Source organism: Nannobrachium achirus, assembly GCF_963921795.1.
Source record: "Nannobrachium achirus genome assembly, contig: SCAFFOLD_130, whole genome shotgun sequence".
Classification (NCBI taxonomy): Eukaryota; Metazoa; Chordata; class Actinopteri; order Myctophiformes; family Myctophidae; genus Nannobrachium; species Nannobrachium achirus.
The window spans coordinates 176,163-248,251 of NW_027664583.1; positions in this window are offsets into that span (position 1 = coordinate 176,163).

Sequence of the window (72,089 nt, forward strand, 5' to 3'; positions counted from 1 at the left end):
TCTTCTTCAGTTCTTGTTCTTTTTCTGACAGCAGCTGTTTATGTTTATCCAATTCTTGTTCTTTTTCTGACAGCAGCTGTTTATGTTTATCCAATTCTTGTTCTTTTTCTGACAGCAGCTGTTTATGTTTATCCAATTCTTGTTCTTTTTCTGACAGCAGCTGTTTATGTTTATCCAATTCTTGTTCTTTTTCTGACAGCAGCTGTTTATGTTTATCCAATTCTTGTTCTTTTTCTGACAGCAGCTGTTTATGTTTATCCAATTCTTGTTCTTTTTCTGACAGCAGCTGTTTATGTTTATCCAGTTCTTGGTCTTTTTCTGACAGCAGCTGTTTATGTTTATCCAATTCTTGGTCTTTTTCTGACAGTAGTTTATTACTTTTCTTCAGTTCTTCTTGGTGCTTTTCTGTCAGTAGTGTTTTACTGTTCTTCATCTGTTGGGCTTTTTCTGTCAATAGTTTATTGTTCTTCTTCAGTTCTTGCTGTTTTCCTTCCAATAGTTTATTACCTTTCGCCAGTTCTTGTTCTTTTTCTGACAGCAGTTTTTTATGTTCATCCAATTCCTGGGCTTTCTCTGACAGTAGTTTGTTCTTTTTCTGCAGTTCTTGGTCTTTTTCTGATAGCACTTTTTTACAGTCCTCCATTTCTTTGTCCTTTTCTGCTAGTAGTTGTTTACGTTTATCCAATTCTTGGTCTTTTTCTGTCAGTAGTTTGTTCTTTTTCTCCAGTTGTATCGCTTTTATAGAATATATAAAACATACATGTTTAGAATCACAAACATTTTAGTCTAGACATTTCGGGCAGTATGTTGATGGAATCGTGCACTTTATGATAGAAGCATGACATTTGGCACACAGTTAGAACAACATTTTTGGCTATAGGGCCATCGCAGATTTGTCTTGGGAAACTTGTGGGAGCATATCAAAACATTCCTTGGGCTAAAAACGCCTCCCATCGTCCAATCCGTCAACAAGGCCTGGATATGCATTAGAAAAATATGTAGACCTTTAAACTTTTAAAACAATACGACAAAGGAATATATAAGGACGCAGCAGCAGAATGAGGAAATCGCCTGTCTGCTGGACCTACAGAGCCGTTTTCACTGATTTGTTTAGAGGCTATTACTCTCCATTACACAAACAACCAACCAGAATAAACTGCTTCAAATTTAGGCTACATGTTTCTTATCATGCCGATTGCTTATACATCTATAACATTTGATATCTCTGGCGTGAAATGTTCGCGATTCCTGACAAGTTTAGCTGCCGAGCCGCAGAGGGAGAGACAAGGGTTTCGCACCAAATTCTGGGCCCTGGGTACAAGGATTCGCTGTGGGCCCACATGAATGTTCTTCATCGTGGGATTTCAAAAATAGCAAATCTATAAGCTCGCAGCGCGGCACTCAGTGCCACGCTGTGAGCTTGTATATCTGCTATTTTTCAAGTCTAAAATAATTAAGGCCCTTCCACCTTGGGCCCTGGTAAGTCAGTCCCACTTTTCCCCCACTTGTGACACCCCTGCCCACAGCCTGCATTCGAAAGCAGAGTTGAAATACAACACTTAGCGTCGCTACTAGGGCATTTACAGAATATTCGAATATTCGAATATTTGAATATTTGAATACCAAATCACTATTCGATTACTGTAAATCATATTCGCCGAAATTATTTTTTTTAATTTTTATATTATTTATTTATTTATTTATTATTATTTTTTTAAGCCGTGAAAATATTTCTACAGCAGACATGCAGCTGTGAGCTCTGGTGTTAGTATTTCTCCTAATCCATTCATGTTTGATTGTTGTCAAACTTAAATCCTACCACACTGTAACGGCTATATGTGATCGATGTGCGGACATATATACGGCTGGCCCGTCACCATAGATGGCACAGTCACTCAGTGTAGGAGGGGAGGGGCACTCCAGAACAAGCAATGCTCATTGCTGACAAAAATGTGTAATACTTTAGGGCCAGGCTACTTGATTTTCTATTGCTCCTGAGTTTCGTTCCTCTAGTCTTGTCGAGTAGGCTATATCCAGTTTAGAGGACACCCTTCTCTTTACAGTAGCTCCGTCGGACCGCGCTTCACCACAACTTGCTTTGATGTCATGCTTCATATTCAACTTTATCTTATCTTATCCAATAAAGGTACAGGCGTCCATCGTTTTATTTTTGGTAACGGGCTGAGAGTTTCGCGACACGGATTGGAGATTTTGTAAAGCTTGTGTGTTGCTGTATACTTTAGCATGTAATCATAACACATCTTAGCCTTGACTGTTGTATTGGTCGAAACTCAAGTCACACCAGCCTTCATTAACATTGGAATGGGTCTCTGACTCGGTACATATTAATGCTAAAGTAGCGGAGGTGTTAACGACATGCATGAAGTCATTAACATAACGTGCATCCCATCAAACAATCACTATAATGCCTGGATCCCGAGGCTAAACAATCAACAATACAACACTGCTTGTAACGAACGAAGGATGGACAGTATAAATGTGGTTGTTGTTGAACATAGATAGGATAGGCTTGAACAGTCATTTTCGGAGTTTTCCTAGTAAAATGAACTTGTTTCTCCTCGCAAGTTTCACCAGCATGTTTATGCTATGTTCAGTCGTAAGACAGTGCAGCGTGTCAAAGATAGCAGATCTACAAGCTCACAACGCGTCTATCCCCGATGCAAATGGCCGATTATCAAATCAAATACTTGGGGACTTTGACTTCCCTCCTTGGGAGTTCAGACTAGCAAGTTCTCCTTGGGAGAAGGGACTTCCGAGGACGGGAGGACGGGAGGACGGGAGGAGGGTAGTTCTACTATTGGAATAGCAGCATACTCAATGATGATCAGTCTCAGCTTGCTTCAGGGCATTCCACTGTTTCTGTGAATAGGTCTATATTCTGGGCAGATCTACAAGTTGGACGCATTCAGCAGTAGATCTGTTCTTTTGTTCCAACAGAGGATAAAATGTGCTCATTCAACAGTCATTGTGCACTTTACAACTAAACATATATATTAGAAAAAAATAAACACAACACTGGCTCTGTTCTTTCTTTCCTTTTTTCGAAATGTCAACCTACTGTTATACAGTATATTGTTTTTAAAAAAGCGTACAGAAATGTGCATATGGGAATATCCTATATTATTAGCCGAATTATAAATATAATATAGCACACTGTGTGTACAGCCCTGGGTGATTATCGTATTATGCCATTCTCAGGAAATCTTACTGCAAGTGGCCAAAAATGTAATAATGAAAAATAAAGTCAGATATAACATCTAAGCTACTCTTCAATAAATGACTTTTCAGGGCTTAATGTACATTGGCAATAAAACGAAATATGAAATACTGAAACAGCCTTTCCAATTCATTTATTCATTCAAGTGTAGCCTATATTAGGTAAATATAATTGTAAAATTGATTGATTGAATATAATGAAATGAAATACTGCAGAGTATTTTAAGCATCAAAGCCAACAGTAAAAACAAGTTGTGGGAGATTGCACATACTGTAGTGTAGATGGTGCTGTTTAACAGTTTGACAAATTGACAGAGAAGCAAGAGAAGAAGAAATGGTGAAAGGCATTGTGGGTAATTTGCTATGAGAAGTCTGTGCAAGTCTTGTCCAGAGCAGACTTGGTAAAGTGGGAGGATCGGGGCGGATCAAGTCTACATCCTGGTATTTTGTCTCTACTTGCTCAGATGCAGACTTGAGGATTGGAATGGTACTTGGGCAGCGACTGATGACGTATCACAAGTTCACAAGGAGGCAAGTAGAGACAAGTAGGGATATTGAGAAAGACCCACGTATTTGAGGTCTGCTCTCTGCAGCTTGAGTTCCTCATCCACTGTGCAGTGGAAACCTCTCACAGCCAATTGAGGACTGTTATTTCACGCACCCTGCATTTTGTCCCGCCTTCAAAGGTTAACCCGTTAATTGCAGGTTGTTTTCAAGGCTTGCAAATGAGCGTTTTAATGAGTTATTACATATAGTCGAATACTTGACTATTCGAATACTTTGAGGTAGAATAATTTGAATATTAAAAATCACTATTCGTGAATGCCCTAGTCGCTACCCCTGTTCATTCAGCCATTTCACAGACGTAAATTACTTAATCAGTTGCTATTTAACATAACAAATAAGATGTTTGTAGTGATGGGTTATTGTCGTTTAGGCCAATACAGTCCATTCATATTTAAATTGGTTTGAAACGGCTTTCTGTGGTCCAGCAACCATGGACATGTTCCTTATTCCTCTGCTGCGAACTTATATATTCCTATGTCGTATTGTTTTAAAAGTTTAAAGGTCTACATATTTTTCCAATGCAGATCCAGGCCTTGTTGATGGATTGGAAGAGATTTCGAAGCTCTGGGTCCAAAACGGAATTAATATTTAATGTGTAAAAATCCGCTGGATGTCCATTCAAGTGAATGGTTCCATTAGAGGCGGCTGTGATTCTGGTCGGAGGTCTAGGCCAGGGGTCCTCAAATAGAAATCTTGAAGGTCCACAAATATTTTTTTGAAACAGGTCCGGGTCCGGAAAAACAAATTTGCAGCTCTGATTATTGATTGATTGAAGACTTTATTAGAAGTTTGCATAGGAAAAGGTACAGTTTCATGACGGTACAGTTCACTGGTACAAGGTCTACTAGAAGGAGATCCATGAAAAGACTAAGCTTATTTCCACTGGAAACCATTGAAGTATCTCATATAACATTGAATGACAGCCTACTGTAGGCCTATGTTGTATGATATAAGCCTACTGTCAAATGACACAGGGCGACCGTTGCTAGACCAGACATTAGAGAACGTTAATCTACATTAGACAATCAACCCCACCCGCATTGTATTTATGTATAAAAATGTATGAAATTTAACAGCCCATTTATTTATTTATTATGGCGATAATGTACCATCTGCGGTGCAGATGAAAACGCTCCAACCAGGAGGAAGAGGAGCCGGTCGAGCGACCAGACCGAGCGTAGTTGCCCGACGTTAGGTGCACTGTCTCGGGCTGCGCTCGCGGGCCGCTCGCTCGCCACGCAAGCCCGGCTCGGTCGCCACGCGAGCTCCGGGGATCGCGGGGCGCCCCGCGAGCGCAGCCCGAGACGGTGCACCTAACGTCGGGCAACTACGCTCGGTCTGGTCGCTCGACCCGCTCCTCTTCCTCCTGGTTGGAGCGTTTTCATCTGCAGCGCAGATGGTTCATTATCGCCAAAAAACATTGTTCTACCGTGAGAGATACGTAGTATGCAGTGAAGAAAAGAATATAGCCTGGTTTATAGGCTGTTATATAGCCGGGGATAAGGACCGGGGTGTTTTACTCACTCTAGCCGCGAACATTGACAGAAGAGGCGGGCTGTGAAGCTCTCTCAAGCCGGCGACAGGGAGGGGAAAACCGGGGGTGGGACAGCGATAGGAGAGGCGGTCTATCACGGACATGGAGGAGGAGGGAAGGGGGTCCGACCGGCATGGACCCCCTGCGGGCCGGGGAGCAGCAGGAGGAGGAGGAGGCCAGCGGCGGCCGCTTAGCGGCGCTGGGTCTGGGTCTCGGAGCGGCCGGGGAGGAGGGAAGCTCCATGGGCGGCGGGGACACCGTCTGCTCCCTGCCCGGGGAGAGAGACCTGGGCTGGGCAACGGGGGAACGGCGCGGGCCGGGGCTGGTTTGTGGTTTGTGGCAAAGGCAAAGCCAAGATTGATCTGGGCTTTTCTTCACAGCCACAGACAGGACCATCGCCATTAAAAATAGTATTTTGTTTCCTTGATAGAAGGGACGAAGCTTGGGTCCTCGCAGTCTATAACGTCACATATATAGTGCAATCCAGGAACGTTAAGACTTCTCCTTGGACAAGTTGATAGCAAAAATGTTGATAGAATAAAAGAAGGAAATGACTATACAGGGAGGCAGAGTGAGAGCACTGAGTGAGCAGCCCCAGAACAGTAAGCCAGCTGCAGATGGAGGTGGAGGCTAAGCAAATTAGAAACAAATGAGGGGCTGGGTTTACAACAGTAGCTCTGGTTTTTACCTGAAGGGCGGGGGGGGGGGGGGGGGGGGACGACGCGTGTGACGTCACATGCGTCAACTCTCAGAACAGCACTGTTCTGAGAACCCGTGGAAAGCTTTTCAACTCTGCCTTCCCAAAAACAGAGAAAGACACAATGGTCAGAAATAGGACTTTGTGAGGATAGAAGGTGCCAGTGGGACCCCAAAAAAAGGTTTTAAAATAGAAAAAGTGAAATTTCATGGTGTAGGTCCTTTAAAATAGAAAAAGTGAAATTTCATGGTGTAGGTCCTTTAAATTATGACTGTCATCTGGCCTGGGGACTCCTCCAAAAATCATTTGGGACCTCACATTGACTGAAGTGCAACAACCCATTGAAGGGAGATTACAGAATGTTTAAATCAAAGTGGAGCAGAGATATTTTGCGCTAATGTTTGTTGCTTTGTTTTCTTTTAACAAACTGGGATAATTTTCGAACAATTTATGTCACAACATGAATATCGATCTGAAAACAAGTATCGCGCGTCAGAGACAAAAGCGGCTCGTAGCTCACTCCTGTACTGAGTAGGGAGGCTACTGCGTGCAGCTCACTGCTAGCTTAGCTGCATATCCATGCAGAAAGAGAGAGCCGTGGTGGCACGTCCCGAAAAACTCTCTGGAGAGAAGATTACAATCCTGCAAACGTATTCACGTTGATGTTGTTGATGTTGCGTGAATGAAACCCACTGGTTTATAGTTGCGCTGTTGCAGGCTGCAGCTCCGAACGCTTCGAGTACTACTTGGACGCTTCCGTGGTCTGTGGAATGAACTCTAGTGACCCAGCTGGTAACAGCCTATCAGCGTGTCGTTGTCATAGAGATGACACCCCATAATACTCTGTGGGCCGGCATCAGCCAATCAGCTCGTCGTTGTCCCTCTCTCTCTCTCTCTCTCTCTCTCACACACACAGACTCACAGCGCATGCAATGAAGTGAAACGAAAAGTGGAGATATATATATTTTTTACTATAAATCGTCCTGGGTCCGGTCGGCGGTGCCTCGCGGTCCGGACATGGACCGCGGTCCGCCTATTGAGGACCCCTGGTCTAGGCAGAGACAGCGTTTGGAGGGGCGGAGTTGTGATTGGTGAATTGTACACATCTGTTGTGTACTGTTGTGAGCATGGTAGAGACCAAGCCCCGAGCGTCATGTTCTCGGGTTTACATGGGTTCGGGCAGAGACTTATTTAGCCCCCTACAACTACACCATCACATTTCACAAACAAAGTAGGCTACTTAATAAAGTCTCACACCTGTCTAAATACGGTATGGTATTCTATAATTACCCGTATATTCCGTGTTATTTAATAAGAGGCCTTTTTATCTGATCTCTGTCTGTTTATCTCGATGGGGTTGCTGTGCATGGGGAACGCCAGGAAACACATGGGAAAACAGAAAGCGATCTGATAAAAAGGCTTCTTATTAAAGAACACAGAGGATACGGGTAGTAATAGAATGCCGTACCGTATTTAGAAAGGTGTGAGACTTTATTAAGCACTTTGTGAAATCTGAATCTAATTAAGTTGCTCTGGGTTCGGGTTCGGGACCCATGTAAATACGGGAACACGGTCGGGGCTTGGTGTCTACGACTATTCATGAGCTATGATGGGCAAAACCCGGCCAATAATAATAATAATAATCTTTCCTTTGATACTGAACTATTGGACTGCTAATACTGGGTGCATACTGAAGACTTTTGGATCTATTTTGGGGAAAGTTGTGAAGCAAGTCAGTGGCGTGGCAAGTAGCAACAGACTTTTTGAATTGTCAGGACCAGGGAAGGGTGCATATCTGGTGCAGTGAGATTGGTGTGTTGCAGGTGGAATCTATCATGGTAAATCATATGATACAATTTTTATGGTTTATTGTGATACAGGTGTAGCAGTATGGGCGTTTCCCACCACCCATCATCCTCCCACTGGTTAGTCCACTGACAGCAGTACTTAAGCAGTATGGCTCTCAGCTGCAAGTTAGCTGTTTGTCTCTGCAAGCTGGAGGTGCTGCACCTTGCACTGCAGGTGTGTGCATTATGCAAAGCACAGGTGGTCCACCAGCTCAAGCTGGCCTTCTGGCTCAGTAAAGGTATGTTTCTCTTTTTGCTGCTTAAGCAAGCTTATGTATGAAGTTGTACCTGAACCTGACCGTGGCTGTTTGTTGTTGTTTTAGCTTTTCACTACCAACGCTCCTTCTGGAGTTCAGGCTCGGGTGTGGTGACAATTCACCACACACCAGTTTACTTCTACTCTGTCCCCCGCTGCTGTGGACAGTGCTACGGTGTGCATTGCCCGAGCAAACATGATATGTTTATGTTGTGCATCTGAGCATCTCTCTGCTCTGCTTCTGTGAACCTTTATTTTAGTAGAACATGTAGCCTAACATGGCCGCTTGCCTTATTTCAGGGCCGGTGACGATTGCTGCTTTGCTGTCTGTGGAGTTACCACATTGAGAAAAAGGTGTCATATACACAACTCAATTCCTCCCATTCATCAAGTTTCTGTTGAAACAAAGCCACAGCCTTTGTGTGGTTGGAATGGCCATACACCTGATGGCCTCATGCTATACAGACAGAACTATTTTATTCTCTGGTTACATTGTATGAATATTTGTGATATAATATTGTTTTGAGTCTTACCACTGTCATTTCTGTTAACAGGCCTGGTGCTGGGGCTCTTACGTCTGGGACAGGTGACGGCTGCCTTAGGTTTTGGTAATTCCCATGTTTGATGTTTGGTTTTGCTTTTATGTTTGGTGTGAATTGTTATAATTTGGGAGTGCCATTGCCTTTGTCGGTCGGCCTGTCCCTCCTCCCATTGTCACCAGCCCTGGCCCCATAGATACAGAGTGGTTTCATTGTTGATCCATTATTGATTACACTTATTCCCACTGGATGCATTCAAGTTCTTATTGTTAAACGATATTGATGAAATGATACTGATGACAAACCTATATTATAATAAAGTCTGTTTGTACTTTGGTTATTTATGTTTCTGCCTTGGTTTATTATGTAAAAACGAACCTGTGTGCTACTTTGAACTTGAGGTGTTCTAACTTATAATTCTATTATATAACTATTTCCGGGGGCACAACTCCCCCGGTGGCGTTGTCTGGCAATACCTTAAACTATACGACTATGCCACACAGGCACAATGGCGTACTGGTAATTTACAGTGTCATGGAAGAAGAGGCAAACTGTGTGGGAGGTATCACGAATGAATCAAACAAACAAACAAAAATTTTCACTGCAAAATGGGGAGTTGTCAATTTAGCTTTTTTTAACGAAAAAAAAAACACAAATTTGAAATATGGAGATACGAAGTTTCTTCCTGACTGCAATGATATGTAGTGAGGTATTGGTTGATAACCATTGGACAGATCATCTACTATATGTATGGTGACTTATGATTGTAGATGGGGGTAGGTATAATATGATTATCTTCATCCTGCTCATTTTAGAAAAAGTTAATGAATGTAATCATTTATGTAAAACCATAAATGGAATAAATAAAAATGCAATGGATAAAAATGAAATCCGATGACAGTGCACCTGCTCTAAAATAGAGCTCTTAAACCCACCCTTAAGGGCTCTTCAGATGAGCAGCGGTTGCCGCAGGGGCTCCCGCTAGGATCAGCGGCGGCCGCAAACACACTCGTTCTGTGAGTAAACGCTGCGCGATATTTCACAAAGATGAAATACCTTCTCTCGCCGCCCGTGTTCGCATGCACAAACGAGCACGCTCGCAGGGATTTCACGAGACTGCGCCCGCATGCCTCGCCGCCTCTAAACACGCGGCCGAAATAGCCACCCGCCTCTCATTGAAAATTAATTACTACGAGGCGGTGACCGTGTACTGTCAACTCTCTTCTTGCCCACCTATTTCCTCAAAATCCACCTTCTCTGTGATTCCTGTTGTTCAGGCCACTCTTAGAATGTATACACGACTTTGGAAACATTTCTGTATCCAGACACTACCACTGTAAATCACCCTTCATGATAATCCTGTTTACTACATGATGGGGTGTTTGATGCCTGGCTCCAAAAAAGGTATCCAAACAGTTCAACATGTGTTTATGAATATTTCTCCTCTTTTCAACAACTAGAAAGAAATTCCACATTGCTATTTTACACTTCTTTATCCTCAAGCATGGGACTTTTATAATAAAGTAGCCTATTTAAGAAGAATTCCCTTGATAAAGTCATTGTGGACTCCCATACTCTTGAGGAAAATTCCCCACACTCAATATAAAGCAAAAAGATTTAACATCCCCTCAAGTCTCCTAAATTCTTTGTGATCAACATAATGTCATGGATTCACAGGGAAACTACAGCATTATTAACTATAAAGGCCTTTTCCCACTGGGCGCGATAAATATAAGGAAACAAAATATGGCTCTCAATTGAAGTGGATGTCAGCATCCACACCACAACGATAAAGACAATGATAGACGTAAACAATATCGTTTGGATCATTATCCGTGCTATCACACCATGACGTCAGATAATTATCGTTATCTTTATCTTATCGCGACCGGTGGGAATGGGCCTTAAAGACATTATTTTCTTTTCTTTTCACTGAAAGGTATTCCCTTGTTTTATTGACAAAATGTCAGATAAGGAAAACATTTCTCTACCGGGTGGAGACTAATTACAAGAGTAGGGCGTGGGGTTATGACCAGAAGGCATATCAAAACAACTTGTTGAAAGAATTACACCCAAAATACACCCCCCAAAAAATGAGTGTGACAACCCAGTAGAGCACATGAAGGAGAATATGGTTTACTCACCAGCTTGTCGTTCAGGATCTTATTAGATATTACATGCAGAAAGTGGTTTTGTTTTTATTGTTATAAAATCTAGCCCGGAAACAGGAAACTGATCTTCATTTTTGGGGCGGGACAAGCTGTTTCTCTGTACCCTGTTTCTGTTAGACTTGGCCTTGTCATGGCACATATTGGATGTTTTTTTACACACCATTAGAGATGCGTGGGTCAGGTGTTTTTCATAACCCGCAACGCCTGCAGCAAGCATGTAACGTAACCCGCCCGCCCCGCAGAACTCTCCAGTAGGGGCGAGATCATTTAGCGACCTACAACTGGGTTGCAACCTGGTCGGTAGTTTTCACCGACTGGGTCGCTAAATCTACCGTCTGGGTCGCTAAATCTACCGACTGGGTCGCTAAATCTACCGACTGGGTCGCTAATCTACCGACTGGGTCGCTAAATCTACCGACTGGGTTGCTAAATCTACCGACTGGGTCGCTAAATCTACCAGCTGGGTCGCTAAATCTACCGACTGGGTCGCTAAATCTACCGACTGGGTTGCTAAATCTACCGACCAGGTCGCTAGATTTACCGACCGGGTCGCTAAATCTACCAACCGGGCTGCAAAATCACCGACGGGGCCAGGTCAGTGATTTAGCGGCCCGTTCGGTAGATTTAGCGACCCAGTCGGTGATTTACCGGCCCGGTCGGTAGATTTAGCGACCCAGTTGGTAGATTTTTGCGATCCAGTCTGTGATTTACCGACCCAGTCGGTAGATTTAGCCACCCAGTCGGTAGATTTAGCCACCCAGTCGGTAGATTTAGCGACCCAGTCGGTAGATGTAGCGACCCAGTCGGTAGATTTAGTGACCCAGTCGGTGATTTACCTGCCCGGTCGGTAGATTTAGCGACCCAGTCGGTGATTTACCGACCCAGTCGGTAGATTTAGCGACCCAGTCGGTAGATTTAGCGACCCAGTCGGTAGATTTAGCAACCCAGTCGGTAGATTTAGCGACCCAGTCGGTAGATTTTTAACCCAGTCGGTAGATTTTGCGTTAGCGACCCGGTCGGTGATTTAGGGTTAGGGTTAGGGTTTGGGTTTGGGTTTGGGTTTGGGTTTGGGTTTGGGTTAGGGTTTGGGTTAGGGTCGCTAAATGATCTCGCCCTCTCTCGAACAATATACAAATCAACGAACCCGCCCGCCCCGTTGTCCCGCAGGTTAAAAAAAGATGATAATCATCACCAGAATAGCTCATCTTTATATACTGCTCTTCTAAGTACCCAAAGTCGTTTTACAGAAATGAATGCTGTTTCATGTCAATCATATTTATACAGCGCCTCGCACTTCAAACAGACAGCAAAAGACGGACAATATTAAATCCTGTTGGTTATTGAATATTGATTAATCACCAGATTCGAGACGAGAGACTCGAGGTGAGTGTGGTTCATTCAGTCAAAAATCCATCTCACTTGCGAAAGTGGTGTTTCAAATCGTAGCCTATCCGTTGACTGGCTGGTGATATAACACAAGAACAGACTTGTGTGGATGACAGAGACATTTAAGTGAAATCCTGATCAGGACACGCGCTGCTAATTGTTTGTGCATTCTGCTCTGCTCACGTTGTGTGTCTGACGGTGAGCGAGCTTGTCTGCGAGGCGCAGGAGGAGCAGGAGGAGGAGAAGACCTTGCTCCAAGAAGCCTCTCTGGCGCATTTTAAAACTCGCTCGCTCACGCTCAATTCAAGTGTAGGCCTATTCAAACCGTTGTATTCTTATTCTTATAGGCCTATTAAGAATAAAAGGCAAATAAGAGCAGGTGATTATTCTTATTTATTTTTTGCACATGAGAGTGGCGATAACCCGCCCGCCCTGCCGACCGCCAATTGAGTCTGAAATCTTGACCGCCCCGCCTGCACGGTCAACGGGTCGGCCCGCGCATCTCTGCACCATTATAATGTTCTTATTTTGATCACACCCATTTTCTGAATGTCAAGTATCCAGGTTTTCTTCAGAATAGGTAGTATGGCACTGATTCAGAGATGTTCAAAAGCCTTTGATCTCGAGTCCGAGTCGAGTCAAGAGTCTTTGATTTAGAGTCCGAGTCGAGTCAAGAGTCTTTAGCAAAAATGTATTGTATTATTTAATTATACAATGTAGCCTAAGGTGGAAATACACTGTGCGTTCGGAAATGAGCAAACCTATTAGTTTGTATTGGCCAGAGCGTTCAGTGCTGTGCGTTCAGAACACACCGACAGTTAATGATCTACACACACTGACACACACAACCCGAAATGGAAAATGCAGAGAATGAATGTTTATCAAAATAGTAAACTACATTATATTAGGCTCCTTTGCGTCTTAAGAGCAGCTGTGCTGTAGGCACACACAGGCTCACACACAGCCAGAATCTGTTTGGGACTAAATCAAATCAAGCGCGATGTTCTATGCACCATAGATGGACATCCCCTTGTCAAATTCATACAGTAGCCTTGCATTATTATTTGATACTTACCCCCTAGGTCATGTTCACAGTCATCATTAATGAAAAGAGAAACCACATGGTTGGAATAGTTATAAAACTAATACTAACTCAATTATTATACCAAATAATAGTTCTATTACATTTGAAAGAGCTTGTAGATCTGCTATTTTTAACAGAGACATTTGGTGTAGAGGGAAACAGTGGTGCAAGTACAGAGTAAACTCAGGTCTGTAGAGGGTTTAATTGGTTAAGACTCCTTCAGCTTGTATTCTATGGTGAAAACTTGATGTAAATCTGATACTCACCAACTAGTTCACGTTCACATTCATCATTCATGAAAAGAGAAAACACATGGTTGGAATAGTTAGAAAACTGATACTTCACAAAACAGAAAGATTACTAATAATTTGCTAATTGAGCAAAATGAAACATATGGAATGCAATAACACAATGGGTTAAAATAATTAACTAAATTATAACACAAAATAATAACTATAAAGATTCAGCATTTTAATAACATTCTAATTACATTTGAAAAGTGAATAAATGTCAGCTTAGAGATACAATTCTACACTATAGTAAACATTAAGAGTGAAGTGTTTTCACCTATAACAGATTGCTTTATAGTCAAATGATCAATTTCATGGTAGAAGAAATGTTCAGTTTAATGAATCTATTGTCTGATGTCAAGATGATTTGCTTTTCATATCAACTGCAATATGTTGAATGTATGCAAAACACGTTCACCTCCTTCCTCAGTATGCCATCATTTATATCTGCTATTAACATGCATTCTGTTTCTGTATACAGTATGTTAAGGAAGAGCTCATGTTAATGGAATAATTATGTAAATAAATAGGGTGGATTGTGGTGATTGGAATGTAATCACATCTATCAGACTACATCTGGAACTGCTCTGACACACAGGGTCCTATTTACGTCTTAATTAACGGCAGGTCTTATTAATTAAAGACGTGGAGGCGTGACCAATGCACATGCTGCTATTATGGATGCAGTAATTTGGGCACTGTGCCAAGGCGCTACACAGTAAAACGGCCCTGAATTAGTCATGGGTGTGTTTGGGCCTTTGGGTGTCAAACCAGAGGGCTGCCATTCACTATGAAGAACACACAAAATGCAGTGTTATTTAAAAAAAAAAACACTGCTCAGAGTACCTGGGTTTGAATCTCTGAATACATGAAAGTTACAGTGTGCAACTTTAATCTAACCTGTAAATTGTATGATCAAAATTCCTCGAAACAAATCAGAAATATCAATAATCAGTGATATGGAAAAAGAATGAAGACTTAGATTGCATTAAACACTCATTAGCCATTACCAAAGCACAGCGTAATTCATACATGAAGAGATAAACATGATTACATAATTTTACATTTTGTCACTGTCAGGCAGAAACCTTGGATCTCTGGATTTGTACAATACTCTTTACCTCATCATACTACAATGTCACTCCAAATTTGCAAAAATAGCTAATATACAAGCTCACAAAGCATTGCACCACAATAAGCTGTGAGCTTGTAGTTTGGCTGTTTATAGAGGGAGAAAGGGGTCCAATTAATTCAGATCTGTTTCATTAAGTATAGAAGGTTTCATTGGTTTAGAATCCTTCAGTTTGTATTCTGCTATGGTGAAAACTTGATGTAAAACATTGGATCTACATGAAGGATTTATTTGATACTTACAGGCTAGTTCACGTTCATCATTCATGAAAAGAGAAAACACATGGTTGGAATAATTAGAAAACTGATACTTCACAAAACAGAAAGATTACTAATAATTTGCAAATTGTTAAGGAATGACTATCTCAATTATTATACAAAATAACACACACACACACACACGCACACACACGTGCGTGCACACATTCACACACACAGAGATAGAGAGAGTGCACATCTTCAGTGTTTTCATAATAACACCAGCATTGCTGCTGCATGGTTTTATCAACATATGGAAGTGAGATGTGTTGGTTTCATAAGCCATGTTTCCATAAGCTTATTCGAAAATAGGAAGCAAATTATCATAAATTCGCATTAAGACAAAGCGAATTTTGCCTGTTTCCATTTGCGGGTGTCATTTGAATTAGCGACGGTCGCATGAGTTGATCGGGCTGATTTTTTCAGACCAAACCGAGATGTGAGCAATGCACGTCTGACTGCTGTGACTCGATCGCTGCACAGTGCACACTCATCCTGCAAGTTTCAGCGCCCTCTGGAAGGTGGGCGATCTGCAAGCTCACAGAGTGGTGCGGAGACGCGGATGCGAGCTGCTGTGAGCTTGTAGATCGGCCACTTTTGGCACACATCACCGTGTGATGAGGAAGGGTTAGCCACGGATGGCTTGACTCCGGGAGGTGAAAACAGGAGGAATTTACACATGGTCCTTGTCACTCTGTGTGTAACAAACAACCGGTTTGTTTTGTGGGCTAACGCTATACAATGGACGTTAAGCAGCAGGGGAAAGTGTTAAGTTGGAGGATGATATGGACCCAGAACGTCATAATTTATTCGCATTTACTGTCTGTTTCTGTGTACAGTACGTTAAGGAAGAGCTCATGTTAATGGAATAATTATGTAAACAAATCGGATTGTGATTATTGGAATGTAATCACATCTGTCAGACTACATCAGGAACTGCTCTGACACACAAGGCTCTATGTTGGTCTTAATTAAAGGCAGGTCTTATTACTTAAATTAAGATGTGGAGGCGTGACCAATGCCCATGTTGCTATTATGGATGTGGTAATCTGGGCACTGTGCCAAGGTGTGTTTGGGTGTTACTTTAATCAAACCAGAACCAGCCCTGAAACTGAAACATGGAATGCAATAACAGAATAGGTTAAATGCATTGACTAACTCAATTGTTATACAAAATAATAGCTTGCTTAATAATGATTCAGCATTCTAATAACAACTTTATAAAAACACGAGGGACACAGCGTGGGGACGGATCCCGTCAGGGGCGTGCGACGTGCAATTCAAAAAGGTGCCTGCTTTCGTTATGTAAGGATATGGTTTCTTGTTTTTAAGAAATAGGCTCCTCCCACGAGTTTCACAAGGCGATTACGTTGTCACGTCGCTCCTGAGATCGTTTGTGTTTCGTTTTGAATGGGTCGTTTCCCCTGAAAAACACGTTTTGGAACGAAAGGGTTACGTTTTGCGCGTTTGTGGCACCCCCTATGGGTCGAAGTGGAAATGCTTTTGGGGATTTGTTGAGTATACCACCCGCGACTTGTGGTTAAAATTTGGTGTTGACTGGATGTTTCGTTTGTGATTCGTGGCTATGTTTTGTGAAACGGGCCCCTCCTGCTAACTTCGGAAGCCTGTTACGGGCGAACGGTATGGACTATCAAAATATGGCTTGAATATGTTTATCGCATGGGTCCAGAGATCGTGACATTTGGAGAAAATATGTGGGAAAAGGAGCAAAAGGTGTGTTTTGAAGAAAATTCTAAATGGCGGAAAATCTATCCTGACGGAAATGGGTGGGTCCTATATGGGGAGATGCGTCATGACCCAAGGAATCCAGGGAAAAAGGACTTTTCCGACCTACGGTTCGAGAGTTATAGGGCAAAACGTAAAGTGGGCTGTTATAGTGCCACCATGAGGCCGACTGATGTAATTATTTTTTAATTAATTCTTCAAGTTATTATGAATCTCCTCATGTGCTAGAAAATAGAAGCAAATACAGACATAGAATTGAGGCAAAGCACTAAGAGATATTTTATCATGAAACAAAGCAGTCGTCTCATCCTAAACTAAGATATCACCAAGCATATGCAGCATTATGAGGACTTACTTTTCTCTTTCTGGTAGACAAGGAGATGAGGACTGTGAGGATTGAAGAAACATGCATCAAATGGTAGTTGAGTATACCATGTGTATATATAAATATACAGTACATATAAATATAACACACACACACACACACACACACACACACACACACACACACACACACACACACACACAGTACAAGCTAATATGAGCATCAAGCCTCAAGTGAGAATCTTAAGTGAGGAGATGAAGTTTACATTTCAATGACTGCTGGGAATGGCTGCGGATCCACCTGTCAAAGGAAGCAAAAACAAAAAATATTTGTAGGAAAACACTGACGATGAATAACATAATGGCAAAGAAACATCAGTTGGTAGTAGGTAGTAGTCTTCAACCAATATGAAGGTGATTTCTCTTACCACGGTAACAACATGTGTGTCCTTAAACTTATACCATCTGCCATCATCCTGGGTCTTGATTGTTGTGTAACCTCCATTTGTCGGACCTGCATGATGCTCTACCACTGCATGCAGTTCATATGTCTGATCCTGATCAGAGATATATATTTTTTTAATACATAATCACAGAAAATCACACTAAAGGAAAGGTTTTAAAGTAGTGGACATCAACTCATTTTAAGAATTAGAAACAGTGCTCTTCCGAGCACAGCTCTCCACCAGGTAGCTATTTTGTTCTAAAAATGTGTTTTGCTAAAGTTGACCTACTGGTGGCGCTATAACAGGGCAATGTGAAAAGGGTGGCATTTATTCTTTGACCTAGTGGGAATGTGTGGGCAAAGTTTCACACAAATTCCACACTGCGTTCATAATTTGAGGCATTTTGTTCAAAAGGGACCAATCCTTCAAACTTTGGAAGGCAATCTTAGCCAATCAGGATGGAATATAAAAAAGCAAAGATATCCGACTTGATCACATGACTATAACGATGATGTGTAGCAAGTTGCGTGAAATTTGGTCATATAGAAAATTGTCGGCCTCCTGGGGGCGCTATATAATGCAAATTTGAGAAATGCAGGGCAAAGGTTTATCTTTAGCCTGTAGGGAGTGTGCATACAATGTTTTACAGTGATCGGTGGAGTTATAGAAAAAAAACAAATCTGATTTTACCATTTTTAAGTGACATGTCTTCTTCGGCCTAGTGGGAATGTGCATACACAATTTGACGGAAATGTCATGATTTGAGGCATTTTGTTCTAAACGGAGCAGTTCTGCAAACTTTGCAAAACTAATGATTATCAGAGATACTGTGTACCGATTCGCGTGATTTTTGGACAATATCTGTAGCGGTACTATCCAAAAATGTGTTTTGCACAAATTCGCCTTCTAGTGGCGCTATAACAGGCCGATGTGATTTTTTTGGGGCACAGGTTTGGCTCTGGTACCCAGGGAGTGTGTGTGCCCAGTTTCGCTGCCATCATGGCAACGGCGCTGGAGATTAGCAGTACGCAGACAGAAGGAGAGGACGGACACACACACACACACAGACAGACGGATGGACAGACAGACAGGGTGCAAAACATAGTCTCCCCATGCCTTTCGGCTGGTGGAGACAATAACAGTTATGAGGAAGTTGACACATACCTCTATTTGAAGGGTGTGAGGCACATACACAAAGATTTGATCGGATTGCTTGCGATTGTCATACTCAAATCCGTCGAGCAGCAGTGTCAGATGTTCTGGATGATCGATTATCCCAGTTTGCTGGTTGATGCATACAGTATAGGATTATAGTTAGAAACTATGATGATGATCATAATGGATTATAGGCCATTATTATTATTATTACCCTTATTATTATTATTATTACCCTTATTATTATTATTTTTGTATTATTAGTAGGCCTAGTAGTAGTACAAGTAATAGTAAAGGTAGTAACAGTATGAGTATTACTATAGTGGCAGTATATGCATAGTGTTATATTTAGTTTTATTTTATTGTCATTATACTGCAACAATATCTGTAAGATGTTGAGACCACATACAATTAGTATGACAAAGATTCTATGTAAGTATATTAGAGACTTAATTGTTCATAATGAAGTGTGGGTCATGACCGAAAGTATAAGGTTGCGGGTGCAATCGGCCGAAATGGGTTTCCTCAGACGGGTGGCTGGTATCTCCCTTAACCCTTAAGTTCTGTTCAGATTCACTACACCTTCGTTCTGTTCGGGTCATTTTGACCCGGTGGATATTTGGTTTAAAAAAAACAACACTAATATAAATTTTAACTTAACAAATCATCATGATACATTGACTTTGACTCAATACCAAACAATTCATATGATATATTTGGTAAATGTTTGCATTTCTGCTTTGCTATATCACATTAAACACTGAAAGAGCTAGGCGTTTTTACTGATTTAGCTGAAATCCATGTAAAAAAAACTACTTCATTTAATACTGGGCAATATTGCTCATGCTTATAGGAAGGGGGGGAGGGTTCGGAATGGGGCTTCGGAAGGGGGGTGTTAGAAGTGGGGGTGACTGTGTGTCTGTGTTTTGGCATAATACTGTGTATTTCTGTGCTTCCGGGTCAAAATGACCCGAACAGCACTTAAGGTTCAAAAAATATGAGGGGGGTGTAGCATGGGTGTAGTGCAAAAATATTTTTTTTACATGTTCATCTCAGAAGAATCTTTAAGGCCAGTGAGTTTCAGGTGGAAACATTTTTAACTTCTACCTTTTTTTTCCAAATGAAAATGTAAAACGGGTCAAAATGACCCGAACAGCACTTAAGGGTTAAGCTGGCCGCACACTAGCCGATAATCGGGCTATTTAATTACCCTCCCGACAATCGGGCTGCCACCGACTGAAACGGGCCCGACAATCGGGCATGAACGTCGTCTAGCGTGAGGTCTCACAGATCCACTCGGAGCCCAGCCGAGTGGCTCGGAGGACGATCGGGGGTTGCCCGACTCTTTTCAAACATGTTTGATATTTTCCTGGATCAGTACTGGTCTGGAATAGCAGCAGGGGACTGATTGAAAATAGGTAGGCCTAGGCTACAGCAGCCGCTGATAGACGCAAGTCTCTGAGCATCTGAGTGACAGAGCTATCTCTTTTTCTCCCTCTACACACACACACACACACGAAATCAATCAATCAATCAACAAAGACGTGAAACTAGGCCAAACCAATTAGTGCAAGTCTGGACTCGCTAATAACTTTCCAGCTCTGCTCTCCTCCTCCAACTTTATGGTTCTCACTCTCAAATGTATGATAAACCTGTGCATTCTCCATGTTTCCACCTCAAAATGCTGGATTACAGTTCTTCAAATGGACCAGACAGAACCGTCCCCCTCTCTCTCTCTCTCTCTCTCTCTCTCTCTCTCTCTCTCTCTCTCTCTGGGACATTGGATTTGGATCTCCGTGCCCTCGGATCTTTTTTTAATGATTATAGCCTATTTGATTGATCCATCCGCCCACACCGCGATAATTTGTTAAAAGACATCTTGAACTTGAACCTGTCTTGAACTTGAACCGTCCGTGGTGGAAGCAGCCTACAACAGCAGCTCACCCCACGTCAGTCACTTTCTCTGATGGTCCGTGCACGGTGCAGTAATCTCTACTCCTTTCAAGTTCCAATTGGCCATAGGTACAGCGTGTAGCTTAATTAATGGGCCATCATCAACTCGTTGTTTGATCTACCAGCTGGGTTAACAACTCCTGGCTACTCCGGCCACAGCGCGCCCCGCATAGCCAGGCGTTTCGTATTTTAACAGACAGCAGGTTTAGAAAATATGCGCGCACGTTACCTTAACTATTATAAAATAAAATGACTTTATCAAAACTGACAATGATAAACCTGGAGCGGACATGAAAGAAACATAATGGATATAGGCCTAATAGGCCTGTCCTTTTTAAAGCATTACAGTATAAAGCATTACATAAATACACTGCTTATTATTTCAAATAATGATCCACATCCATCCTCCCAGGTTGTATCATGATTGCTTGCGATGGGAATTAAAACTCAATGGTCGCGAGTTTGTTTTATATCAGCAGAAATAGTCACTACCAGTCAGTCACAGACTGGAGTGGGAACAGCACACGAGTGCAAGTAGGCCTACACGCCCACTGCCTGATCTACAAACCTACAATGTGGCGCGGAGGGACGCAGTTTGATCTCGGAGATCTGATATGTTCTCTGCGCAACACAGTCATACGACTAATCATAAATCAGGCACCATGCCACCATGAGAAGCACCAGCAGACAGCGCGCAGAGGGGGAAAGTCGATCAGAGTTGATCCATGGATGAACATGAAACGCGTCAAAGTGAACTCAGTCATAGTATCATTTGAAGCTTTTTTTTTTTTTCGTTGCGTGAGGCAATGGTGTGTTTGTGAGTGGATAACATAATGTGTTTGTTTGTATGTATGTGCGTCTGCACGCGTGTTGCAAGGCGAAGCTCTCGGAACAGTGACGTTTTGTATTCATTATATAAATTATTTATTTATTATTGCTGTGTTTGGGCCCGACTCAATCGGAATAGAATCCTGTAGCGTGCGGTGCGCCCGACTGTTCAAAACGGCTAGTGTGAGCCCGTTTAGATTCTCTGGCCAGATAATCTGAAAAAATGATCCTGTAGTGTTTAATTCTACCCGATTCAGTCGGGCCCGATTATCGTGTAGTGTATGGCCAGCCTTAGAGATAGGATGAGAAGTTCAGTCACCCGAGAGAGACTTGGAGTAGAACCGCTGCTCCTACACTTGGAAAGGAGTCAGCTTAGGTGGTTCGGGCATCTAGTACGGATGCCCCCCGAGCGCCTTCCTAGGAAGGTCCTCGATGCACGTCCCACTGGGAGGAGACCCCATGGCAGACCAAAGACCAGATGGAAGGACTATATCTCCAAACTGGCTTGGGAACGCCTCGGTATACTCCCTGAGGGAGTGGAGGAAGTTGCTCGGAATAAGAAAATCTGGAAGTCTCAGTTGGAACTGTTACCCCCGCGACCCGATTCCGGGTCGATTCCGGGATGAATGAACTTACAGTAGTTGCGTCTACTTTGACACCACAGTGATCACAGTACATCTGGCCATTGAGTTCGGTACATCTGAATGACTTGATACCATCCCTCTGAAAGGTATCATTACGTGATTAATGACATGAACTCCATTAATATAATTAAATCATATAAAGTAATTATGTAGACATGTCACAAACCTTAATTTGTAATTGTGCTAAATCAGATAATTGTCCTTACCACACTATAGACATCGGTATCTGTATCCATCACATTAAGAGACAGTTTCCAGAATGCATTGATTTCATCAGTATGGAAATGACATGTGCCACACGTGGTCCTATGTCTTAAAAGTCCACAAAACACCTAAAGACAAAAGTGTATTTACATATTTTAAACAGATTGTCCATGATGAGGAGACAGTGTGTGATTAACATTACAAGTCTACAGCGGGCCTACCTGTTTTGCCTCAGGACTGGTCAAGTTCAGGATCTTATCCAAACACCAAGCAGCATGCTGTCTATCCACTGGAAGTGGGGTGTTAAAACATGTTACATTTATTTAACAACAGTTGATTAACATGTTCAGAGGTAAATTACAAACATAATATCATGTCTCTTACCTTCAGCAGGCAATTTCCTAAGCACAGCATATGAATCACCTGGATCTTTCTTTAAGTCATCAAACACTTTATTAAGCTGAGCATCAATATGCTCACTGTTGGGATTTTCACTGCAGTGCCTACACACAGTAGGAATAGAATACATTGTATATTGGGTAGGTGTAACTTTGTAAGACAAGTTTTATTATATGTTTGTGCATTTAGCCTACTTCCTACTGACAAATGTAAATCATTGATATATTGAGTACGATGAATCCAAATGTGTAACAAACCTTTGCACAGCCTCTCTGAAGTCTTTGTTGAAGAACAGAACCTGGAGCACACTGTTCAAAGAATTGTATCCTTGATTCTTAAAGCCATTGTACATGCAGGCTGTGAAGGGGACACATCTTATTTAATATAGAGCGCTACATTAGCCTTGAATCAAGGCTACATTATGTAACAGCAAAGAATAAGAATTTTAATATAAAGATTTATTAGGCTATCCTGAGACCCAGGGAAAAAAAAATTCTTACATTAATTAAGTGTTGGGGTCCTAATGAACACAAACAATATATATATTTTTTCAAACACAACTTTATTAACTCTTTATAACATGTGCACTGTAGTGGACTTCAGGATATCAAATATCGAAAATAATAAATAAATGAAATGAAAAGGCACATTTTGAAAATATAAAACTCCTTCAGTGAAATGAAGTGACAGTATGATATCAGCAGGATATCTCAAAGATTTGTAAACATATTTGCACAAACATCTGTGAATATATTTGCACCAGAAAAAAGGCACCTAATACACCAGTAAAACTCCTTAATCGGGAGATAAGCGACCGTCAGGTCGCTTATCACCGCGGGTCGTGGAGTGGAGCAGTAGCTTGTAGATTGGCTACTATTTTCCCATAGCCCGAGTTATGCATTTTATGTGCGCTGCAGTGGCGGGGGTCCTCCACTAGGAGAGCGACCACTTTTGCATCTGTTCTGGAGCACGAGGAGTCAGTGGTCCCCGGGAATTCCCCGTGAGCAGGCCCATTGGGGTGGTAATTTTTGCAGTTTTTTGGCGGCGTCAGGGGGTCCCTGGGGGTCCCTGGAGCTCCGCGGTCCTGGAGGTTGTGGCATCCGTTCTGAAGCAGCAGGAGTCAGTGGTCCCCAAGAATTCCCCATGAACAGCTGCTATGGGGAAGTCATTTGGTCTTTATTATTTTATTTTTTTGTGGGGGTCCCTGGGGGTTCCTGGAGCTCCGGGGGTCCCTGGAGGGGTGGAGGTTGTGGATTGGCAGTCAAGGAGTGTGAACGCGTGGGTACCAGCTCTCCCGGTCGCTCCTAGCCCAAGTTACGGCATTTTATGTGCACTGCAGTGGCGGGGTCTCCACTAGGAGAGCGACCACTTTTGATCCGTTCTGGAGCACCAGGAGTCGGTGGTCCCCGGGAATTCCCCGTGAGCAGGCCCGTTGGGGTGGTCATTTCGTCATTTTTGCACTTTTTGGCGGCGCCAGGGGGTCCCTGGGGGTCCCAGGAGCTCCGGGGGTCCTGGAGGTTGTGGCATCCGTTCTGGAGCAGCAGGAGTCGGTGGTCCCCAGGAATTCCCAGTGAGCAGCCGCTTTGGGGAAATCATTTGGTCGTTTTTTATCTTTTTGTGGGGGTCCCTGGGGGTCCCTGGAGCTCCGGGGGTCCCTGGAGGGGTGGAGGTTGTAGATTGGCAGGCAAGGAGGATCGGGGCAACGGTGGCGGGGATATGAGTAGGGGAAAAGTGTTACATGTGACGTGACGGACGGACGGAGAGAGAGACAGACTGACAGCCAGTGGAGGTTTGGATAGTATAAGAGTATAATAACAAAAGCTTTTTTATAAAAAGCTTTTTGTTTTTAACTTTACATTGTTTGGCAACAAACTGCAATAACAGCACAGTGTCTAGACTAACAGGTTTAGAACTGACAATAAAACAGGACATTTTACTAGAACATCTAATAAATTAATTGATTTTACTATAAATAAACTGAGCTTTGACAACTCACTCAAATTATTCCTAAAAACTATCAAAAATATAAGAATTATCTCTGCCTCTGTCAAAGATCTGTCAACTAAAAACATCTGGCATAAAATTAATTACAAAGTCCTGACGTGCACTACAGTCTACATAAGTCGTTTTTTACTAAGAAAATAAATAAGTTCAGCTCTGAAAACTCACTCAAATTACTCTTTAGATGTTTACTTACTAAATATAATCAACATATAACAGTCAAAATGCACTTAAAATATTAATATCATGCTTACCTTTCTTCTTTCCATAAAAAGTGCTTGAAGTGAGGGCAGCCATTTTGTCATGTTCCCACTTCCCATGGGGGAAATCTCGCTTTTTCGACGTGTCAAATGTTCGACGGCCCGCAACTTCGACGCGCCGATAGTTCGACTTAGGGTTCGCGAGATTTCGGCGCCGCTGTTTCGACGGCACGTTTTTTCGAAAAAACTGACACCGGTCTTTCGACAGGGCGGCACGGTCTTTCGACTGGCCGGCACGGTCTTTCGACAAGGCTGCACGTATTTCGTCAAAAAAGAAAAAAAAAAAAAAGTCTCTCTCACACACACGCTCACCGCTCCTAACCCAGCCTTACCTCCCCTGACCCTATAGTGTTTTGTTCTTTCTCGTCTCTCTCTCTCTCTCTCTCTCTCTGTCTCTCTCTCTCTCTCTCTCTCAACATTACCTGAGGACGTGGGGTAAAGTAATCTTTACGGACGGGATAAGCAGGGCCGTGCTTAGGGCCTAGGAGGACCCAGGCAAACCCCAGTTTGAGGCCCCTGGGTCGGGACCCATGTGTGGGTTGCGGACCAATTTCTAGGAGTCGCAAGTAAATGCCTGTTTACATTTGGTTTCCTAAACTTTTGTTTTTAATTATTTGAAAATATTTTCAAATAATTAAGATATGAGAAAATAAATCATGAGTTTAATGCAAACTAGCATTTTTTCAAAAATAATTCCATATAAACAAAATAAGAAAAAGCAATTGTGCTTCACTCTCACATGAATTTTTATAGCTACAAGATAACATAATGGGAATATCAGAGTTATTACCTACAAATAACTAACTACCTTAATGATAATAAGAACAAGAATAACTTTTAAGTGCCTGTTTTGCAGTGGTTCTCAACCTTTGTCTCACAATAAATACATGTAAATGGATGTGTGTCCACAGGCAGCCTGTTAATTATATTTCAATTCATAGCTACTTCAATTATTAAGTGTGCCTGCCATGCAATGCAATGGCAAAACACTTAATAAATCCGCCATACTTAGTTAATAATAATAATAATAATAATGACGGTGCCACAAATTTCGGCACGTAATAACTGCTGCACAATTCACGCCACTGCCGCAATATATACATCAAAACATCAAAGCGTCTCGGTCGGGAATGGGGTGCTATTACTTTTCTTTCCGATCCGCGTTACCATTGCGACGTAATTCGCAAAAAACGACTCCCAAAAACCCCATTGTAGGCCGTATTGCGTTATAAGGAAAAGTGCTTAGAAAATGAATTTCGTTCCCACGTCTGGGCACTACTCATTCAATGCATTTTTGCATAGACAATACCCCTGTGGACTTTGGGTTAAAAGTTCTCCGCGCGAAACCTGCACGACTTTTGTCACCAGCCAGAATTGTATATAAAAGTGAATAACAAAAAAACTAAAATCTTGTGCTGCTGTTTTTGCTTGTAAAATGTACTATATTGATTTTGGCAACACAAAATCTTTCTCAAATGTCATACATACATCTACTACATCTACTACATCTGAAACAAGTATTGGTGCCTTAGTATTCTCATATGTGAATTTAGATCGTGAAATATAGCAAATTTGTTGAAGAAAACGCCTCAATGTATGTGATTGGCACCCAGCAAAATGAAACATACACAGTAAATTTAGCTAAAAGCTTATGGGCCCTATTATGATCCAGGTCTTATGCCTTATGCCTTAACTTCTTTACCTTTTTTTCACTATTTTGAAAAACATTTTTAAATACTTCAAATGCTGATGATCTACATCTGCACGTTGTGAACTTGCAGATCAGCTATTTGAAATATTTAAAAAACAAAAACAAAATAGTAAAAAAAACTGTGTAATGAAAGGTACCTTGGCTAGAAATGGATGAAAATCAATCCAACTGCTATCACACCCCCCTAAATTGGAAAAATTCCGAAAATGGACAAGACTATAATAAATGCACAAAAGGTCATGTCAGGTATAAAATATGTATTTAAGTACCACAGAGTGTCCCAACATCTGTCATTTGTAGGCTACATCAAGACACCCCCCAACCAAAACCAAAACGCATACAAATGTTGGCAGCATAAGTAAACATAAGGCTGTGCTGTGACAAAATACAGCAAATGTTAAGCTTTTTCCTCCCACATGTATGTATTGCATTTAAATGTGATAAAAGCAAATATTGAAATAAAACAAGTATTTAGCTAATTTTACATGCTGACATGGTGCGTATATTACTCATCCCTATAACGTTCATCCAGGGCGGCATAGCTCAGGGGTAGAGAAACCGTTATTAGAGCATGAAGGGTTCCCGAAGGGTTCCCAGTTCGAATCCGGGCGAATCCAGTTCGAATCCCCTGAGTTAATGTCGAAGAGTCCTTGGGCAAGACTCTGAACCACACATTGCTCCCGGTGAGCAGGTTGGTGCCTTGCATGGTTTCCTCCGCCACCGGTGTATGAATGTGTGCGTGAATGGGTGAATGTAATGCACAATTTCTGTAAAGCGCTTTGGATAAAAGCGCTATAGAAATGCACCATTTATTTTTTTATTTTATCCAGGGGTCATCAATATGTCTGTACTACGGACAAAATGTGTCAGTGGCTGATTTTATATCTTATAATGTCTTGTTTTTGATCATAAGACCCAATTACTGAATTCGAAGTCGACAGGTTTTCTTCAGAATATCTATGACATTGTGACATTTTGGCATATTAGGAGTCCAACCAGTACTAGTACGCCCTTAACTCTGAGATTGTACAAATGGAACCAAATGGTTCTCAGAGTTACACACATGTTATGGTAATTCAGGGCTTGCTCTTCTATGTGTTTCTGGTATATATTATTGTCCACTCATTTAGTATGTCCGTGGCAAAAAAGATATTTCGACAAATCTCCACCAAAAGCCAGCTTGGTGATGAATGACCCTTGCTTAATCAGAGTCATCATCCCATAAAGCTTGTTTCTTTTGAAACATTCTCACAGTTCTGGCACTCCGTTTCCGACCTGTTCTGGCACTGAAATAAATCAGTACAAGACAGTCTTGCAGACATACTGTACAGGTTTTCTTGTCTTCAACTATAGTGAACAACATGCAAAACACTTGACTGTGGAATCAGCACACTGTCCTGTAGATATGTTGAGCAAGGATGATGTGGTCACTGTAGATGGGTTAGTGTCCACTGCTGACATGGTGTGGGTTGGAGGGGTGGAGGTGCAGCATAGACTTGAGCTCTGCAGAGACAGGGAGTGTAATACCATCCAGACTGCTTGCTTCCTTGGCATCAGCATTATAAGTCTGCTTCAGTAGCATGTCAAGAGAAACACTGCTGTTGTGGTTGCCATCTGCTCGTCAGCCAACAAATACACCTGCCATCAGTGCTTCATGTACCTCTGAATCTGTTTCCGGTCATTTCTTCATCTAAGGCAAATACAAAGGTAAAGATTGCTGCCCGTACTTGTAGTGGCCTACTAAAGTGAGGTAGGGTAGCATCCTTGCTGATTCACCTTCCTGCTCGTAGTAGATAAACCTTTGGAGAATATCTGACATCTCCAGGAAGTTTGCCCAGAGGACTGCAGTTGATTGCCCATTGATTGATTCCTGAAAAGCAGCAGCTGATCTCCTAAGACTGCCATCTCTGGATGCCTCGTCATTTCTAACTTCTGCCAGTTATCTCTTTTTCAAACAGGACTTTGAGGGCAGGTAAAGTTTGGTAATATTATGTCTTTTCAACAAACATCTTCTTGACAGTTCCTTCTCGACAAAGACTTGCTGCAACAAGCAGATCATCTGCCCCTGCATCCCTGATAATCTTGCAAATAGCCTTCATTTACAGTAGTTGTGAGCTTGGTGGAAGCCTCCCAGCAACAGGACTACATTGCCAAACTCATCTTGGTGTTGCCTGATCTCCAGTGATAATGGTGTACTTATGTAGTGAAGAGTCGTTTCATCTCTTTTCTGAGGACAGAAGGATCAGTTGGCGATGCTGGGATGAGTGGAAGGTATGAGTGAAAGTTTACACAGAATGCTGAAAAGCCAGGTAAACCAGCTTCTGCATCTGGAGGAGCATTCAGCAACTGTGATGTTGAAGCTATTCTACCTACAGTAGGTGCCAAGTAAAAGGTCTTCAGCCAGGCCATCTGATCTCTAGAATCTCCAACTTCCCAGTGCTCAGGAGACCTGGACTTCTCTCTGTCTTTGCTTGCTGACAAGAAACACTTGGGAGTAGGTGGTTCAGCAATGTGATGAATTAAAAATGTCATCTTTAAGATACATTTAGCTGTATGTACGTTTTCTCTGATTTTTCTCCGCAATCATTGCCACAACTCTTGATAGAATCTGAAGTAAAACTGACCAAATGTGTTCATATTGCTTTTGTCATAACAGCCAGCTGTCACTGTAAAAGTCATAGTAAAGCTCTCAGGTGGCGGGTGGCGTCAATCTTGGAAATATGTAAATTAAAGATCCAGACACAATCAATCATGAAGATAAGTATTCCATTGAGTTTCTCTTGCTGTGAAATCCATGAAATAGACACCAAGTTTACTTGTCATTATAACAAAATTACAGTCACTGACAATCACTTACATTGAAGCGTTTCCTTCAAAAAATGTGCTACATTACATGATCTAAATTTGCATATGAGTATACTAAGGCGTCAATACTTGTTTCAGATGTTAGGTAGATGTATTTATGACATTTGAGAAAGATTTTGTGTTGCCAAAATCAATATAGCACATTTTACAAGCAAAAACAGAAGCACAAGATTTTCGTTTTTTTGATATTCCCATTAAATACATTTCTGGCTGGTGACAAAGATTGTGCAAGTGACACGCGGAGAACTTTTTGTTTCTTACTTACTATCAATAGATCTTTCTAACGAAGCAAAGTTTATGTAGTGCCCATGGGGCGGGAACGAAACCGAAAGATACCAGCCACGCAATACAGCCTATTGACTTAGAATGGGGGAGATATCGGTACGTAATAACTGCCGCAAGATTTACGCCACCCCCGCAATATATACATCAAAATGTGCGGCTCGGGTGGGAATGGTGTGCTATTACTTTTCTTTCCGATCCGCGTTACCATGGCAACGTAATTCGTAAAAAACTTCGTGCAAAAACCCCCATTGACTTTGAATGGGGGACTCGGAAAAAAACCCAGAAACTTTGGCACCACGTAACTCTGCCATACTTTTGCCTAGCAACGTCATTTAAACTTTAAAATGCACACACAACTTTGGTGTTTTCCGGCCAATAGGGATGAGCTGTAATTGATTAAGCCCCGCCCCCTCTGTATTCCTATTGGCTGGGCTTTAAACAGCCATTACTCCAGTTCACAGCATGGTACCGGCTTGAAACTTGGTGTCTGGACTTAAACGGCCAATAGGGACTTATTACTTAAGCCCTGTCCCCTCTTAAGCCCCGCCGCTATCTTCCTATTGGCTGAGCTTAAACAGCTCTATCTCCAGTTTGCAGCATGGTACTGTCTCAAAACTCGCTGTGTGTTCTTGCCTGGCCAATATGAATCATCTGTAATTGCTTAAGCCCCGCCCCCTCTGCCTTCCTATTGGCTGGGCTTTAAACAGCCATGTCTCCAGTTCCCAACATGTTACTGGTCTCAAAGTGGGTGGGTGGGTGGCTAATGTTAAAGCTAATGATAGGTTGCACACACTTAGCGAGCTGCAGGCACACTTAAAATTTCTTAGAAATTTTCTTTTCTAGTTGCCTTTATGCAGACAAATACATTTACTGCACCCAGCATTTAGCTTGTCAGAGTGGTCTTGTTGGAGTGCCTCTGTGCGGCTGCAGAGTTCATGTGCAACTTCTTCCAGATAGATTGATTGATTGATTGATTGATTGATTGAAGACTTTATTAAAAGTACAGTTTCATGACAGTACAGTTCACTGGTACAAGCCAAGGTCAACTAAAAGGAGATCCTAGTAAGCTTTTCGGCTTATTTACACAGGAAACCTTTATGTATCTCATATAACCTTGAATGACGGACAGATAGAACTCCATCATTTGCAAAAGGGGGGACCCTGCGATTTTCACTTGCAGGGGGGGCCTGCGATTTTCAGGGACTATAGTAGATTAAATGGTTAATCTGTTATTCAATGAATTTATACATGCATATCAATACCTATTAGATATGTCACAGCAGGGCATGTATGCATATCAATAGACCATTGTCTGAACCTGTTAACTCATGTAATGTATGTGTAAGTGCCGGCCACTTGACATCATTCAAATCCCCCCCCCCCCCCCAAACACTGAATTACCAATGCAACAACTAGGTAGTCGATGGTTCCACAAGGTGCCCTTTTTTTTCACTTGAGCACCCCCCCTTAAAAATGTCTCTGCACGCCCCTGCCTCTTAAAGTGATCCCTGACAAGTAAGCCATGTAGGCCTTAATATGTTATAATAACCCTCTTTAACCAAAATATACCATTTAAAACACTTACAATATATTCCTTTGAGAGAAAAAAAGTTATATTTTCAACCCATGGGGGGAGCCATTGCACTGTTTGTCGCATGCAGTGATGACGTAGAAGATACATTTTGGCTGGTCGGGCCCATAAGGTTAATATGGAACGTCAAAACAACGTTCTCTTTACAATATTTAAAACATTGTCTTGAAGCTCAGATTAACTGTAGTTAGTAGTGTGGTGCTTTTCTGTTCTGTTCAATCAAGTAGGATGTTTTGCCGGGTTAGTAAAGTGTTTAATTCAACATCTAAAACTTGTTTACACCGCCATTTTAAATTGGCCCGTCCAGCCAAAATGTATCTTCTACGTCATCACTACATGCGACGAACAGTGCAATGGCTCCCCCCATGGGTTGAAAATATAACTTTTTTTCTCTCAAAGGAATATATTGTAAGTGTTTTAAATGGTATATTTTGGTTAAAGTGATCCCTGACTAATACGACAAATATGTCTTAATACATTATAATTGTCCTCTATAACTACAATGTAAAATTAAAAACACCTTAAATATTTTATTTCTTCTAGAAATAGCTAATCTTTCACTCAGTAGGGAAAATGCCTGTCGCAAGTTGATGATGTCATAAATGTCATGTGTCATTTTTATGGCATGCATGTGCAAAAAAACAAAACACAAACACATTTGAAATATTGATTTGATGCTCATATTAACCATAGGAAGTATTACGTTTGTTTTTATTTTCACATGCATGCCATAAATTCCATAGGGATAGATCACACTTGACATTTATGACATCATCAACTTGCGACGGGCATTTCCCCTATTGAGTGAAAGATTAGCTATTTCTAGAAGAAATAAAATAATGTAGGTGTTTTTAATTATACATTGTAGTTATAGAGGACAATTATAATGTATTAAAGTTGTACTATGTAACTTTTTTTATAAAACAAATCTTAAAATTCTCCTAACTATTAAATCACAAAAGTTTTAGAAGATCCGCGCCGTGAATTTCAGCCTGTAAAGCCTTCTCTGTATGTAAACTGAGATCCTTGCCGTGGACCGGATCTCGCGCCAAAATTGCGTCATCACACTACCGGCCAATCACAGCGAGGGTTATACAACTGCCGGCCAATCACAGCGCATCTTGAAGTGGGGTCGCTATGGCAGCCATATTTGTTGTCGCCCGTTTGTACCATCCCTTCTCTAGGTAATTTCGCCTACCAGGCAGGGTGAAGGAGTCCGTATCTCTGGAATTACTGAACGCACAGGAACAAGGGACCCCTTAAAAGATAGATATCAGCGAGGTGGAGGCAGACGCGGGGGTCTGAAGGTACGAAAAACGTCCGAAAGACGCGGACGCGACCGCGGTTTGCTATAGGGCTAATGACCACTAGTTGGGCATCTTACACAGTATGGCTTTAAGGCATATTTGTCGTATTAGTCAGGGATCACTTTAAAGAGGGTTATTATAACATATTAAGGCCTACATGGCTTACTAGTCAGGGATCACTTTAAAGATGTATGTGACATCACAGAACACACATGAAGGAACTGCTTGGGTGATTAGGGCCATTGTTATCTGGTCTGCACCTTTGAGAGCCAAGCTCTGTTCAACAGCTCAACGGGGGCCCATGCCCATGTTGGTTAAACATGGCTTGAAACTTGGTGTCTGGACTTAAACGGCCAATAGGGACTTATTACTTAAGCCCTGTCCCCTCTTAAGCCCCGCCCCTATCTTCCTATTGGCTGAGCTTAAACAGCTCTATCTCCAGTTTGCAGCATGGTACTGTCTCAAAACTCGCTGTGTGTTCTTGCCTGGCCAATATGAATCATCTGTAATTGCTTAAGCCCCGCCCCCTCTGCCTTCCTATTGGCTGGGCTTTAAACAGCCATGTCTCCAGTTCCCAACATGTTACTGGTCTCAAAGTGGGTGGGTGGGTGGCTAATGTTAAAGCTAATGATAGGTTGCACACACTTAGCGAGCTGCAGGCACACTTAAAATTTCTTAGAAATGTTCTTTTCTAGTTGCCTTTATGCAGACAAATACATTTACTGCACCCAGCATTTAGCTTGTCAGAGTGGTCTTGTTGGAGTGCCTCTGTGCGGCTGCAGAGTTCATGTGCAACTTCTTCCAGATAGATTGATTGATTGATTGATTGATTGATTGAAGACTTTATTAAAAGTACAGTTTCATGACAGTACAGTTCACTGGTACAAGCCAAGGTCAACTAAAAGGAGATCCTAGTAAGCTTTTCGGCTTATTTACACAGGAAACCTTTATGTATCTCATATAACCTTGAATGACGGACGGATAGAACTCCATCATTTGCAAAAGGGGGGCCCTGCGATTTTCACTTGCAGGGGGGGGCTGCGATTTTCAGGGACTATAGTAGATTAAATGGTTAATCGGTTATTCAATGAATTTATACATGCATATCAATACCTATTAGATATGTCACAGCAGGGCATGTATGCATATCAATAGACCATTGTCTGAACCTGTTAACTCATGTAATGTATGTGTAAGTGCCGGCCACTTGACATCATTCAAATCCCCCCCCCCCCCCCAAACACTGAATTACCAATGCAACAACTAGGTAGTCGATGGTTCCACAAGGTGCCCTTTTTTTTCACTTGAGCACCCCCCCTTAAAAATGTCTCTGCACGCCCCTGCCTCTTAAAGTGATCCCTGACAAGTAAGCCATGTAGGCCTTAATATGTTATAATAACCCTCTTTAACCAAAATATACCATTTAAAACACTTACAATATATTCCTTTGAGAGAAAAAAAGTTATATTTTCAACCCATGGGGGGAGCCATTGCACTGTTTGTCGCATGCAGTGATGACGTAGAAGATACATTTTGGCTGGTCGGGCCCATAAGGTTAATATGGAACGTCAAAACAACGTTCTCTTTACAATATTTAAAACATTGTCTTGAAGCTCAGATTAACTGTAGTTAGTAGTGTGGTGCTTTTCTGTTCTGTTCAATCAAGTAGGATGTTTTGCCGGGTTAGTAAAGTGTTTAATTCAACATCTAAAACTTGTTTACACCGCCATTTTAAATTGGCCCGTCCAGCCAAAATGTATCTTCTACGTCATCATTACATGCGACGAACAGTGCAATGGCTCCCCCCATGGGTTGAAAATATAACTTTTTTTCTCTCAAAGGAATATATTGTAAGTGTTTTAAATGGTATATTTTGGTTAAAGTGATCCCTGACTAATACGACAAATATGTCTTAATACATTATAATTGTCCTCTATAACTACAATGTAAAATTAAAAACACCTTAAATATTTAATTTCTTCTAGAAATAGCTAATCTTTCACTCAGTAGGGAAAATGCCTGTCGCAAGTTGATGATGTCATAAATGTCATGTGTCATTTTTATGGCATGCATGTGCAAAAAAACAAAACACAAACACATTTGAAATATTGATTTGATGCTCATATTAACCATAGGAAGTATTACGTTTGTTTTTATTTTCACATGCATGCCATAAATTCCATAGGGATAGATCACACTTGACATTTATGACATCATCAACTTGCGACGGGCATTTCCCCTATTGAGTGAAAGATTAGCTATTTCTAGAAGAAATAAAATAATTTAGGTGTTTTTAATTATACATTGTAGTTATAGAGGACAATTATAATGTATTAAGGCATATTTGTCGTATTAGTCAGGGATCACTTTAAAGAGGGTTATTATAACATATTAAGGCCTACATGGCTTACTAGTCAGGGATCACTTTAAAGATGTATGTGACATCACAGAACACACATGAAGGAACTGCTTGGGTGATTAGGGCCATTGTTATCTGGTCTGCACCTTTGAGAGCCAAGCTCTGTTCAACAGCTCAACGGGGGCCCATGCCCATGTTGGTTAAAAAAATTATAATAATCTCATGAGGCCCCCAGCCTGTGTGGGGCTGCCTATTTTGCTTGTATGGACTGCACTGCCCTGTTTAAGAGTAGCCTAATGAATGGCCACAGTCAGTGCGCAGCAGGCTCCACCAATCACTTAGCTTACTTGTTAAAAGCAACATATTATTAAGCCATGACAGTAATATGGGTGCAAAATGTACTAGCCCCATATAAACGTAAAATATACTCTCCTCTCTAGCTGTGGGTATATGCTATAGGCCTATATGCACATATGAACCTGCCGGTCTGTGTCCAATAGAAAGCTGCAGAGCATGGAGTTTTTTTTAAACAAGTACAAGGTTACATGCGCAAAAATAACAGATTTACAAGCTATCAACACCGTCGGATATACAGGATGTTAGCTTGCAGATCTGTTCTTTTAAGCATGTGCCACCGCGCACACAGAGAGAGAGAGAGAGGAGAGAGAGAAAGCGAGGAGGCGAGAGACAGACAGACAGAGGATGCGCGAACACCCTGTGATAAGTTCTGTCGGGACAGTCTGGAGCATATTAAAGAGGTTATTATAGGCCTAATCGGCGATCACTCACATACTCCACGGGGCTTCTAAATGGAGACCCACTCCCCCACAATTTGCCACAGCACCCCTGCCTACAGTTCATGTTCATAGCCTTTTTACAAAATAATTCCCAATTTGGCATTGATTATAAAGGCTACTTTCAGAGCGTTTGGTGTGTGTGTGACTGTGTGTGTGTGTGTGTGTGTGTGTGTGTGTGTGTGTGTGTGTGTGTGTGTGTGTGTATGTGTGTGTGTGTGTGTGTGTGTGTGACGTGTGTGTGTGTGTGTGTGTGTGTGTGTGTGTGTGTGTGTGTGTGTGTGTGTGTGTGTGTGTGTGTGTGACGAGAGAAAGAGAGGGAGAGCGAGGGAGACGAGAGACGAGGAAGAGAACAAAAAAAACGATATAGGGTCGGAGGAGGGTAAGGCTGGGTTAGGAGCGTTGTCATTGTGAGTCTGTCTGTGCGTGTGTGTGAGAGAGACTTGTTTTTTTCATTGTCGAAATACCGTGCCGCCTAGTCGAAATACCGTGTCGCCCTGTCGAAACACCGGCGCACTTCTTTTCGGAAAACGGTGCCGTCGGAAGAGCGGCGCCGGAATCTCGCGAACCTTAAGTCGAACTATCGGCGCGTCGAAGTTGCGGGCCGTCGAACAATTGACACGTCGAAATAGCGACACGCTCCCCTTCCCATGATCCCAAGGCAAAACCCCACACATGTGACATCATTTGAAAGCTACAGATGTCCTCTGTAATGCACAACAGGACTCAACTCACTGGCATGTATAGTATGGGAGGAATTCACACAAAACCAATGTGTACTACAGAGGACAAAAACAATTAGCTGGGTCTCAGAAGGGTATGTCAGGTTATTGCTTCGATCACCTATAGCCTACTGTAGCCTACCTGGAGAGTTGTCAGAGTCTAGACCAGAGTCTAGACCAGATCCATCTTTACTTCGTCGTTGATACATGTTGTATGCCTACCTTTAACTTCATTAATTCAAATGTCTCACTTGCGCCATTATAAGTACAAACGAAAAGACCCATAAAGAATTAAGCGGAGTCCAAAAACTGCATCGTAGTTGCGAAATAAGAATATGTTAAAGCCAGATAGGCCTATGCCCCTGCGTCAGGCGAGGTCATCAGCAACGGATGAGCAAGTGCCAAGTGGAGATGAAACAAGTAAATGTGTCTCGTCTTACACGGACCTTGTGTGTTTCATTTTCAGTAAAACCAAAACCTAATCAGTGATGGAAAAAGTACTCAAATGTTTTACTTAAAGTGCCAGTTCAGTGAATTAAGCTATTTGTTTATAGACATAGTTTATATGTAGAATTGTTTCTAAACCCCTGTTAAAAAAATTGGAACTTTATATTGCAGCATTGTGACATAAGACTGCTTTACGTTTTTTAATCATAACTGGGGTGTCATATTTTAATGCTTGTCACCGTGGTGCGCATCACGGTGATAGCTATTAATTAATTACATTTGATAGGCTACTGAATAGCCTATGAGATCAGTTACTAGGCAAATCTTCCCTTCTTCCAGCTAGCCTGGTCGCTAATGCTAACGTCCACAGTACACTGTTGTTGTAACGTCCACTGTTGTTGCTGCTGCTGCAGTGCAGTTCAAACATTTTAAAACCTAACTTTTCAAACTTTTTGTTTTTTTCATCATTCAAATGTTGTCTGTTGGTTAATAATACATTACTCTGTTGTCTGACAAACTGGGAATACACTTGTTATCATCTTTATTTGACTGAACTCCCCCTTTAAGTAAAAGTATCAATAGGCTACTGCAACAGACCTATGTATAAATACTACTCTGTAGCCTATTGTACATTTACTTATACGTACACAAGTATTGGTATCATGGATGTAGTGGAGTAAAGCAAAGCACAAATACCTAAAATTGTACTTTCAGTGAAGAGTAACGTTCTGGGAGGGAGGGTAAAGTAGAGCTCTGCCATGGCTCTGACGCGAGTTCGTTTCTCTCCGGCAAAACCTCTAACGGATGTCTGTTAAGACTCTTCAATGCCTAGCTCGTTCTATCCTTTTGGTCTATTGCTCTAATATCTCTATCCCGAGTGCCGTGCTTATGTGCTTTGCCTAGCTCAGGCTTCTTCCTATGTTCAACTGGAGCCGCTGGAATCTGACTCCGATCTAGGTGCGAAGCCGGTATATATGCGTTCCTCTGATGTCATATTGATGACATCACTCTGACACGTATGCCGTTCATTCCTGGTTGCCATTGACTCCAGCCTAACAATGGATACTGTCTATGACGGTAGTCCCATATGACATGATGGAATGGACTATCTCCATATATAGTGTTCTCCACATCTCCATGTTAGGCCAAACAGGTTCGCTCCATATCTCCATGTATAGGTCTAAATGCCCAACGTTGAGCTTGGCAACGAAACGTTCTTAACAGCCGCCCCCATATTTACTTAGGAAATATGTTAAGTTCCAAGAACGTTTCTTGGTTCTAGGGCGATGAGACACCCTCGGAAGCTTGTGTGTCAGGTATTGCTCCAGACCTGATGATTTTCATCTGGCCGCCCCGTTACAGCTTATGTGTTGCACTTCCGCTCCATGCTTGATGTTTTCCACCTGGCCGCCCGTGTTGGATTCAGGGAACATGAAGGTGAATTAGCTGAAGTAGGATTCAAGTTGTTACTGAATATCGTTCTGTCTCTATGACCTCTCAACATGTTGGACTATTAACTCTCCGACTTCTCAACATGTTGGATTGAAGCGTCCTGCCGTCCCATGAAGGGTCTTGCCACCTCATGAAAAGTTTGCCGCCCCTTGAGGGGACTGTCCGGTGTCCCTGAGTCTTGATGTCCGCAACATCTTGCTAAGCTGAGAAGGTCTTTGGTCTTGATCAACACGGTAGACTCCGTCCGTCACTGCCCGTATGCTCAACATCACCTTGCGCTGCCTGCAAAGCCTGCAAAAAGCTCAGATCTTCCTCTTCCATCCAAACTCGATCATATCCTGCTTTCTAGCATAGAGCCTGTATCTCTGGCCAGATGAACGTGGGTGCTTCCTCTATTCGTCATTCTTTTCCCTTGAGGTTTGTCCCCTGATTGGATAGTGGATGAATCCTCTAGTCCTCATTCTCTTCCCTTGAGGTCCATCCCGTGGTTGGATGGAAACTCATAAGGCTTCCCTCTAGTTATAATGAAACGCCATCAGGTAAAAGTTGACACCCAAACTGTCGAGAAGGTCTGGATCTTCTTCTTGTGTATCATCGTCCTTGATGATTGATTGACATCCCTCCACTTCACAACATTTCTTGCCACCTAGGGAGGCTGTCGTCTTCCCCTTGCTGACGTCAGTTTCTGTGTGATCATACATTTTCGATTGTTCTCCATCTTTGACAATTGCTCTCCATCTTTATTCTATCCTCTTCACCAACGGACAATCCTTCTCCATCTTTGTTCCGTCCTTCCTGCCACAGAGTAGGGCCGAAGCGAAGCCCTTTACGCCTGTACTGAGATGCTCTCCGTTGTATCTGTACATTCGCCGCCCCACAGATTTATTTCTAGGAAATATGTAAAGGTATCCAGGGCACAGCACCTTCAGTGGTGAGTCTAACTATCCAGAGTTTGGTCGTTGATCAACCAATCAGGTCCGTCCACACTCCGTTCCATATCGAGCACAATTGGGTGCACTGCTTTATCAAGTTAATTGCTGGCTGGTGGGTATTGTAACTTTCTATGAGCTCTTGGGGTCAGCCTGTGGCTTTGTGTGGCTGAACTGTGGCTCTGTGGAGGCATAGACTTGCCTTCCAGCTTCCTGATCTGTTACACCTGTCCATGGTCACTTCACCACCCTCAATCGACCCCCCCAGTTGGGGTCTCATCTCCAGCGTATCCAACATCTCTGGCTTCGCCTGCCGTGTCCTCGCCTATCAAGTCTGCAGTGTCCTCGCTGATTGCCTGCAACCCTACATGCAGCATCTGTAGCATAGCCTCCAGCCTCGGCAGTATCGCCTCCAGCGTCAGAAGTATCCCTGCCATCGCCTCCACAACCTGGGGCATTCCTGGTGTCTCAGCCAGAGAACACCTCGTCCTTCCTTCCTGTTTGTCCACCAGACAAGGCCTCATCTTTCTATCCTGTTCGTCCACCAGTCTCTCCACCCAGGCCATCTGCCTAACAATGCCTCTGATGGGCCGCCCCGTCTGGGCCTCCTCATCTTGTCTTGCTGTCCTGGCTGTCTGCCTAACAATGCCTCTGCTGCGGCCGCCCCGTCTGGGCCTCCTGGCCGCCTGCCTGATGTCACTGGCTTAGTCCTGGTGCTGCATCCAGGTTGTTCGCCTGGCGACACAGCTGCTGCTTCATCCCAACATCCAGGCCGCCCTTCTGGCATCTTCCACTCAGCCCCAGTACATCATCCGGGCCGTCCTCCTGATTTGCCAGTCTTTCCCTCATCCTGGTCTCTGTGCCGTCTACCCAATGCTGCCAGTTCTGCCTCATTGCAGCCTCCAGGCTGTCTGCCTGGGGTCGGTCCATGTTTCAAGATGGTCTGTTTCTAGCCTTGCTCTCCCTCCTAGTAGGCCTGCGACATTGTAAATACCTCCTCTCCATGTCCCGATCTCCCTCTGAACGGGATCCCTCACAATTCACATCTCCATTCTTTGATCCATTATCATTTCTGGTCTAAAGGTAGCTTCTTACAGTCGTCACAGGAAGTCTTATCTCTGAAATTTGCCGATCCACCCCGGACCTTGCTGGGTCCGAGGCTATGGTATGGTATAGTTGGTCCCCATCTCGTCTCCTGTCGACATCCTTGGTAGTAGTAACAATGAGCCTATTGTCTGTCTCCTTGCCGTCTGATCTGACCGGCGTGTGGTTGTATTCTCTTTGCCTGTGTCCCCTTACCGTCCTTTCTTCTCTGTGAGTATCTGTGGAGAAAGAGCTAGTCTAGATCGGGTTAGTGTTAGAATGGTACCCTTGCACCAGTCCATCCTCGCCACCTTGGGCTGTTGGTTGCGTCCCCTGTCCATCGGGGTGTTTGCTGGAATGGTACCCTTATTCGTCAGGGCCGTGTCTCTTAGACAAATCCCTTGAATGGTGCCCAAGTGTACCTTTAGGGATTGGATGTTGCCCAAGTGTACCTTTAGGGATTGGATGTTGCCCAAGTGTACCTTTAGGGATTGGATGTTGCCCAAGTGTACCTTTAGGGGTTGGATCCAGTTTGATGGTATCTCCGAAGCTGGCTGGCTGGAATGGAACTTACACATAAACAAACCAACAACCATGACAACCATCGTTGACCTTAAACCCAACATATAAACCATCAGTTATTCACATTGTTCCCATCATCTGTTCCAGCTATGTCCAACATACTCACATATTTCCACCACTCCTCTCTTCTCTCACGTACTCTACCTTAGCACTCACGTCTCAACTTCCTCCTTCCTCCTTCTGTCTTTCTCATCCATCACCGCCTTGACTGTCTTCTCCGCTCCCGGGTCCAGCGACACTTCCATACCCGCAACAAGGTCATCCACTGCTGATCCACTGTGTCAACTACAGGTACCCCATCCGAGAGGCTAACTGTTGCCGCTGAGGGTCTTGAGCCGCTACTCGGATGCTTGCTTCTACTGCGGGCTTCAGGCATTATGTTTCCTCAGATAGCTTTGCATTCCCTTTCTGACACCATAAAGTAGAGCTCTGCCATGGCTCTGACGCAAGTTCGTTTCTCTCCGGCAAAACCTCTAACGGATGTCTGTTAAGACTCTTCAATGCCTAGCTCGTTCTATCCTTTTGGTCTATTGCTCTAATATCTCTATCCCGAGTGCCATGCTTATGTGCTTTGCCTAGCTCAGGCTTCTTCCTATGTTCAACTGGAGCCGCTGTAATCTGACTCCGATCTAGGTGCGAAGCCGGTATATATGCGTTCCTCTGATGTCATATTGATGACATCACTCTGACACGTATGCCGTTCATTCCTGGTTGCCATTGACTCCAGCCTAACAATGGATACTGTCTATGACGGTAGTCCCATATGACATGATGGAATGGACTATCTCCATATATAGTGTTCTCCACATCTCCATGTTAGGCCAAACAGGTTCGCTCCATATCTCCATGTATAGGTCTAAATGCCCAACGTTGAGCTTGGCAACGAAACGTTCTTAACAGAGGGGTTTAGCAAAATGCTGTGATTATGTCACACATAGAATTCAAAACAATCAGTCTTAAACTTAAGGATTTGTTTTCATCAAAGACACTCTAATTAGCCTAGTCCCACGTTTGGACCGGCCTATAGGCTATGCAATAGGCTTGGAAGAGGAGGATTGTATTTATCTTATCATTGGAGCCTACATCTTATTACTGGCAACTGTGGCAAGTGGCAACATTTCATTTTTTTAGTACGTGTTTCTAGTCTCTTAAAATGTTGTCTTCAAGTAGGCTACAATAAAGTGTTCTTTAGTCAAGTATGCTAACAGTAATTAAACAAATAATGTTGGCTATAGCTATTTATGCTTGCAGTTTTTTGGGTCAAATTCATATCTTATCTTTCGCTCTCATAAAGTATGTTCGTCATGGCCTTTGGCTAGGGTACACAGTCTAGACTAGAGGATGTCTGGGGCATAGATAGGCCTGTAGCCCAGGGGTCTTCAACAGGGGGTCCGCGACCCCTAGGGGGTCCGCGGAGGTACTGCAGGGGGTCCGCGAAATTATTGGTAAAAAAAGAAAAAAAAAACGTTTTTTTTTTTTTTTTTTTCATTTTTCACATTTATGTTAAAAAATAAATCATGATTCTATCCATTTTGAATAGCTTGAATACATGATTACTATGCAATAGGCTCTATGCATATACGCCATTTTGTTCTACTTCCGGGTGTCTTTCGATTTCCTTCACAGGTGTTAATGATGATACTAATGAAGGCTCTGTTTGATTTATTGTACAGTGGTGCTTTAATTTCAAGGACCCCCATAACTCTGTAAATGGAATCAACAAATGGAAGCAAATGGACCCTTGCAGGTCCATTTGCTTCCATTTGTACACTCAGAGTTACACACCTGTATGGGGACATTTGAAACCCACTCAAGGACACTTTGAGACCCACTGGTGTAGCAGAGTGTTTCCAGTGAGCCAACATGCACAATATCAGCACCCTGACTCTGTTTGACCAGAATGGAACAGACCCTTCATTAGTATCATCAGTAACACCTGTGAAGGAAGTCGAAAGACACCCGGAAGTAGAACAAAATGGCGTATATGCATAGAGCCTATTGACAGATTGTTGATATTATTGACATTGGTTCTCAGTTAATAAGTAAGTAATAAGTAATACGTTTAGAAATATTAGTGGTACGGCCCACCCTGCTCGCCGTAAGTACATGTTTAAAATAAAAAATATGTCGTAGCCCCGACCCCCCCACCCTACGAGGTGGTAGGGGGTCCCTGCTCCATCTCCCCATCAGTTTGGGGGTCCCCGGCCTGAAAACGTTGAAGACCCCTGCTGTAGCCTAAAGGGACATGGATGGGAGGTGTGGGTTACTGATGAGCTAAGATGAATGGTTGATCAGATAACCTATTTTTTTATGGCCTTAATATGCTGATGTATAATCAAATTATTACCAAAATATGCTGCTCAAGACCCAAAGCTATCAGTGCTGCCTGGAAGCCTTTCTGCTATTTCTTTGAGCTACTCTACATTTGCTCTTCTGTTTTGCACTCAATGCCCATTGTCTCTTCTCTGAATAAAATCTGTTTTTTTTTAAACCATTGTATTGTTTGTAACAGTGTCTGCAGAGTTATTAAAGTTATTAAAACAAATGTGAAAAAGGCAGTAAATGACATTACAGACTGGGAACAGCTTACAGAAGAATAAATGCTTGCATTCTCCCATAAACCATAAACGAAGGATTCCGATAAATGATTAAAGAATAACTTGCAGTTTAAATACTACTCTTCAATAGTATACAGTAAATATCATCTGTATTTTATTTCATTATTTATTTGTATCCATATGACACCGGAAATACCGCTCAGAACGGCCAGAAACTGACCACGCACGAACTACGTTTACGCGCATTAATAAACTGATTAATCAAATGGTATCAAGCCTGTGACGTCACACAGGGCGACGCCCCCTACCTTTCATTGACAACAAAGGAGTTTCGACCAGCACGGTGGGACTCGGAGACAAGTTTCTGCTCGAAAATGGACGCTACCCAGTGTACCCACGGAGATTAACATTTCACATTGTCAGACATTATCAACTGTCATCTGGGACCCCCTCCCCATAATCATGTGAGGACCCCCAGGGGGTCCCAACCCACAGGTTGAGAACCACTGAGCTATCGGGTAATAACAAAAAAAATGTGTGACCTACCATGACCTTTGGACCCTGCCATGTCTCCTGTATTGAAGAAAAAATATCCAAATGACCACACTTAATTTACACAACATTTATCTGTAATTCAATAGTTTAATTTGTGAGCTGCGGTCTTCTTCATGAGCGTGGAGATTACTTCTTTGTACTTTGTCACAAGTAACCAACAGTGAGTACCGACCTGCTGTTTCCTGCTCACAAACCCTGAAACCTACGGTGGTTCAGCAGACACATTTCTACATGAATGATTAAGTTACATTAAAGGTTGAATAAAAACGTTAAGATAATATCTTACCTTTCACTGCTTTAGACTTTAGACTTGAACAGCAAATTCATACGAATCCTCACACATTACTGACGCCTAACCAGCACGAACACGAGTCAAAGTATTAATGTTAGATTCTTATCCGTAGTTAATCATAACTTCCAAGTAGTCAAGTCTAGTGCTGTTTATTAAAGTTCATTTCCATTCCAACATAGTACTCCATGGCTACAGCTAGTGAATGTTCTTGTAATCATTATAGCATAAATATAATGTCCTTAAATCCTTGTTCATTGATTAAAAGCTGCCGTTTGTCATAAGCTGAAAGTGAAAGTGATTTCTGTGCAACGGTGGCTTTCCGCCTATGTGAAGTGAGCAGGAATAGCGTTAGCTTCCGGCGCCGATCTCTTCAGAATAAGAGTACCCCTAAAGCCATTGAAAAACGTTGAAAAACTGATAATTTTGCCATATTATGGACGTTAAAAATATAGATTAAGTATCTAAACGAACATACAAAATGCAAATTAGGTTTCTGTGTAAAAAAGAAAGGTTTTAATAACATAAAAACATGATAAATGGATAAATGCTGTTCACTGGCGTGCATAGCCTTACAAATTTGACTCTGGACAGCAGACGGCTCTTTGCGTTGGCACTTAACACACACACACACACGTTCGGGGAGACCTCCTCTATCACACCACACTCTCTGCTAAGCAGGAGAGGTGTAAAATCAAATTCTGTTGGCTTTCCAGTGCAGCCACTCACTCAAAAAGTGACATTTTCAGACATTTTCAGACTCTGGTTGGCGCTGGAGAGCAGACGGCTCTTTGCGTCGCCACTTTGGAGAGGTTGGGGAGACCTCCTCTGCCACACCGCACTCTCCGCTAAGCAAATTGATTTTACACCTCTCCTGCTTAGCGGAGAGTGTGGTGTGATAGAGGAGGTCTCCCCGAACATGTGCGTGTGTTCAATGTGCCGACGCAAAGAGCCATCTGCTCTCCAGCGCCAACTAGTGTCTGAAAATGTCTGAAAATGTCACTTTTTGAGCGAGTGGCTGCTCTGGAAAGCCAACAGAAATTGATTTTACGCCTCTCCTGCTTAGCGGAGAGTGTGGTGTGATAGAGGAGGTCTCCCCGAACGCGTGCGTGTGTTGAAAGTGCCGACGCAAAGAGACATCTGCTGTCCAGGGCCAACTAGATTCTGAAAACGGCACTTTTTGTATTCTATTTTAATTTGAAAATAACAGATCTACAAGCTCGCAATGCGTTGTGATGCAACGCATTGTGAGCTTGTAGATCTGCTATTTTCAAAAGATATTTATTTAAACATTTGAAAACTTGAAATGGGAATTCTGCACAATGAGTAGGCCTACTGTTACTTTTGATACTTTAAGTACATTTTAATGCCAATACTTTTGTACTTTTACTCAAGTATATTTTGAATTCTGTGACTTTTACTTGCAACAGAGTATTTTTATATAGCAGTTTTATGGTGAGTTGTTACAGGTATATTTTCATTAATTACATTAATATAGTAGCCTACCATACATTGCATCTGTCCTGTCAAAATAAAAAGATAAACCCCTGCTCTAGCCTATGATAGCTCTTTTATGGGATTACAGTAGAACAAATTGAATTGGAATGGAATTCATTTTGTTAAGTGGCCTTTAATAGCTCGCATTCCACAATGTTCAATCTGAAAGAACCTGGAAAATGTGTTAGGACAATTATAAGTACACTAGTATAGAGACATACATCTACACATTTTTTTTTAATACATTTGTGTCTTTTAAAAATACATTATTTACTGCACTTTTATTTTGAAGGCTGGAGCCTGGCTTATTGCTTCGTACGCGTCTGGCGTATGCCCAAGGCTGTCCCTGTTCCGGTCTGGTTCCGGTCTCCCCCAAGCCCCCTGTGATTGGCTGAACCGGACGTAGGGAGCGCTCGGTTGTAGTCACTTGGACCGCGCGAGGTGCACCAAAACCCAATTATCATTGCGTTTATCGTGCGCTTGCCCAGGCCTTACGGCCTGGGCATAAATATAACGATTGCATTCACCACGGCTTCGTAACTCGCGCGGCGCTCCGCCGGCCGCGCGGCCCTGGCCCGCTCTTTGCGGCCACTCGCGCCTGCGGCACTCGGGGGCGAAGAGCAGGACCAAGGTCCGCTGGCCTTCGCGCCGCTTGCAATGTCGTGGACAATAACTTAATGTCGTGGACAATAACTGTGACATCTAACCATAAAACGAGCGCTCCCTTCATAGACAGGCTTGGTAATCTGCTGGACGCGCTTCGTACTCCCAGACCGGAAACGTTCTTCCTGCTCACTTCACGGACCTTGGCTTCCCCTCCTCCGTGCCTCGCACACATGTGAAACATGTGAGTGTTTTTTGCAGGTCTTTCAGTCCGAGTGTATCAAAAAGGCAACTGGGTTAAGATGGAGACGCACCCAGACTGAAAGACCTGCAAAAAAACACTCTCCCGTGAAACTTATGGTGTGTGTCTAATTTTGCCTCGAGCCACCTTAAGCAAGGCAGCGACATTATGGTACTTTCTACCTTGACAATATTTGATAGGCAGACATTACCATACTGAAATCCTTCTGAATATAAAAACGGTTTATATTGCTAATAAGCAAAATAAAGGGGAATCTTTTGAAAATGTAATTGAACTGAATCAAACCATTTGCATGATTGCCAATTTGCCTAGTTAGTAATAATCAATTTATGTTTTAAATGTATTACACAATAAATATTCAAGGAAGCTTGACTTGAAATGATTTTCTTTGGTTAAATAATTTATTATATAAACCTTTTAACAAAAAACGTTTTGTTTTAACCAAAAAACACTTTATCCTACCTTAAAATAAATATATAAATATCGCAAATCAAATCGCAATCGCAATATTAGTCAGAAAAATCGCAGTTAGATATTTTCCCAAAATCGTGCAGGACTAGTCAAATCATAAAAAAGTGATTGTTTAAGTCCACTGCTCCACTAGGGGTCATTGTAGAGCAGTAAAAGGTGTTAATGATTTACTTGGCCAGTGGTGGTTGTAGATACTGTACATTATACAGTATACACTTCTTAAAGGTCCTTAAATTGTCACTTCAATGTCATCTGGGGACCGCCCTGAAATCATGTGGGGACCCCCCTGGGGGTCCCGAGCCACAGGTTGAGACCCAGACTTAAGTGGCAATGCAGTCTGGATTACAGGGACTGATGACCTGTCCATTATTATCAACATAGTTGTTACTTTACTGTGTCCTGTAGTTAAAATAAGCAGCAATGGTGCAATGAACTATATTTAGTATATATATATATATATATATATAATGCTAAATATAGTTCATTGCACCATTGCTGCTTATTTTATATATATTCATAGCAAACATACAGAACATTGCACAAAGGGCTATTCAAAATGGAGTACAAATACAAAATACAAAAAGATAATGACATGTAAACAACAATTTGTGAATCTCACTTTCAACAATAACAATAAATTAAACACACACTGGTCATTCACAGCACAGCAGCAGCATACAGTACACAAATCTGTGTAATAAAGAGTGAAAAGTATTGCGACCGAAGGTCGCAGTATATCATGAGAAATGTCACAGCTTGTCTCCATCTGTCTGCGTCAGTCCTTCCTTCAGTCAGTCAGTACACATTTTTACAGTCTATTGGTTCCCTTGTCACTGTGACATCACTCTGACATCATGCTCTGATATGACTGTGATGAACCACTCTTAACAGAATGGGTTTGCTGCTCTGACATCACACTCTGGTTTCGTGTCCCTTTTATGTCCATCTATTTTATGCCCATATAGTCGACAAAGTGAAGTCAGAACATGCCCATACAACTAACCCTGTATATGGGCATTCCCAGATCGCACTTGCAAATTAATTACATCCTTGTCCGCTTTATGCCCATATGGAGATCCCTGTCCCAGTGTCATCAATATTTAGGGCATATCTGGAAATGGGCATGTTCTGACATGCCCATATATGGGCATTCCCAGATCACACTTGCAAATTAATTACGTCCTTAATTACGTTCTATGCCCATATGGTCATCAATGTCACCAATGTCATCAATATTAAGGGCATATCTGGGAATGCCCATATTTGCATGTTCTGCAAATCTCAACAGGCACTGTTGAGATTACAAGGCTACTGTAACTGTATTAATTTTACTATGGGGAACCATGGTGCATAGGACATTGCGCTTGATTTGATGATTTATTTATAAAATCAAATATTGGTGAATTTTTTCCAATTTTCTAACCGTGAAACACAAATCAAATTATACTAAAAATCCCGATACATTATTTTCTCTAAAACAAAGAATCTAAAAAAATGTTATTTGATTTTCCATTCCTACCCAAACAATCGAATTATACTAAGATCCCCAGAGCCTACATTAATGTATTCAACTAGAAAAATATTGTTCCTTCGAAACAATTGTGGGCTCGCTTCAAGCCAGAAAACAATGGCTATAAAAGCACAAAATGTCAAGATCGCAGGCAGTGCTCTCTTTGACGTTACTGACGTCAAAGATTGGTCCATTTTGTTCCAAAAATGTGTTATGCAAAAGTTGACCCGCTGGTGGCGCTATAACAGGCCAATGTGAGAAGGTTGGTATCTGTTCCTTGACCTATTGGGAATGTGCTTGCAAGATTTCACGCACATCCCAGGCTGTGTTCATGATTTGAGGTGTTTTTGGCTTTGGACACTTTATCGCTGCTTGCAGCTATATTTATTATTATTATTTTATATATTTTTTGTGTGCACTTCATAGGCATGTTAGATAAAGGTCCTTAGATTGCGTGTAGAATGTTTCATGCAAATTGCAAAAAAAATCCTAGAATAAAAACGGGTTTAAGCGTTTTACAAACGGCTCAAAGGGGGGCGCCTTTGGCCATTTGGGGTAAGATTGGTTTCAGTGATATTTGAACTAACCCTCTACACTATTTTGTCATGAAAATGTGACTTTGCATGTATGTTTTAGAGGCAGAAGAATAATTTGCATAAAAATGCAATATTGTTTGAATTATTTAAAAAAGCATGTTTCAATGTTAAAGAAATCCGATCTGACAGATCTTTAGATATCGGTCCAAAGTTCACGTAAAACAAGTTTTGTGCACGTGACGCGAAAGTTCCAGAATAAAAGCGGGTTTACGCGTTTTACAAACTGCTCAAAATGGCGGAAAATCAAAGGGCGGAGCTTACTTAACAACAACACAGATGTCTTCCGCTTGAGTCAAAGCACGCGTGTAACAAGTTGCATGTCTTCAAACGAAACGAGTCATGACTTATGCCCGTTTGAAGTTTGAATTTTCAGACGCTTCGTATAGCGCCCCCCTTTGGCCGATTGGAATAAAATTGGTTTCAGTGATACTTTGACTAACCTTCCACATCTTTGCCAAATGCCATGAACGTGTAACTTTGCATGTATGATTTAGAGGCCGAAGAATAATTTGCATAAAACCGCAATATATATTGAATTATTAAAAAATCATTATTTAACGTACAAACTTCTCACCACATAGCCTGTGTAGATATAGGTTCAAAGTTCATGTGAAAAAAGTTTTGTGCACTTGACGCGAAAATCCCAGGAGGAGATAGATTTTTACTGTTTTTCATATAATTCCGAATTGTGGGAGACCTAAAGGTCAGAGGTCAAAGGTTAGAGGGTAAAAGTGGTTCGGCATGAGGAGACGCATAAGTGTATACAGGTTTCATGGCTGTATGTATAACACAGCATGAGCTATACCTGTTCAAAGATCGCACTTTCGAAGGCTTCCTACAGCGCCACCATTTGGCCGATTGCTATAATAAATAATAGCACACTTCGCCACTGTAAGCTGAACACATTGATGTTTTTATTTTCATTTTCTCACTAAGTATGTAGGAGTAGAAAGGAACCGAAGTTTTGAGGAGAACTTGATATAGTATGCCTGCCTGATAGATAAACTAGAAAAATATTGTTCCTTCGAAACAATTGTGGGCTCGCTTCAAGCCGGAAAACAATGGCTATAAAAGTACAAAATGTCAAGATCGCAGGCAGTGCTCTCTTTGACGTTACTGACGTCAAAGATTGGTCCATTTTGTTCCAAAAATGTGTTGTGCAAAAGTTGACCCGCTGGTGGCGCTATAACAGGCCAATGTAAGAAGGGTGGTATCTGTTCCTTGACCTATTGGGAATGTGCTTGCAAGATTTCACGCACATTGCAGGCTGTGTTCATGATTTGAGGTGTTTTTGGCTTTGGCCACTTTATCGCTGCTTGCAGCTATATTTATTATTATTATTATATTTTTTTGTGTGTGTGCACTTCATAGGCATATTAGATAAAGGTCCTTAGATTGTGTGTAGAATGTTTCATGCAAATTGCTAAAAAGAAATCCTAGAATAAAAACGGTTTTAAGCGTTTCACAAACTGCTCAAAATGATATAGCGCCCCCCTTTGGCCAATTGGGGTATGATTGGTTTTAGTGATATTTGGAATAACACTCTACATCTTTGCCAAATGCCATGAACATGCTACTTTGTATGTATGATTTAGAGGCAGAAGAATAATTTGCATAAAAATGCAATATTCATTGAATTATTTAAAAAAGCATGTTTCAATTTTAAAGAAATCCGATCTGACAGATCTTTAGATATCGGTCCAAAGTTCACGTAAAAAAAGTTTTGTGCACGTGACGCGAAAATTTCAGAATAAAAGCGGGTTTACGCGTTTTACAAACTGCTCAAATTGGCGGAAAATCTAAGGGCGGAGCTTACTTAACAACGACACAGATGTCTTCCGCTTGAGTCAAAGCACGCGTGTAACAAGTTGCATGTCTTCAAACGAAACGAGTCAAGACTTATGCCCGTTTGAAGTTTGAATTTTCAAACGCTTCGTATAGCGCCCCCCTTTGGCCAATTGGAATAAGATTGGTTTCAGTGATATTTTGACTAACCTTCTACATCTTTGCCAAATGCCATGAACGTGTGACTTTGTATGTATGATTTAGAGGCAAAAGAATTATTGGCATAAAACTGCAATATTGAGTGAATTATTAAAAAATAATGTTTCACTTTAAAAGAAATCCGCTGAGACTAGTTTGACCGTATTGGTCCAAAGTTCATGTGAAAAAAGTTTCGTGCGCGTTATGCAAAAATCCCAGGAGGAGATAGATTTTTACTGTTTTTCATATAATTCCAAATTGTGGGAGACCTAAAAGTCAGAGGTCAAAAGTTAGAGGGTAAAAGTTGTTCGGCATGAGGAGACGCATAAGTGTATACAGGTTTCATGGCTGTACGTATAACACAGCATGAGCTATACCTGTTCAAAGATCGCACTTTCGAAGGCTTCCTACAGCGCCACCATTTGGCCGATTGCTGTAAAAAATAATAGCACACTTCGCCACTGTAAGCTGAACACATTGATGTTTTTATTTTCATTTTCTCACTAAGTATGTAGGAGTAGAAAGGAACCGAAGTTTTGAGGAGAACTTGATATGACGGTTAGATATTGTCACTAGAAAAATATTGTTCCTTCGAAACAATTGTGGGCTCGCTTCAAGCCGGAAAACAATGGCTATAAAAGCACAAAATGTCAAGATCGCAGGCAGTGCTCTCTTTGACGTTACTGACGTCAAAGATTGGTCCATTTTGTTCCAAAAATGTGTTGTGCAAAAGTTGACCCGCTGGTGGCGCTATAACAGGCCAATGTGAGAAGGTTGGTATCTGTTCCTTGACCTATTGGGAATGTGCTTGCAAGATTTCACGCACATCCCAGGCTGTGTTCATGATTTGAGGTGTTTTTGGCTTTGGACACTTTATCGCTGCTTGCAGCTATATTTATTATTATTATTTTATAATTTTTTTGTGTGCACTTCATAGGCATGTTAGATAAAGGTCCTTAGATTGCGTGTAGAATGTTTCATGCAAATTGCCAAAAAAATCCTAGAATAAAAACGGGTTTAAGCGTTTTACAAACTGCTCAAAATTATATAGCGCCCCCCTTTGGCCATTTGGGGTAAGATTGGTTTCAGTGATATTTGAACTAACCCTCTACACTATTTTGTCATGAAAATGTGACTTTGCTTGTATGTTTTAGAGGCAGAAGAATAATTTGCATAAAAATGCAATATTGTTTGAATTATTTAAAAAAGCATGTTTCAATGTTAAAGAAATCCGATCTGACAGATCTTTAGATATCGGTCCAAAGTTCATGTAAAAAAATGTTTTGTGCACGTGACGCGAAAATTCCAGAATAAAAGCGGGTTTACGCGTTTTACAAACTGCTCAAAGTGGCGGAAAATCGAAGGGCGGAGCTTACTTAACAACGACACAGATGTCTTCCGCTTGAGTCAAAGCACGCGTGTAACAAGTTGCATGTCTTCAAACGAAACGAGTCATGACTTATGCCCGTTTGAAGTTTGAATTTTCAAACGCTTCGTATAGCGCCCCCCTTTGGCCGATTGGAATAAAATTGGTTTCAGTGATACTTTGACTAACCCTCCACATCTTTGCCAAATGCCATGAACGTGTAACTTTGCATGCATGATTTAGAGGCAGAAGAATAATTTGCATAAAACCGCAATATTTATTGAATTATTAAAAAATCATTATTTAACGTACAAACTTCTCACCACATAGCCTGTGTAGATATAGGTTCAAAGTTCATGTGAAAAAAGTTTTGTGCACTTGACGCGAAAATCCCAGGAGGAGATAGATTTTTACTGTTTTTCATATAATTCCGAATTGTGGGAGACCTAAAGGTCAGAGGTCAAAAGTTAGAGGGTAAAAGTTGTTCGGCATGAGGAGACGCATAAGTGTATACAGGTTTCATGGCTGTATGTATAACACAGCATGAGCTATACCTGTTCAAAGATCGCACTTTCGAAGGCTTCCTACAGCGCCACCATTTGGCCGATTGCTGTATAAAGTAATAGCACACATCGCCACTGTAAGCTGAACACATTGATGTTTTTATTTTCATTTTCTCACTAAGTATGTAGGAGTAGAAAGGAACCGAAAATCCCGTCTACTTACTAGATAAATAAATAAATAAATAATGACAATATCTAAAGTGTGCTCGCCAGGTACTGGCGAGCCCACAATAATGACAATATCTAAAGTGTGCTCGCCTTATAGGCGAGCCCACAACTATTCTGATAAACATTCATTCTGTGCATTTTCCATTTCGGGTTGTGTGTGTGGGGTTGTGTGTGTGTCACGTCAGTCAGTGTGTGTAGATCATCAACTGTTGGTGCGTTTGGAACGCATAGCAGACAGAGACAGCAGACAGCTCGCTCTGGCCAATACAAACTAATAGGGGAGTGTGCTCGCTCGCTCGGTTCTCACTTCGAACGCACAGTGTATTTAAGCCTTAGGCTACATCAGGGTTCCCCAATAGGTGGCCCGCGGGCCATTTGCGGCCCGCGGGGGGCTACTGTCTGGCCCCCAACCCCAGTAATAATGGTGGTATAAGAGCAGCAACAACACTAGTATATCGTTGTTGTCGGGTGGAAACCTTGTATCTCCAAATGTCTACGTTCTTTCGCAAAGTAAATCCCTGCTTCATCATACAAGGCCGTTGCACAAAAGTAGTGAAAACAGCAGATCTACAAGCACACAACGCCTCGCGATGCAAGGCGTTGTGTGCTTGTAGATCGGCTGTTTTCACTATTTAAATCATTTTTAAAATGGTTGTATTTAGATTGGCTAAGATTGGCTTCCAAAGTTTACTGGACTGCTCGGTTTTGAACAAAATGCCTCAACTCATGAACATAGAGTGCGATTTCCGTGAAATGTTGCAAGCACAATCCCACTAGGCAGAGGAAGAAATGCCACGTGAACATTTTCACATCAGCCTCATGGTGGCGCTATAACAGGCTGATTTGTGTTTTACCTATAACTCCATATGCGCACAAGTAAAAACCTTTGCCCTGCATTTTTCAATTCCTGCCTTTTATAGAAAGTCGACTTATTTATTTGTATTACTCCTTCAGATTTTATACACATGATCTCTATAGTCATGTGATGAAGACAAATATTCATATTCCATCCTGATTGATTGGCTAAGATTGGCTTCCAAAGTTTGCTGGATTGGTCTGTTTTAAACAAAATGCCTCAAATCATGAATGCAGCGTGCTATTTCTGTGAAATTTTGCACGTAGGCCTACATTCCCACTAGCCTATACCTTTGCCCTGCATTGTGTATTTTTCTAATTTGCATTTTATAGTAACACAAGGTAACGTCGCCTACCAGGCTTTCTGGGGGAAAGCCTGGTGTTCGTTCACAACAGCCCGTTTGGTTTCCGCCCAACGCGGAAACCACTAGAAGAAGCGGCGTCGCTCTGATTTGGTTCCCTCCGTTGATTCCCCAATCCCTATTAAAATGCTCGAATAGCCTAGTGTAGTCTTTCCAGTCGCTACGAGTTTGACTAAAAGATGCATATAGGCTACCAAACACATTTTTCAAAAGCAAAACTACTCCGCATCAAGGAGTTTATTAGGTAGGCCCTAAAAGTATGTCCTTGAGCGCAGGGGAATTATTTTGGGTTAAAACTGTTTCCGGTAGATAGTTCCGGCCAAATTGTAGTCCTTTGAGTACTAAAACATGACGTGTTGTGGTTTCCGCTCCAGACCGGTTACAAGCCCGAAAAGTGAAGTGATCCCAGACTACCACAAGGAGGTCGACCTATGTGAAACACTTTTTTGTATTAGTCCTTAAGTTGCACACCCACAACCAACATTCCACACCATGGAGACCTGTGCTCAGAAGAGCACTGCTTCTAGTTCATTATATAATTAGGTCCATTATTTCGTAGAGACATGTTTTAGTTTCATTTGAATCATTTGACAGCACTTTACCTTCAGTACAGATGTATATTTTGCAGATTCCTCAGCCACGGGAAACTTTATTATTTATTACTGTATGTCATACAAAACAAGCAGCTCAAAGAGATTTTATACAGATAAAAACTGCAAATAGATTAAAAGGAATCAAACGAGAAACAGTTTATGTACTTTATACATAGGTTTTTTTTAAGTATAAGTAAGCCCGGCTAAAATTCTCAAAGCACATACTGTAAACCAATTGATAAGAATTGTAAAAAATATGAAATAAAAATGATAAATTCGATTTTTAATGATGATGTGATGAGAAATAGATGCATAATAACATGATTTACATTTGAAGGAGTAGTTCACCCCCCCAAAATGACTTTTTTTCTATCGATTACTCACCCCATGGACACTTGCGTTCAATAATATATATATTTTAGTTTTTGTAGCATTCCTAAGCCAATAATTGGATAATAAATTTCCCTCCATTGTTTCCGGATGGAGACAGAAATGCAATTGTCTCTTTTTTTGGTCATCTTATCATCTACTGTGGCTTTTTTTCCTCCTTGGTTCTGGTGATTCATATCTGCTATTAATACGTGAGCAGGCCTTGTTTTTTATTTTTATTTACTTTTTTAATTTATTTTTAAGATATATTTTTATTGTATTGCATTTTTCCATTCTCCAAAATAATTATATATATATAAAAAAATAAAAAAAAGGTTTAAAAAAAAAAAAGAAAAAAAAAAAAAAAACACAGCCTGCTCACAGCCTATTAGAAGTCATGAGTCATCGGAACCAAGGACGGGTGCTTTCGATGAATCTGGTTAAAATGGAGTTTGAAGTTACAATGGGTGTGTAGCTATATCAATGAATATCAAATATGTAAATACTGAAGAAATACTGAAATATCCATTTAATACATGTTTCAGTACACAACGTGACAATGATGATTTTGCTGCACCAGTGGTTCTCAAAGTGGGGTCCTGGGACCTACAGAGCTCCTTAAAAGGGGGTTCCAGGGGGTCCCCAGCTAGAAATAGCATATCGTCACTGTCCGGCCAAAACCTCCGAACTTCATTTTAGAGTTCAGGGCTATTGAACACCCTTTACGTCTGTGTGTTGGTTAAAATAATATTGAACCAATGGAAAGTAGTAAAAAGTGCTTTGGACAAAACATCCTAACTCGACACTTTCTGCCAAACCAGCTAACTCCACCCGTTTGGCCAACTCTTTTTTTCATAAATCTGTGCTATTGAACACCCTTTACGTCTGTGTGTTGGTTAAAATAATACTGAACCAATGAAAAGTAGTAAAAAGTGCTTCGGTCAAAACCTCTTAACTCGACTTGAGCTCATTTACCCGAAAATGAACATTTTTGAGTGAGGAGGTTTCGGCCCGACAGGAGAGATCACTTAGTAAAATGTTTATTTATTTAAGTATTTATTTTGTATTCATTTTGTACAATCATTATAATTATTTATTACACAAATCTTCTCTTATGGGGGTCCCTGGCACAACATATTTCCAAGATGGGTGTCTGCGGTGAGAATGGAAAAAGGGAACAAAAAGGTTGGTAGAACCACTGCACTAGACAGCTCTTTCACACATCCATCTTTCAGATGTAGAACATGGGTTGTCATCCCATTCTCCATCCAGAAAGTTAACACAGTCTCCACCTTCACCGCTACTGGCCCAGAACCTGTAGAAGTAGGAACATTACAATACATGTTAGCAGAATATCTTTTATTCGTATTGTAGCTGGACAAGGGAAGGGTAGCGCTTCGTTTGCTTATAAGGCCCGGTCGTGCAGGGAATTTAAAGGAGCTATAGTCAACTTTTTCTTGAAAAACAGATGCTAAAATAAAAATAATGTTTCGAAAATATTTTATAAAAAAATAAGCTTCATATATGTGTTTCAATTCAAAAATGACCGCAAAAACTGTAAAATAATGATAATATAATCATTTTGGCCATTGTCGGGCCGACACTTTGTTTACATCCTAGTCTATAGACTAGAATTTTTGAGAAGAAACACATGTATGAAGCTTATTTTTTTTATAAAATATTTTCGAAACATTATTTTTATTTTAGCATCCGTTTTTCAAGAAAAAGTTGACTATAACTCCTTTAAGCAGGACTGTGTAGTGAGTGACTGAGGGGCTTTGGTCGAGGCTTGTAAGGAAAACAAGCTTTCTCCATTCCTTGCAAACCATCTGTGATGGATTTTCAGGCCGCACAGCTTAGTAGCTATAGGCAGTTTACGCAGGGAGTTCAAGACATAGCAGCTAAATCTGGTTTAAAAGAATTATGAATTTCTGTCAAATAGTTTAGTTACAATGAGATTGAAAACCCACTGTAATAATTCCCAAGGTTAATATGAACAAATAAAATCAATATTTTATATATTTCTTGTTTTATTTGTACATGCATTCCTTTAATTCCATAAGGCTGGACCACACATGGGAACATTACATCATCAACCTGCAACAGGCAGTGTCCCTTTTGAATAAAATATTAACTCTCTCTAAAACAAATACAATTTAAGGCAGGGGTCTTCAATAGGGGGTCCGGGACCCCTAGGGGGTCCTCCAAATCTTTGTGTGATAGAAGCTTTTTTCTATATATTATTTATATATTAATATAGCGTCCATATTTTGAGAACTTTAGCCAAAAATAGCAGATCTACAAGCTCACAACGTCTCGGCAAAGAGGTTTGGTGTAGAGGGGGAAATTGAGCAGACCAAGCACAGAGTGAAAGGTCAAGTTTGTTAATTCTTGACAGTTCAAGTGGTTAAATATCTGAAAACACAAATTGACATGAAGCCAAAATACACTGATGATCGTGCTGTCAAACTATATGGAAACTATGAAAATGTTGTGGGGGTCCCTGCTTCATCTTTCTCTCAACTAAGGGGCCTGGGAAAACATTGAAGACCCCTGATTTAAGGTGTTTCTTTCATTTTAAATTGTAGTTATAGAGGGCAATTATAATGTATTAGGGCTTGTTAGCCAGGGATCCTAAGTCTTACGTTGGTGAGGTCAGTGGCATTCCATGCACCCACACAAAGGATCCTTCTTCCTTCTTCAAGCCAATCCACACACGGTACGGTGCTTCAGTGCCAATGACTCTGCTAACAAGGCCCTGCACAGAAAAGCTGCTGGTTACTGAAATACAAACTGTATAGCACACACACGCTCACACGCACGCACGCACGCACGCACGCACGCACGCACGCACGCACGCACATTACCCTTTTCTCATAGGAGTTTACGATGATCAGGTCTGATTGCTTGTCCATACAGTATTGTCTGCTCGCCTTCCAGGTTTTCTTCTCAGTAGCATTAGAGATGTAATAGCACACACCATCACCGTCTAATGTAAATCCATCTGATTCTATTAACAAAAAAAAAATAAGTTTGCCACTGTTTTTGTGTTTTTTGTTGTTGACTTAATTCATGATAAATTATGGAAAACTTCATATGACATGGCAGTGGTTCTCAACATGTGGGCCAGGACCCCCAGGGGGGTCCCCAAATTATTTTGGGGGGTCCCCAGATGATTTAGTTAATGTGCAACATTGTTTTCTCTCTCAACAGAAAAGAAAAACAACAACATAGAGTTTAAGTGTATAGAGGGTATCTGCACATTTCTAAAGTGAGTTAAGGAGGCAGAAATTGTGAAAATAGCCGATCTACATAATCACAACGCCTCGCAACGCGAGGCGTTGTGAGCATGTAGATCGGCTATTTTCACAATAGAACCGTGTTATATCCTGCAAAATGTAATGCCTCAACTCTTAGTGCTCGTCAGAGTGTCCCACTCTCCAGTTAAAATATGATTATTTTGGGGTTCATGGCTTGAAAAGGTTGAGAACCACTGCTCTAATTCATGTTAAATGATGGGAAACTTGATATAACATGGAATAAAAACAGTGACGTCTCACTGACCACACAGCCTCTTCTTCTCATCTCCCTCGGCAGTTAATTGTTCAAGAGTGGTCTGCAGCTGCTTGTTCTGTGCAGTCAGGTTGGTATGGCTGGCCTGTAACTGTTCAAGAGTGGTCTGTAACTGTTCTTTCTCTGCAGTCAGGTTGGTGTGGCTGGCCTTTAACTGTTCAAAACTGGTCTGTAACTGTTCTTTCTCTGCAGTCAGGTTAGTATGGCTGGTCTGAAACTTTTCAAAACTGGACTGTATCTGGTTCTTCTGTTCAGTCAGGTTGGTCTGTAACTGTTCACAATTGGTCTGCAACTGCTCTTTCTGTGCAGTCATGTTGGCATGGTTGGTCTGTAACTGTTCAAAACTTGACTGTATCTTGTTCTTCTGTTCAGTCAGGTTGGTATGGTTGGTCTGCAACTTTTCACAATTGGTCTGCAACTGCTTTCTCTGTGAAGTCAGTTTGGTATGGTTGGTCTGTAACTGTTCAAAACTGGACCGTATCTGGTTCTTCTGTTCGGTCAGGTTGGTCTGTAACTGTTCACAATTGGTCTTTAACTGCGCTTTCTGTGCAGTCAGGTTCTTATGGTTGGTCTGTAAGAGTTCAAAACTGGACTGTATCTTGTTCTTCTGTTCAGTCAGGCTGGTATGGTTGGTCTGTAACTGTTCATAACTAGTCTGCAACTGCTCTTTCTGTGCAGTCAGGTTGGTGTGATTGGTTTGTAACTGTTCAAAACTGGACAGAATCTGGTTCTTATCTGCAGTCACGTTGGTATGGCTGGCCTGTAACTGTTCAAGACTGGTCTGCAACTGCTCTTCCTGTTGCGCCAGGCTGGTGTAGTTGGTCTGTAACTGTTCAAAACTGGACCGTATCTTGTTCTTCTGTTCGGTCAGGTTGGTCTGTAACTGTTCACAATTGGTCTGCAACTTCTCTTTCTGTTCAGTTAGGTTTTTATGGTTGGTCTGCAAGAGTTCAAAACTGGTCTGCAACTGCTCTTTTTGGGCAGTCAGGTTGGTATGGCTGGTATGTAACTGTTCAACACTGGACTGTAACTGGTTCTTCTGTTCAGTCAGGCTTGTATGGTTGGTCTGTAACCTTTCAAAACTCGACTGCAACTGCTCTTTCTGTGCAGTCAGGTCTGTATGGTTGGTCTGTAACTGTTCACAACTGGCCTGCAATTGATCTTTATGTGCACTCAGGTTGGTGTGGCTGGCCTTTAACTGTTCAAAACTGGTCTGTATCTGGTTCTTCTGTTCAGTCAGGTTGGTCTGTAACTGTTCACAATTGGTCTGCAACTGCTCTTTCTGTGCAGTCATGTTGGCATGGTTGGTCTGTAAGAGTTCAAAACTGGACTGTATCTTGTTCTTCTGTTCGGTCAGGTTGGTATGGTTGGTCTGCAACTGTTCATAATTCGTCTGCAACTGCTCTTTCTGTGCAGTCAGGTTGGTGTGATTGGTTTGTAACTGTTCAAAACTGGACAGAATCTGGTTCTTCTCTGCAGTCACGTTGGTATGGCTGGCCTGTAACTGTTCAAGACTGGTCTGCAACTGCTCTTCCTGTTTCGCCAGGCTGGTGTAGTTGGTCTGTAACTGTTCAAAACTGGACTGAATCTGGTTCTTTTGTCCGGTCAGGTTGGTCTGTAACTTTTCACAATTGGTCTGCAACTGCTCTTTCAGAGCAGTCATGTTGGCATGGTTGGTCTGTAAGAGTTCAAAACTGGACTGTATCTTGTTCTTCTGTTCAGTCAGGCTGGTATGGTTGGTCTGTAACTGTTCAAAACTTGACTGTATCTGGTTCTTCTGTTCGGTCAGGTTGGTCAGGTTGGTCTGTAACTTTTCACAATTGGTCTGCAACTGCTTTCTCTGTGAAGTCAGTTTGGTATGGTTGGTCTGTAACTGTTCACAACTGGTCTGCAACTGCACTTTCTGTGCAATGACGTTGGTGTGGTTGGTCTGTAACTGTTCAAAACTGGACCGTATATGGTTCTTCTGTTCGGTCAGGTTGGTCTGTAACTGTTCACAATTGGTCTTTAACTGCTCTTTCTGTGCAGTCAGGTTCTTATGGTTGGTCTGTAAGAGTTCAAAACTGGACTGTATCTTGTTCTTCTGTTCAGTCAGGTTGGTATGGTTCGTCTGCAACTGTTCATAACTCGTCTGCAACTGCTCTTTCTGTGCAGTCAGGTTGGTGTGATTGGTTTGTAACTGTTCAAAACTGGACAGAATCTGGTTCTTCTCTGCAGTCACGTTGGTATGGCTGGCCTGTAACTGTTCAAGACTGGTCTGCAACTGCTCTTCCTGTTTCGCCAGGCTGGTGTAGTTGGTCTGTAACTGTTCAAAACTGGACTGAATCTGGTTCTTCTGTTCGGTCAGGTTGGTCTGTAACTGTTCACAATTGGTCTTTAACTTCTCTTTCTGTGCAGTCAGGTTCTTATGGTTGGTCTGCAAGAGTTCAAAACTGGACTGTATCTTGTTCTTCTGTTCAGTCAGGTTGGTATGGTTGGTCTGCAACTGTTCATAACTCGTCTGCAACTGCTCTTCCTGTTTCGCCAGGCTGGTGTAGTTGGTCTGTAACTGTTCAAAACTGGACCGTATCTTGTTCTTCTGTTCGGTCAGGTTGGTCTGTAACTGTTCACAATTGGTCTGCAACTTCTCTTTCTCTTCAGTTAGGTTTTTATGGTTGGTCTGCAAGAGTTCAAAACTGGTCTGCAACTGCTCTTTTTGTGCAGTCAGGTTGGTATGGCTGGTATGTAACTGTTCAACACTGGACTGTAACTGGTTCTTCTGTTCAGTCAGGCTTGTATGGTTGGTCTGTAACCTTTCAAAACTCGACTGCAACTGCTCTTTCTGTGCAGTCAGGTCTGTATGGTTGGTCTGTAAGAGTTCAAAACGAATCTGCAACTGCTCTTTTTTTGCAGTCAGGTTGGTATGGCTTGTATGTAGCTGTTCAAAACTGGACTGTATCTGGTTCTTCTGATCAGTCAGGCCTGTATGGTTTGTCTGTAAGAGTTCAAAACTAATCTGCAACTGCTCTTTCTGTTCAGTCAGACTAGTGTGGTTGGTCTGTAACTGTTCACAACTGGCCTGCAATTGGTCTTTCTGTGCACTCAGGTTGGCGTGGCTGCTCTTTAACTGTTCAAAACTGGTCTGCAACTGCTCTTTCTGTTCGGTCAGATTGTTGTATCTGGACTGTAGCTGGCCCAGGTCTGTAAAGAGAAGAATCAATCGTAAACATCCAGCCATATACTGGATTTTGACCCAGTCAGTCGACAACATAGACACACTATGCATAGACAACTCACTGCATATTGTCTCTTTCGGGTGGAAACCAACAGAGACAATAGGGACCTTAAAGGAGTACTTCACCACTTTTCAACCTATCTTCATATAATTGGTCCTCACCAAAAATAGCTTTTCTTTTTTTTTCTTTTTTTTTCATTGGAGGGTTGTGGGAAGGTCAGAAACCCATCGTCTTGTGACATCATCTATTGGGAATCCAAGCTAATAGAAACTGCAGGCTTTCTATTCCTGAAAAGTTGCAATGTTAAAGTGGAAGCCATTGTTCTTGCGATAATAAAAATCTAAATATTTTTTTCAAAAATATTTTTGTCACAAGACGATGTCACAAGACGATGGATTTCTGAACTTCCCGCAGCTCTCCTAAGAGACTTGGACCGAGTCGAAAAAAATTGTGCTATTTTATTATGAACATTATAGTCCAGTAATTTTAGGCCAAAATTAGGCTAAACCTAAAACAAATTGCAATAGTAGTAAACTCAACTGATTTTGTATCCTCAATATGTCCTTAGTGAGGGAAAAAAAGTCCCAAGGAATCCCATCAGGGGAAAGTTTTGAAAACGACCTACCTACCTTCACTTACTATACACTACACTAAAAGGAAAAAATGACTCCCAAAAAAATGGCCCCTCAAAACGATGGTTTAGTGATTTTCACAGTCTTTTGGGGTCCGTTTTTAGCCCAAGGAATGTTTTTCATGCAAAACAAATGCTTGCAATGGATTCAGAATAATTAAAAACCCCTAGTTTGACCCCTCACATCCCACTTAAAGGAGATTTTTTGGGAGTCATTTTTTCCTTTATAGTGTAGTGTATAGTAAGTGAAGGTAGGTAGGTCGTTTTCAAAACTTTGAAAATAGTCGATCTACATGCTCGGCGTTGTGAGAATGTAGATCTGCTATTTTCACAATAGAACCATGTTATACAAAATGTATACTGCCTCAGCACTTAGTGCTCATCAGGGTGGGGGGGTCCCAGTTAAAATATTTTGTTCTGATAAGGTTGAGAATCAGTGCCCTAGGCCAGCATGATAGTGAAAGGTAACACCATTCTCCCAAGTCCCGGAAAAGACGCACTGTGATTGGCCAGTAGTCACGAGTGACAGTGGGGGCAAATGGTCACCCCCAAACACGATTTACTATTCTGTCTCTATCAGGACGTAACTCGCACAGCGCTGAGTAGGCTCAAGGGACCTTCACAACGTTCGGCACGGCGACTCTCTCGCTTTAGCTTGCTCGGCGGTGGCTCTCGTGGATCAAGGTCGTTGAGACTGCGGGCCTCCAATGCGGTTGTTGGAAAAGTACTGGTGTTGTCCTTGTTTTCTCAGTCTTGCATTCAGCCAATGAGAACGCAGGCAGGGCGGTGCTTGGGAGATTTGTGTTACTTTAAAATACCACGCCCTAGGGCCTAGGCCATGAGTGAGTGAGTGACTTGAGATACTTTTTGTGTGACCAAGTAAGGCATTACTCAAAAGCGACACTTTAACACAATCAAATAGACTCTATGGGCTCTATTTTGATTGTCTTAAGAACCAGCTCTTATGCTTTAACTTTAAGGTCTGTCCATACTGTCTCCGACCACCGAACTTTTCATCGGAAAGGTCCGGTTCAACTACAAATTGATGTCACTCGTATCTTCCTAAAAGCATTACCCCGAATTAGAGTTCGGAGACCTGCACGTCAGAAAGTCGGAACTCTCCGATGAAAGGTTTGGTGGTCATAGACAGCATGGACAAGCCTTTAAGTTAAGGCATAAGAGCTGGTACTTAAGACAATCAAAAAACAGGCCTGAATGCCTGCATATCACATCCAGTCATATACTGTCTGACTGTATAGTCTTTCTCTTACCGGAACACCCTCCACTTCTTGCCAGCTGGTTCCTACTTTGATTCGCTCCGGTGTCGTTTTCTGAAAAATACATTGTCATGTTCATATTAGAAAAAAATTAAAATAAAATCAGTGGTGTTCCAGGGACCCCAAGAAAGAAAGATTGTAGTAACAAAAAATGTGCACACATTTTCTAGATTTTTCAAAAATAGCAGATCTACAAGCTCATAGCACGGCACTTGGTACCACGCTATGAGCTTGTATATCTTCCATTTTTAACAGGAATGTTGGTTTGTAACATCCTAACCTCCATGTTGGTATATCTTTATGACCGTTTCCATGTTATCATGGTTGATGCACAGCTCCACATGGACATCAGTGTCTCCCACCTCCTTGTTCACCACCTTGCATTCTGAAACATTTAACATCACATCGTTATTAAATATGAAATAAAAACACAAACTTGCATCGTGTTAAATATGACAGTGGTTCTCAAAGTGGGGTCTGGGGACCCTGGCGGGTCCTGGAGGGGGTTCCAGGGGGTCCCCAGGTAAATGATTGATAGTTAGGAACCAAATGGACCCTTATGGGTGCACACATTTAACCAAATGGACTCTGATGCCAGAGATTCTTCTATTTTAGAAATAGGCCCCTAAGCCAATGACATTGTCCTGTAGTGCAGTGGTTGTGGGTCGGGACCCCCAGGGGGGTTGCCAAATTTTAATACCTCTAAAATGACAAATTAAACATTCGCCAAATTGTCAAATATTAGAGGCAGAAATTGTGAAAATAGCAGATCTACATGTTGTGAAAAACGCCTTTTTCACAACGTTTTTTTTATTAGGTCTTTGCTACTCAAATTATGCTGAATGATCTTTCATTTTGATGAATGCACTAATTTAAGAGAAGTTTGTAATATTATATTAATAATTGCACCAATTAAAAGGTTCTGAATAACAAACTTTATTTAATTGGTTTTAATCGTTTTTTCTTACTGTTTAAATAACTGTAAGAAAGGAAATAAGACTATTTGCAAAAGGGAAATGTTTCTGTACATACATTCTTTGTTCAAGTTTAAAAGTTAAGAATATCATGTGGGTCAACTTACCCCTTTACTTGGATCAACTTACTCCTCACCTGGGGCACATGACCACTTTTTTAGTCATATTTTTATGGTCCTTTGTCATAGACACTTACTTATAATTTCAAATGATAGCAGACATCCTGGAATATGTCTACGTGTTTTGATTTTGCTCCCATCTCACTTTTTCTTGCTTCCAGGGCAACATAAGCAAAAAGTGGTATTTTCTAGAGAATCAGTGTTATATCCACCAGTAAGACTCCCTAATCGGGAGACAAGCGACCGTCAGGTAGCAGCGTGATTTTAGGGCAAAATGTGTAGGAGCAGTGTCTAAAAATGTGTTTGAAGAAATCGGCCTGATGGTTGGCGCTATATGGGACAGATCCATGTTGATGACATAAGTGTAGACATACTGTGTACCGATTTGCGTGATTTTAGGGCAAAACTTGTAGGAGCTGCGTCCAAAAAATTGTTTTGCAAGAATCGACCTCATGGTGGCGCGCCAGAAGAGGGTCATGTGTGAATTGATGGGTGGAGGTTGTGGTTTGGCAGGCAAGGAGTGTGTGTGCAAAATTCGATCGGGGCAACGGTTGCGCAGATATGAGCAGGGCAAAAGTGTGACATGTGACGTGTGACAGACAGACAGACAGACAGACAGACAGACAGACAGACAGACAGCTGGTCGAGGTTTTGATAGTAACTGCGACCTGACGGTCGCAATAATAATAGATTTTTCCCTTAAAAACATGCACTATTGACTATTGACACTGATTTAATGTCTTTAATACATAGTAATAGTTACTATAAATAGTAGTCAATAAATAGTTACTATATCGATTTTAAATCATTGAATCGAATCATATCATATCGCCATGAATGAACCAATATCATCCACGTATCGTATCGCTGTCAACTTTTTCAGTGCCAAAAAATCGACTTCTATAATAAAATCAACTTTTTAACTATGGCCTTCCCTGCCAATCGACTTTTATCGAAAAAAAAAAAAAAAAAAAAATATATATATATATATATATATATATATATATATGAATGAATGAATGAATGAATGAATGAATGATTTTATTTGAGTGTCATGCCACCTCGTGGCCCATCCCTTATGGGATTATATGACACCTTTTCAAACAAGGTTACAATTTTCTTAAGTACATTCTTTTTTTTCTTTTTTCTATACATCCGTTACCAGTATAGGCTACAATATAGATACCAGCGGGGGGGAAAAGTAAAGAAAAATAAAGCAAAACAGAGCATTATGGTACTTAACCCCTACTGGTTGTACAATGCTTTTTTTCTCAAGTCCCATATATTATATATATATATGTTACAGTACGTTTGGGTAACTCAGTACGTTCATTGTAAGAGCGCTTGTTTTGTCGTTCACCACACACCAATCACCACCAGATGGCGACGACAGCCATTCACTAGTGAAGGCGCTGACGTCACTCGTTTGCGACTCTCTTTCTTTATTTACTAGCCTAGCTCGGCAGTGTTTAGCCATTAGCTTACTATGAGCTAGGGAGCGCTCCATTGTAGTCACTTGGACAGGGCGTTTATCGTGGGCTTGCCCAGGCCGTAATATAACGATTGCATTCACCACGGCTTCGTAACTCGCGCGGCGCTCCGCCGGCCGCGCGGCCCTGGCCCGCTCTTCGCGGCCACTCGCGCCTGCGGCGCTCGGGGGCGAAGAGCAGGACCAAGGTCCGCTGGCCTTCGCGCCGCTTGCAATGTCGTGGACAATCGAGCGGCTCCGCCTGGAGGACGTTGTTGTGGCGACCGCTTGTTCCACCCCGTGCCGCACGTCGAGTGCTCCGTTTCTCGACCGTACTGTTTCTCTATCAAACCGTGACATATATATCCACAAGTTTCCCCGGGGGTTTACTGGAGACTATCAGGACCAAACTTCCGGGTTTAACAGCAAACATACAAGCTCACGTCGCGTCGCAGATGCAACCCGTTGTGAGCTTGTAAATCGGCGGCGGAACCTCGATGCAGACGTTTGCGCAATGCACTATGGGGCGTAGGAAACTCGTGGATATATATATATATATATATATATATATATATATATATATATATATTTTTTTTTTACACCCCTACTGACAGTGAGTCCCTGACAGTGAGTCCCTGGTTAGAGTCCAGAGCATGGTGGACCTTTGCCTTTGCTCATATTTCTTTCTCTATGTTTCTCTCTCTACACCAGTGGTTGGTTGACTTTTTTCTTTTTTTCTTTTTTGGCTCAGGAACCCCTGCAAATATTTTTTTCATCCACGGCACCCCTGAATGACATTGTTACTTTATGGCACCTTACATTTATGTCATATTACCAGGGGTCATCGCCATGGCAGCTCGTGATGGACATTTTAATTAAAATTAAATCTACAGACATGCACTTGATTTGATTTATTAGACATAATAATTACATGTTAGCTTCTCACGGAAGCATTCAAAATGCCAATGGAACACTGGAATGAGGAAACTCGATAGACAAAAAAGCTACAGTATGCAGGCCTTGATGAGTGATTAATGGAGCCATGCCAGGATTGTAATTACATGCAGTGTCACTGTCACAATAGTTTAATGTGAAGCAGTGGCATCAGTTCAGCAAAAGCTAGGGTATGGCAAAGATGTGAGTCCTCAGGCGTGCGCAAAAATAAATCGGGTTTTGTCCGTTTTTTTCCCCCAGGTTTCTATGGTTTCTTGGGCTGGATATGGCAGCCTGGAATGGTTGTTCAAGTGCAGCTAAACTTGGCGTGTTAGTAAACGTGCCACAATTAACAATAATGCATTGCACCTGGTGCAGCTGACCTGCAGAACCTGGGAATATACCATTTTGTCAAGATTGGGAGAATACAAGTGTGGAGAATATAATTATAATACCTTGTTAAAGTGACCATTTTGTTACATTTTGCATTTGTATTTATTTTACTGTAATTTAACAACACAATAACCAGAACAGATAGACAAAGAGACATTCATACTTTTATTTTCCACCTGGACCCTGGTATGGCAGCTGCATGCCCCTGCCATACACAATTGACGCCCCTGATGTTAAGGCACCTAACTTTGAGCAGAGGTGAACTAACTTTTAGGTGAGAATGTCAGTTTCCATTAGGACAGATTGAAAATATTCACTTGAACGGCAGCATCTCTTATCTTGTGGTAACGTTCACCAAAAATAGCAAATCAAGTGTAGAGGGTTATGGTTAAAGTGGTTAAACTGAAGCGATTTTGAACAATTCCAAATATTATCAAAGTATTTTGCAGCACCCCTGGACCAGAGCCTTGCATTAGAGAGTTCTGCCAGAAACAGTGCCGGTCACGTGGTTCATGCAACTCGAAATGCCACTTTTCCCTCATTTCATTTTCATTCTCTTTATATGGCGAACCTGTACACTCTTATAACATATACTGTCCTCAAGCCCCTTGATACAGTTTATCACTCTGCACTGCGTTTTATATCCGGTGAACATTATAGGACTCATCACTGCATCCTGTATGATAGAGTGGGTTGGCCTTCTTTGGCCGACAGGTGAAACAAACATTGGTACCTGTTTATTTTTAAGGTAATTGATGGGACTTTACCATTGTATCTTAAATCACTGCTGGATTGGAATCCTGTGACATATAGGACACGTTCTAGTGACTGGCTCACACTAAAGGTCACCAAAACAAACACTGAATTAGGGAAAACAGCCTTTTGCTTTAACCCTGCAAGGCAACATTTTTAAATGATTTTTTTTTTAAATGTTATAATTAGTTTTCCTGTTCTTTTTTCACATTAACATCACCATTAAATCCTATTGTTTAGTATTACAATGCCATTGGCCACGATATTTGCATAAAATTACCCCCCACAGAGGCTGACATTCACACCTCCCAGAGAAGTTGACATTCAAGCGTCTGGACGAACAACATCTCACTTTTTAACTGAAGCTATTCCTCACAAAAACATAAGTAGAATGCCTGTAATATTTTTTTTGTGATCATTAGTCATGTCTAGAACATGTACATGTGTTATTATTGTGAAAAATATCCCCAAAATGCAAATTAGAGCATGATTTATGATTTATGGCTATAAAATCTTACAAAAACATTATTAATTTTTTAACATTACATTTTCCTGTGATTAGGACTCCTACAACACCATCTGATTTATTTTTATTTTTTTGGCCAGTAGAAATTAATTCGGGTCTTGCAGGGTTAATGCTCCAACCACTTGGAATGAGTTGCAAAATAATTTCAAGATACGGGTATGTTCTCACATGACTTACGGTCATTTTAAATCTTTGATAGTATTAGTAGATCTACCCACAAGTGTCTGCAATTGTTTCTAAACTTGTTTTGTGAATATTGATTGTGCATACAGTTTTTTTTGTGAATATTGACGTATCTCGATAACACTGCAAATGAGGGCAACCTCAATGTTTTTGGAGAATAAATAAAGGTTTGAATGAATATTAATGAATCTTAAACCATGACTATGTAGAATGAATATTAATGAATCTTAAACCATGACTATGTAGGACAGGCATTCTTTGATTTGCTATTATGCCCATGTATTTTGGCTTGTAATTTAAATTTATTTTTATTCGCATTCTTTTTATATGGTGAATTTGAACACTTTTATGAACCATGAATATCGTCGTTGTCGGGCAGAAACCTCGTATCTCCAAGTTTCAAATGTGTATGTTCTTTCGCAAAGTAAAGCCCTGCTTCATCGTACAAGGCCGTGGCACAAAAGTAGTGAAAACAGCCAAGCTACAAGCACACAACGCCTCGCGGTGTGAGGCGTTGTGTGCTTGTAGATCGGCTTAGTTTAAATCATTTTTAGAATGAAAAATGCAAAAGATACGGTTTTGGACATACAAGGTTTTCACCCGACAACAATGATATGTAGGATAGGCATTCATAAGCTTTATAACGTCAGCCTATTTCTTTTGATCTCCTCAAACAGTGCTACTGTATGCCTTTGTAGATGTATGACTTGTATTAATGTATGACTTGTATAAATGTATGCTTGCAACTGTGAGTTTATCAAATAAACTAAACTAAAAAAAACATAGACTTCAATGCATTCTGTATAGCGATGATAAAAGAAAACCACTCACGATAATCGTATCGTGGAGATTTAATTTATCGTGATATCGTCCTCCGTCATGCACTGGGTTCAATTCACCTTTAATTTGCCGAGCTGCATATACCACTTAAACCTTCTAGAATTGGTAAAAGTTACTTATACAATATTTTCCCATACAATATTATGTAATATACGACTATACATACTTGATACAGTCTTTTTTCACTCTCTATCAAATGTCTTTGCCCAAAAATAGCCGATCTACAAGCTCACAACGCGTCGCAACGCGACTACTAACTATATTAGTTGTGTATTTATGTGCACACAAATGTTTTCCTTTTTTGTTTTTTGGTTTACAATACATTATAGAATCATATAAAATAGATCTGCTTTAATGGGTCCAATCACATACAACAGGGGTCTTTTCAGGTCAAGGACCCCTTAGTTGAGAGAGAGATGAAGCAGGGACCCCCACAACCTGTTCATACATTCCATATAGTTTCATTGTTTGACAGCACAATCGTCAGTGTATTTTGGATTCATGTCAGTTTGTTTTCAGATATTTAACCACTTGAACCGTCAATACTTAATAAACTTGACCTTTCACTCTGTACTTAGTCTGCTCCTTTTCCCCTATAGCCTACACCAAAGCTTTTTGCCAAAAATAGCCAATCTACAAGCTCACAACGCCTCGCAGCGTGAGGTGTTGAGAGCTTGTAGATCTGCTATTTTTGGCTTAAGTTTTTGGCTAGAATATGGACGCTGGGGTTCAAGTGGTTAATATAAAAACGGAGAAAAAAATCACTCAAAGATTTGGAGGACCCCCTGCAGTAACTCTGGGGACCCCCTGTTGAAGACCCCTGACGTACGAGCATCATCAGCATCTCGATCATCCCTTACCCGTGTTTCCGACACTCAGATCCAGCTGTGCCGTGGGGTTCTGGTGGTGGTCCATGGTGAGCTGGAACTCCACCTCGGTCTGTGCCTCGCACACACAGGAGAGGACAAACAGCAAGAAGGCCACGCAAGCCTTCATTATGAAACTCAGTGACTACTGATGCGTGACATGTGTATCACAGTACCTATGGATGTGAAACTCACACAGCTGTCTTATATACTCTCCAACATGCAGGTGCACACATAGACATCAAAGGGGGCTTGAGCCCCTGCCCTTTTATCCGTCTGTAAAAAGTGCTCTCTCCAGACCATGAATGCAGTTCTCACTATGGTGAAAGAAATGCAAATGTCCTCTTTCCATGCCAATCCATGAAGGCAGCATTCAAGAGAATTGCCTCGTCCAAACTCTCCTGAACTTGAATGCAGCATCTTATGTTGAAATCAAGAAATGTGTAGGAATCAAGCATTGGAAATAGCCGACCTCCAAGCTCACAACGCGTCACGCTGCGACGCGTTATGAGCTTGGAGGTCTGCTATTTTGGATGTTATCACCAAAGGGTCCTTTTGGAAATCAGTCAGCCCCTGCCTCTCTAACATTCTCTGCACGTCCCTGTTCTCCAACCTCCGAAAAGGAACAGCCCCTCTCTCTCTCTCTCTCTCTCT